We start from the raw sequence: 72,089 nt of genomic DNA, 5'->3' as shown, positions 1-72,089 counted from the left end.
CTCACTGAGCTGACAGTCATACTGCTTTGACCTCTCCTATTTTCTTCCCAGTTTCTGTCATCCAATACAGTCTAGAAAACACTTGAAGACGTAAAGAGAGTGAAAATGGGAGTTCTTATGCACTTAAGTATGGTATTCCCTCTGTTGTCGTTAAAAAAGGTTTACTCAAGGGTATTGATGAGAGTGATTCACACGGTGAAGTGTTTCCCTTTGTCTTTATGAAAAGGAGCTCTCCTAAACAGAATCGAGTTTGAAAATTTAGTACCAACATTCCCAGTGTCGATCTTTCTTTCTCTGTTATTTTTCAAAGCAGTCATTTTTGCCTGTAAATGATATGTGTATCCACGACACTGGGTATCACAGACAGGTACACGAAATAGTTAGGCAAGGTCCCTGTTGGAAATAAAACATGCTCAAGCCCTGATGAGCGGCCCTGCTGGTAGGCAAGCAGAAACATGACACAAACCTGCGCATTAATCTGCCCACAGACATCTTTCTCTCTTTCCAAAACAAAGCATGGCAATTACAGTACAACTAAGGTGTTACATCTGTGGGTGTGCTTGTGTATGTTTATGCTTTATTTTTATTTTACTTGTCATGTACTGTTACCAAAGTAAAAAAAGCACATCTTGTGTAACAGCAGGTGGAATTTCCTTTTTAGTAAATCTTTAGCTTAATAAAGATAGCTAAAAGCAGTCCAGCTTGAAGATACCCATCCAAAAGTTTTGCAGAACAATTCTAAATGAAAACAAAGGAGGGACTGATGTCTGCTCGTGTCCAAGCAGAAGAAAGCTGTGTTATGAGCAAGGTAAGGCATCAGAGCATGGGCATTGCTCCTCTAGGCCAATGCACTGTCTTTTGGAAATGGATAACATGAGTATTTCAGTGGATAAGAGCAAGGCAGGCGAGTAGCAATCCCACCCCAACCATGCCCTTCCAGCTCCAGTGACCTTGTGGCTTTATGATTTATGTAAATAACTTTGCACTTTACAGTCCTCAGTTATTTTCTCCATGATTTTATTAAACTGCTCTTTGAACCTGTCAGAAAGTTTAGTGCCCAAAACATCCAAACATCTGACAATGATCTCCATGGTTTTACAATGCACCATCTGAAGAGACACAACCTATTCTTGCCACATGATCTCTCATCTGATGTTTCGTATTTTAAAAGACAGGGAGATAAGACAAGTGGGCATCCACAGACGGTTAGGAAGGAGCTCTGAAAAGAGCAAAAGCAGAAGAGGAAAAGATGCATGCAGAGCTCTGGGAAAAAGCTGTCAAAGTTGCAATAAATTTCCAATATGGTTGTACTGCCAAATCAGTGGCAGTAGAGGCCCTACTTCTTTTCTGTATGCAATGCAAGACAAAAGTTACATGTTTGATTTCCCATAAGTATTGGTAACAGCATGAAAGACTTCAATGGCTAGCAAAAAACACAAACAGTGCTGGAGGCTAAGGGGATAAAGCATAAGGAGCTTTGTATAAGACTGATTTTAAAAAAAGGTAAAAAGCATCCCTCATGTGCAGTGATCACAGGAATCACTACGGTGCGGACATGCTCCACATGACCAAGTGTGGAGTCCTGTGCTGCAGCAGATGGAGGGACCTGTCCCATCCTTCCCTCACGGGCATCACAACCACAGCTCAGAGGCTTTGATGGGTGTTACTTGCACTAATGCCAGACACAGGGGCTTTGCTGCACAGCCAAACAGAGGTGGAAGAGCAGCTAATGCGGATTTTGTGAGCTCTTTGAGTCTTTTGCACTTTATGTGCTGCAAAACCTATGACATTGCTTCGTGGTAAAGCTATGTCACAGAGTCATAAACCATTTGAGTTGGAAGGGACCCTTAAAAGCCATCTAGTCCAAATCCCTTACAGTGAACAGGGACACTGACAGCTCCATCAGCTGCTCAGAGCCTCAACCAGCCTGACCTTGGGTGTCTCCAGGGATGGGGCATCCACCACCTCCCTGGGCAACCTGTGCTAGTGGCTCAACACTCTTATTGGAAAAAAGGCTTCCTTATACCCAAATCTCCCCTCTTTCAGTTTGAAAACATCTTCCTTGTCCTTTCATATCCCAAAACAATGATCATTAAATACTCACAGATATGTCATCCTAAGTATATTGTTTAGTTTAACTGACTAGTTTAAGGTGGTTTAAGATGAGGATTTCCACAGGTGCTTCCATGGATTGTTACTGCCTTGTTTGCATGCATCCTCCAATTATATCACAGTGACATACACTCTATTCTTGAATCTCATATTGAGGTACTGAAATGGATGTGCATTTTAAAAGGTTTTGAATTCTTATGGGAACAAGATAAACAAATACACTGATAGGTTACAGCAAATCCTATGTACCTACTGGGATGTTCATCTTGCACAAGGTAATGGAAAAATGACAAAGCAGGACAAAGATCTTTTGCAACTGTGTCTCTCCTGGGGAATTAAAAGAAAGGGAGACTTCAAACTTCTGGGGACAAATGTGTAGATTTTCAAACAATGACAAATGATCTATTTCTATCAGGGAAATAGCATCAAGCAAAAATAACGGGGGCCATGGCTTTGTCAGACTGTATCATATCACTAGTCCGTCAAGCTAGGGACTTTGCCTCCAGAGGTTATCAACACCTGATGTTGCAAAAGAAAAGAGAAGAAAATAAAACGCTTGGCACGCACCTGGCAGTGGTGAAATAATTGGTAGGAAAGACAAACACAGGTGTGCAGACTGTCACGATTGACAGCAATAGAGAGCAAATTCAGGAAAACAGTTTGGGTCCCATTTGCTGAGGTGGAAGGGGAGAGCAAGCGTCAAACATGGGGATCTGGTTTAGCAGAGTTTGTTTGAAAACCATAGGTCTTGGCTGGTTGCACCTCCTACTCTCCCTGCCCAAGTGAATAAAGCACCACTCTGAGCTGCAAAGCTGCGAAGGGCTTCTCCAGCTTTCCAGTGAAGCAGCTCTCTAAAGCAATACTGATTACTATTGTAGCACATGCAGTTGGAAAGAAAAAATCGCTGGGCTCCAACTTAAGCTGTTGCAGCTATGAACATCTGCTGTTCTTGGATTCCTAAAACCAGACCCAAATTTCCATGTTTCCTGTAGTCTCAGCTTCAGGATCTCTTAGATACAACTTCTCTGGCTCACAGCTCTAGGAAAGTGCATCCTCCTTTAAAACTCAACTCTGCTCTCAAAAAGCCAGCACAGGCCTGTACCTACAGAGCACATCTTTGAATGACTGCAAATATAGACAGCTCAAAAACAAGTCCAACATAATCCAACAGGACACAGTACTTGGCACAAAGAGTAAAAGACTGCTGTAATTTATGTAAATGGACTTGGAAAGATGTTGGTATTCCCTTATTACTCCCCCCAAAAACATTTCCTACACAGTCAGATGCAATCCTGATGCAGATATGCTTTATTGAAACACTGGAACAAGTTGGTCAGAGATGTGGTGGATGTCCCATCACTGGAGACATTCAAAGTCAGGCTGGTCAGAGCTCTGAGCACCTGGTGGAGCTGTAGATGTCCCTGTTCATTACAGGGGAGTTGGACCAGGTGACTTTTGAAGATCCCTTCCAATTCAAATGATTCTATGAAATGAGGGATAGAAGGCAGGAGAAAAGAAACAAACAAAAAAGCTTGTGGCCATGCAGTCCCTGACCCAGCACATAAACATGACGTCAGAGAGAAATAACAGGAGATACAATCATCTTATTTGTCTCTCTTCATCTCAGCCTCCTAGGTCTTCTACTTAATTCTTAATAGAATGAAAAGCACAGACTCACTGGATATGCAAAGTCAATCAGTGATTTTCTGCCATTTCCTCTTCAGCTCATATCTACACACAGGAAAGCTCAAGGAAAAGTAAAACGTGACAAATTCATTGAAGTGATTCCTGAAAGCCACTACTGCAGTTAACTTCTGTACACAGCAAAAAGCTTTCTCACTGAAAACATCACTAAATCATTTTGAATGGCAACCAAAATCATTAAAAAAAAAAGAAACAAGCAAGATCTGCTTATGAATAAATGCAGAAAACTTGAGATAAATTCCTACAAATAACATTTCAAGGTTGGTTGGAGTTGCTAATAGCTACATTTGTACAACCTTTTAAAACTTCACTAAAGCATCAATCATATTAGATGACCTCTTGCAGGGAGCATGCAGAAAGCCCTGTAATCCTTGTCAAATCACTTTCAGCCATCTCTGGTATTAACTATTTCAGGCACTTCCACTTCCCTGCTCAACTCCCTGCCCCCTTTGAGAAATCATTTTGATAATTCTTCCTTTGTTTCCTTGGAAATTATTTCACAGCAAATGAAATAAGACATGACAAGAAACCCTGTTACTCAGTATCCTTTAAAACATGCTCTTCCAACTGCAGTAACAGCCTTACCCTTGGGCATTTCCTGGGAAACTGATGGCCAACTGTCCTAATGCCCTGCAGCCTTGCTTCAAGCCATAAGCTCTCCCAGCTAAATATTAATCCCTGGAAAAAGCCCTGGGCCTTATCATTACCGCTTAAATATGAAAATTTATTAGCATAACACTTTATAGTGTCACTCAAAGGATAAAACTTAAGAGATCACTCTTCTGGTTTTCTCACAGTGTCACAGAAACGTTAGCTGGAAACAATCTCTGGAGCTCTCAAGTCCAATTTCATGCCCAAAACAAGACCACCAGCAGCACAGACCTGCACAGTCCTGACTTCATCTATCTGAGCCCTGAAATTTTCTCAGAGAGGGAGTGCTATCTGGTGGTGTTTACCAACCCTGGCAAGCCCACCTCCACTGCACAAGTGTTACAGCCCTGGCTGGATGGTGGCTGAATCCTCTCCAGCTGTGGGAACAAGTAATCCAGGTTCAGCCTCAGCAGCACCAGCTGTGGGGAATAACATCTCCCCTTGCTTGGTGGCCATGCAGGATGTGGCTGATCACTGTGAGAGGGCATTTCTGAATCATATTTTAGAATCATAGAATAACCCAAGGTGGAAGGGACTCATAAGGATCATCGAGTCCAACTCAGCATCTCTAGTTAACCCCAGGTCTTCTCCATTGGAGCTGGTTTGTTGCTCTCAGCTGGTTCCTCCACCTCAAGCACAAAGCTTCAGGCCTCCCCTCGCCAAACCTCATGGGATTTCTTCTTGCCCCATCTTCAAATTAATCCAGATACCCTGGGCAGCCACTCTATCATCTGTCACATCAGACTCTCCCCTTAGTTTAGTATCAGCCACAAATTGCTTTTTTTATGCTGTTGGTTTCGGTAACACAGCTAGAGCAAAGAGACCATTTAAATGTCACCCCTGGTGTGTTTGCTTGTGGTAGATATTTTGTGTAAATTAGAATCTTCTGCTCCCCTTGCTGTGCTGCCTGCTGACCCAGTCCCGCAGCTGAATTAGGCCTGCCTTAATAGATTTTCCCCCAGTATTTCAATGCTGTAATGAAAAGCCTAATTTCATAGTGCTTCCTGAAATGGAAGCATCTCATCACACAGCAGTCTGAATCATTTGTGCGACTGAGATATCCCTGCAAGTTCCTCTGCCATCAAGCAGATGCTGTACTGGCTGAAAGCAGCCATGGCTTTGTCCCATGGGTGATGGAGCTGCCTGTACAACCTCTTAATGCATGGGTTTACTGAAAAGAGTTTACCCTTACGTCTCCTTTGCTAGCCAACAAGTTTCCCTGCTTTCTTTCCTTCACTCGTTTCAGGATTAGCTTTGTTTTTCATAAAGAGATTGGAACAGTCTTCAGTCTTTTCTTTCCCATCTACCCTGTGTTTCTCTGTTGAAGAAATAGTCTCCCTCCCATGCACACTGGGATATTATAATACTGCTTTTTTGTCTCATGAAGTCAGGTGTAACTTCTTCCCCTCTTCCCATTCTGTTCCTTAAAATTCATCTCTAAGTAGTTTAAAGGAAGAGCTGTTCCTAATCCAGGTCCAGCAGGGAGTATGCTTTTTAAAAAAAATAATAATAAAAATCAGAAACAGGTTCAAAAAGCATCGCTGCTACGTTGGGAAAAGTGCCAAAATGATGTGAATGATGTATAAAAGATAAAATATCTAACAAAATCCTCCAGTGCTCCAGCAAACAGTTCAAAGAAAAGGCATCGGAGTCCAATTACCTGCCTGCAGGGTGTAGCAGCTGAATATTGCAAACCAGAGAGCAAAAAACATCAATTTTGGGGCCACACACAGCTCCACTCAGGTGCTAATTGCAAGGCGTTCACTGTGGTAAACAGTGTGTTTGCTTGCTTCATCCTGTCCCACGGTGACTATGGGACTAATATGGAACCTGTGAGACCAGGTATGATGGGAGCCACCCTCAAAGCAACACAATGGGCATTCAGAGCCCAGAGAAGCAGGTAAAAGCTGTTTGTGCCATCTTTACACCAGCACTGTTAAACAGTGTTGTTTATCTGGGATATCTCCCTTCTCATTGTCCTCTTTATACACCCCATTGCTCTAAGGACTTTGATGAAGGCTTTTATCTCAGTGATATCTCCCAGCTCTCTTTGCACTGCAACATGGAATCCAGACTAAGTAAAGATCTGGAGAAAAGCCTGCTGCTCGAGTCCAAAGCAAAATATCATTTGACCATTTAGCCCAAATTTCACATTTAGTTGAAGTTTTTCTGTTGCCTACTTGCATACTGAGGCAGATCACATCTCTTGTGAACTTCTAATGTTTTGCCCTGTCCTTCTCCTCAGAAATTTAGCAGGATTTCTATTCCAGAAGTTAATATACTATAGGTTTTCAAACAATACTTAAAATAATGCAGTCCCCTGCCTTCCTTCAGTCAATGTGAGCATCTTTTCCAGTCCTTAGGCTGAGTCAGAAGGGATGATGATCCACGCAGACACGAATTTTCTGCTGGCATTTCATGATAGCGCACAGTAGAATTGTAATCATAGAACTATAGAATGGCTTGAGTTGGAAGGTACCCTGAAGCCCACCCAGTCCCAACCCCTGCTGTGGGCTGCTTGCCCTCCACCAGCTCAGGCTGCCCAGGGCCCCATCCAGTCTAGCCTTGAGCACCTCCAGGATGGGGCACACACAGTTTCTGTGGGCTAATGATGTCAGTTCACATGACTCAATCAACATGCTTCAAGTCAGACATGTATACAGCTTGGTGAATTGGGGCCATTGACCTCAAAGTTCTTTCCCTGATTTTTCCTATTTTCCGTGCCACAGAATTGACACCTATGCAGTTCTTCATTTAATCTCTGATTAAAGATCTCTAAAGAAAAATTAGTGATGTTTTTCAGTTTTTCCTAACAATGACATCTCAGACCCCATCAAACTTGCAATAAAAACTCATTGAGCGACAAACAGGTTATCTGCCCCCCTCTCTCAGCTTCCGGAGTCAAACTATTTCTATTGACAGGTATAAAAATAAGCAGAGTCCAAAATCTCTCACATTTCTGCCTTTGTCCTTCCCTCAGAATTACTGATTGAATGTCACCTATTTTGAGCGAAAGCTGAAATATGGATTTTCTTTTCATCATCACCACTTGCACAGCTGCATCAGTCATTAAGCTGTCCTAAAGATCTGTTACCCAGGAACTAGATGCCAGGTATATACCGTGTCCTGAGGTGAGTTGTGGCAAGGCATAAATTGATCATGTGGTTCACACCTTTGAAACCCAAATGAAAGAACATCAATTGTCATCAACTTCAGGGATATAAGTAGAAAAGACTAAATCAATTCTAGTCTAGATGTGTCATGGAATGAAAAGTTAGAAAGGGAAAAAGAAGCCAAACAAACCATAGTTAGTTTCATCAGAGACAGAAAATTATGCTTTTGAATGTAGGACATAAAATTGAGAGAAATTTCTTCAGTCAGCCATTTCATTCCCTAAATATTTTTAGACAAATGCATGCTAAAATTACAACCCCAAACACATTAGGCTCCATGTTAAACTATATTTTCCACTCCTATTGTCTCTACAGAAAAGTCATTCCAGAACTACAAATACATGCAGCTTATCAGCTTCCTTCAAACATTCAGGTAAAATGCAGCCACCGTCCTTTTAAAGCTATTTCCACTTCTGCCAGGATAGCTGCTTATCTTAAACATCATCCTGTGTTAAAGATTACGATGTAGTTACAGGCCTTTCATATAACTATCTCTGTATAGCCTTATTCCTCTCCTAAAGTGCAGGTTTTTAGATTAGAAAAAGAAAAGTTATTGCCATTTATTTTTACTAAGGTACATTCTCCATCATTTCAAGTTTGGGTTCATCCTCCTTGAATGTGTGAGTAGAACTGTATGTTACTGTTCCAAATGAGATCTTACAGCACCATGTAATTCCCTTTGTAATGTAATGTCCCTTGTTTCCACCAGAAATACCTTATGAGATTCTCTTACATGCCATTTTCTTCTCTCTCTCACCTTGAAGGCCCATAGCCATCCTATGTTCAGTGAGTGCAAACAGGTCCTCTTTTTTCTCTATTATTTATGTGACAATTTCCAAGGCTACAGCAGAAATGCTTGCTATAAGTTCCCAAATAAATGATACTGCACTTTGTAGCACTGAATTTCATTCAATTGTTGTGCTTCAGTTCTATTATGTCTAAAAATCTGTCAAAGAAGTTATACATCAATAAATTATATGTAATAAATCTGTTCTCATTTTGTTCCCTTTATCTCCACTTTTTAATTATTTTATTCATGTGAATAAGTTGAACTCTTTTCATCACAACCATGCCAGAAAATCTGTACATTCTAAGCTTTTTTCCCTCCTTTTTACTGGATAAGGTTTGTCATTTGACAAGCATGTAGCATTACCTTTGCTAGGCTTGCACCTGACTCACAAGTTCTTGTGCCAGCTTTGTCTAAGTCCCAAGATGGAGACTAGTCAGTCTTTAATTCCTTTAATCCTCTAGATTTGTGCTTTTGCATCTGATTCATGTGCTATATAGACATACATAGAATCATTAAGGTTGGAAAAGACCTCTAAGATCATCTAGTTCAACTGTCATATCAAATACCACGTGCATTTAAGAACGGGAGAACTCTCACCATTTACATGTTACATCTATAGTATAGGTCTTACTGTATGAAATCCAGAGCAGGATTCAGTTGTCTTTATAATTGCCTCAAACATAAGCATCTGAGATACTCTAGGGTATTTTGTCAAGCACAGGGTTGGAAGATATGACACAGTGCCTACAGAGAACCTTGGCTCTACTGGAACAGTTGCTGTAGAGCATCAGGAGTACCCTGAAACATTTATAACTGGGATGGGGTACAACTGGAGCTCACCCTCAATCTATTGACTTTACCTGGGAGTCTTGGAGAGATTAAATGAAAACTGGAGCTGGCAACAAAGCTGCATTAGATTAGTTCAATTTAGAAATAGCACTGGTGTCTTCTAGCAATGAGCTAAACAGGCAAGGGCAACTTTGGAGAAGACAGTCCTCAAGCCTGCTTTGGGCAATCTGACTCCATGCTAGTTTTTTCCAAGCTTAACAACTGAGATGTCCCATGTTACACCGGAGCAAGAAAACGTTTATCTTGAGCACTCCAAGCAAAGGCAGATATAAAGACAGGTCTTCAGAGTTCCAGTTACTCCATCAGCCAGAAAGAAATACCCAGATGGCCAAACATACTCAGAATTTATTGCTTTCTGATTATGGCCAACAACCAGCAGACCACAGGGAGTAGAGCTCAAAGAAAAGCTTCAGCAGATTCACACCTAGGAGGAAAAAAAAAAACATCCTTGGTTGTATCATCCTGAGCTTTCAGAGCTGTTGGGATGTTTATTCACTTGGATTTTGGCTTTTGATGGAGCACTGAGGCATAGGGTCTCCTGTTCATGCGGTCATAACCAGCATTAAGTTAGTTCTTAGTCACTACAGAGGCCTTAAATATTTGTGGTATTTCCATTACTCCTGTTCCCTACTGCTATTTCCCAACAGTTTGTTTGCTTTCAGTTCATCTGTTCATCGTGGTGATGGATTGACAGCTGGACTAGATGATCTTAGCGGTCTTTTCCAACCTTAATGATTTTATGATTCAAAGTCACCGGGAAGATGATTTGAATATCTCACTTCAGTCCTCAAATTCCATGAAACCACATGAAAATGGCAGAAAAAGAACTTTCCTGTGTGACCAGGAACTAAAAGGAATACTTCTCATTCAATAATGGGTAATGATTTTGACACATCACATCATAACCAAACTGCCACCTAACATCAGACTTTGCATAACATTTGGAGAAAGGTCTCCATGTTTTCAAGTACTGTGCTGTTCAGCAAAACTAAAAATAGTGAAAGATAACTGTTTGGTTTAATGACAACTGTACTGCAAGAGGAGATTATTAATTGCAGCAGATAACACATTTGTAATATCTGAACAGTACTTGTAAAAATAAATGAAATTGTAACATAATTACTCTAACTTTTCCATTATTTCAATTAATTTTGCTTTCATGTTCAGTGATGCTATTGTCACGCTGCAGTATTGTGTTTTGAATAAATTCCTGCCCTGCTTCAGGAGGTCTGCTGGGGTAATGTCTCCAGCATAGAAGTTAAAACCCTCTAAATTAATCGTTCCTTTCATCCTTTAATTAGAACTATACTAATTTCCTTCTACATCATTACTGTATAAAAAGCCACACCTTCAGCTCCATATTTCAGCTCTTGTACATTGATGTAGGAGATTAAAATCATAAGAACACAAGTACAAGTGAGGAGGGATGCATCACAGCCAGCAATGAAACTCTTGTTAAACTGTGTCCTTGACAACAGAGAATTGTTCTCTAAGGCTTAACCAACACAATTTTCTGATTATGCACAAACTTGTAGAATTATCTGTCCAATAGATAATAAACATCAGTAGAGGAAAGCTTTTCTGTTGACCCTACATCACCACTGGATGCTATAGGAGATTTCAACCTAAAGGGAAAGGGGGGGGGGGGGGGGGAAATAAAAATCAGAACTGTGTGAAAGATAGGACACTAGGTCTTCTTTTAAGTAGTTAGTTTCTGATATACTGCATTGTAAAAGTCTTAATATTTTCAAAGCTCTGATTTGTTTCTGTCCAAAGATGCTGTTGTCAGAATGCCACATAGCTTATTTTGATACTTGGTTTAGTGGGATTTTTCTGTTTGTCCTGAAGTTGAAATGGATTCTTTAAAGTCAGGCCCACCTCTAATTTCATAACAGGGGGAGGCCAAAAGAGAAAGGTATTCAGTAAAACTGCCTATTTACAAATTAACAACCAAGCATACTTCATCCAACTAACTTCGATACAAAATAAAATTTAGTCTTCACTTATTTTCATATTTCTTTACAGTTGCCATGAGACTATTTTAATAACCTCTGTAGAGCTTAAAATGATGCAGGTAATTGCTTTAAGTAATTTTAGTGCTATTAAAGATAACAAACCTCTTGTGTAAAATACTCTAAGCAGTGATCAGCAGAAAAGGGGTAAAGATCTTTTTAGTGCAAATTTGAGATCTTTTTATAGTTGAGCTGAAGTGATAATATAATCACATTATCTATAACAAAAGATGTGCAGATATTCTAACTCCTACCACCTCGGTCTCATGTTGACTCATGCAGAAAACATCTGAATTTTAACTAGCTCCATTTCCACCGTCAAGCAGCCTGATGCGATCTCCAAACCCACCTTCAGATCACACTGATAATGTTCCAGTTGCAACGTTATTCATCACAGCACATTTATAACACTTGAAACTGAGTTCCTCCCAAATTACTTGGGAGAAACTCAGAGGAAGAAGTGAGTATAAATCTCGCGCACTTCACTTTCATTTCTTTTCCTGACCTACGTGATCATGGCTACAAAATCATTTCCTTCTTAGCTCTACTTCATGAAAAAAACATGTCAGAAAAGTTGGACTCTTAGAGAAGTTTGGGACATGGAAAACTAAGTCACACAAAAGCCTGAAGTTCCCAAGCGAGCTGCAGTATGAATTCCTTCTCTGAGACTCTATGTCCTGCTAATGAGTTATGAGAATCCATACTCCCTTGGTGTTCAGATGTTGAATAAACAAAAAAAGCTAGCATTTTTCTTCTTTTTCAGACTTTTTAGGGGATGCAAGTAGCTTAGACTCAGAATAATCCCACCTAACAAAAAGTTAGGCATGTTAACTAGGAATGTAATCTATTGAATAACTCACAGTATAATGAAATAGATGCAGTGAGTTATTCTACAGAGGTTCTGATCTCTCTCTGTTGAGAATTATGCAGCTTGCTATCAGGAATACATTTCCTTCCCAACATTAAAGGAAAAGTTAGAGGTTGCTATTGCAGACTAATGAACTAGACACCATCACTTCATCAGGGCTGTCCAAAACCTTCACTACTTTATGCCTTTGTGGCATCATAACTATCAGTGCCTGAGGCAGACTAATCCCAGTACCTGTCTCTGTTTTCTCATAAGCTCTCCCCTTCTTTGTTTTACTTATTTACATTCAAAATTTTCACCTCTGGCAGCTGTTGGCCCTCCATCTAGAAGGGACCTCCTAGTGCTGCCCAGCTCCAAGGAATAACTACTGAAACAAGTTGAGTAACAGCTGCCAAAGAAACTTGGCAAAAGGAAAAGAAGCTTCAGTGTAGCTAGAAAAATACATCACACTGCTATGGCTCTTACACCTCTGCGCCACCAACTGGGACATGCTTTTGGTGAGCAGTTCTGGCCCAAATAGTCTACAATATTTACCTCTTGCCAGACTAAAAGGTTAGAGATGCTTCTCCCACTTTTTTTTTTTTTCCACTGAGCCATGAAAATGCAGACCAAAACAGCTTTCAAATCCTGCAATTTCAAAGCTTACAATAGGAATTCATTTATTTACTTCCTCTTGCATTCCTTTATTTCTGTTCATTTTTTTTCACCCCTCTGGACAGTGTTTCAAGGTAGTAAAAGCTATCTTCCATACAAATTGAAGGATAAGTCCCTTTCCTCCCCATTTTCCTCAACAAGAAACATTGATTTTTCAGCCATTAGCTTCTGTGAGCTGAATGTTAATGAGCCTGCACAATATAAGTAATGATGATGGATACTTTCCAGGTGCACTTATAAACAGCCAAACATTATTTCCGTGGTCTGGCTGTAACAGCTCCTACCCATAGGGAGCCACAATTTGGATATATCCATCCATTACCACAATGCCTTTGCACTGAAGCTCAATGCATGGGATAACCTCAGTTCACCAAATTAATTTCTAAGCCCTGATTTGGGGGGATTAGCTTTCCTTTTGTTTATTTTTGACTTAGGAAGAACTTTTTCCCTCCTGGAGCAGAGGCAGGAAGTGACCACTGAGGAACAGCAGAGATAAAGGTGGTTGAGTCACTGTCTCTGGAAGTGTTCAAGAAGCATTTAGATGTTGTACTAAGGGACATGGTTTAGTGGGCAAATATTGGTGGTAGGTGGACGGTTGGACTGAATGATCTTGGAGGTCTTTTCCAATCTTGGTGTTTCTATGAGGTGTTATGGGCTCACAAGAGTCCCCATTCCTCTGTGCTATTTGGAGTGAGGAGGTAGAAGAGGGTGAATAAGGGGAGGAAGGTGTTTTTAGTTTGCTTTTAGTTCTCACTTCTCTGTTAGCAGTAGACAATGAATTATATCAGTTTCCGTTATGCTGACTCTGTTTTGCCCATGACAACTGATGAGTGATCTTCCTGTCCTTGTCTCAGCCCCTTGTCTTTTGGAGGAGGGGGAGAGGACAGTGTGGCCTTTGGTGTGAAACTACCACATTGCCCTGATCCCATTAAGATCTATAGCCAAAATACCTTAGGCGGGTTTTTGTGGCTGTTGATTATATCTACCTTTCTAGCTAAAAAGTTTCATCCTTGAATACGTTCTACATGGAAGAAATCCTGACTTATGTAAGCAGCCCTCTGGAAGGTCACTGAGCTATTCATGTTGAATAAGGGAGGAAACAAGATAATTGAAAAATGGTTTGCAAGATCATTCCTCTACTCCTTTCTCCAGCAAAATTCTCAGCCCTAAACAAGAGCCCTATAAGAAGTACAAGTAATGACCTAAATGTTCCTCGTTTTAAATATTTGTGCCCCTGCCAAAGTAAGCAGTTGGTGAGCTAGATGATCTTAGGTGTTCCTCCTCCTGTTTTTCAAATGTGAATCAGTAAATGTGTTGCTGCAGAACAAGACACTTGTAGATCAAGCTAAGCATCCTTCCTGAAGTACTGCTCAGTCGCATTTGAGAATTAATAAGAAAGTGCTGAATGCATCCAGTAACAATGCAAGAAACTGATAATGTTACAGATAGCACTGTGAGGCATAGCCAAGTTACACAAATAAAAGGACAGAAGCAACAGGGACAATGTGGGGAGCTGAGCTGAGTGAGGCCAGCAAGATCTGGAGGATGGCATTAGCAATACTGGGTAAAGCTGAGGTTACCTAGGTAACTATATCAGAAATAGTAGCTTTACATATATGGATGTAGAAAAATTGTGACTAATGAAAAAAAGATAATTAGCCATAGGTTGGTTACTTGGGAAGGAAGGGTCAAAAGGGAAAAATGCAATGAAAAGGAAATCACACAGACTTGTCTGGGAGCCCTGTGCATCTCACTGCAGCATGGGGCATGACAAAAACCTTGCTGCTTCCACTGCACCCACACCTTGATCCCACAGTCATGTGGATCTCAGGCATCTAACTCAGCTTTGGTACCACCTAACACCACCACTCCTTCCTTCCCCTTTCATGGGCAGAGAGCACAAATTTGTTTCCATAACTTCATCAAATGGTAGCCTAAAAAACTGAAATATTTTGACCACTTTTTTTCTCTCCCACCCTTGTCTCAGCTTGCTCAGACTCTCTACTCTCCTCATCTCGCATCTCAGCTCCACGCTCCAGATACACATTTCCACTCCTCACCAAAATAAGCTTCCCAATGAAGTAAGCCAGTTTAAGTAATACATAGATTCCATTCTCCTAATTCATTTTAGACTGAAACAGGGTCAGGGGAAATAAGGATTACTTTCTTAGCTAGCAAATCTGTGTCTAGAAACAGATGCATATCTGTGTTTCCATAGCAACTTTCAATAGCTGCTTTGTTGTCTCATGTCCACCAAGTTTGCACCCATGAGCTGCATCGCAATAACCTCCCCTGTCCCTCATCTGCCCCAGCAAAGAATTCAAACATTAAAACATGGTGAATCATGGATGAGCTATCCTAGGCTAAACTGCAAGAAGCTGCATTTTAGGCAAAATGTGCTTACTGGAAAGTTGGCGTCCCATAGACTCATGGGAGAATTGGTTCTGTTTCCATGACACTAAGTCATTTCCATTTCTTTACTCTGGACTTTCTGGAGCAGGTTCTCACACATTTGTATATAAAAATAGGCAAAAACACTGATCAGCTGGACAAAGCTAACGCTGATTGCACGAGGACCTGAATGCAAAGCTATTTCAAAAAGTCTTCGCACACACAATTGAGCTGTGCTCCAGCACATTGCTTTTTCTTCACTGCAGATACAATACTTCTACCCTCATCTCTTGGTCTTGATGCACTCCTTGCTTTCTATTAACAAGGATGGTCTCAAGCAAAGCAAAACCAGCAGCACTTCCAAATATATGCCAGCCAAAATTCACCTCACAAAGGAACCATTTTGGATTTCCTCCTGCCCCTATGATTTGACTTCAGTTTCGGAAAAAAAAAACATAGTAGGATAAAGAACTCAACTTACCCAAATGGCTCGTGTTCTCAAAGTTGCATTCTCTCCTTTTTTCTCATTTTCAATTGAAAGAGGATAACTAGAGTGGTACAGCATTATAAACAGTGGATAATAATTCTTAGTTTATAGTCACACGAAAGCACAGTAATTGCCTTCTGCTTGCTCTGGGTATAAGACATGGAAACAATAAGGTCTGGAGATAAGATTGTAAGTATCAACAATTTTTCTCTCTATCCACTGAGATTTTAGTTTGGACCTGACAGTCATCACTGACTTACATGCCACTTGAGCAAGCATTCTGGTGTCATTTTGCAGGGACATGTGGCGTGATGGGCCTTTTAAGAACAATTATACAATGGTGTAATTTACAGCATTAGCCTGGTATACTCAGCATGTCACAGGATACACACAGCAGTAAGGCACAGTGCAGAATGAAGGAAATCAAGAAATACAACACTGCCTGGGAAGATTCCCTATAAGCTAGCAGCTGAGAAGCTGAGCATGTAAACCACATGAGATCCACTCAGACAGCCAAGAAAGGCTATCCCTACCTCAGAAACTAGTTTTAATTCTAATAGCCAAATTAACACTGGGCACATTTCCTTTGAAAAGGAAAACTTCAGCTTTTATGAAACTGAATTAAGTTTATCGACACTTAAGTTCTTTAACTCTGTCCATTAAATCTTTTAAGCAAAAGCCATAATGATGATGGCTGTCATTATTTGTCATCACAGTAGCAGCATTTTGCAAGCACCCAGGAGCCCAGTCAATTGTACTGCAATGTTCAGCCCTAACCTATATCGATCCTACAGCTCCAAGTCTCAAATCAAAAGCAATTTCTGAGATTTTTAGTTTGTGTGACTCAAAGGTAGAAAAGAGCTGTGGGCTTTGTTAGAGTCACTCTTCTGCAGGGATGCATCACCTCAACAGCCATGAGAGGCACTTTTGAATTTACAGTTCAAGAGCTGACTTGAGACACCTTCCAGAGCTTACTCCACCAGTCAGGTCAGAGACTCCATTTCTCTTAACATACTCTATCTGAGAAGCATCTGAAACCAACAGAAGGTCTCACAGTAACTTCTATTGCACATAGAATTCCAGGCTTGAGAAGAACACAAAAAAGAGGGAAGACCTGGCCAGCGCAGGTGACCTCTTTCTGGTGCACCACAGCTCAAGTGACAGGGTTACATGCCACACTGAACTATGACCTTGGGCAGAGCAGCACAAATTCCCTCTGCTTAGCCTCTGGGTACACAGAGCATCCTAGCAGCCCAGGAAGCTAAGGAAAAGGATCCGGAAATGTTGGTCAATGCTTTGCTGAACATCAGCTAGCAGTATGCCCAGGTGACCAAGAAGGCCAACAGCATCCTGGCTTGTATCAGCAACAGTAGAGGCAGCAGGAGCAGGGAAGTGATTGTGCTCAGCACTGGTGAGGCTACATCTCATGTTCTGTGTTCAGTTTTGGATCCCTCATGATAGGACAGATATCAAGGCCCTGAAGCATGTCTAGAGAAAAACAATAAAACTGGTGAGGGGTCTGGACCACAAGTCTTATGGGGAGTGGGTGAGGGAACTGGGATGGTTCAGTCTGGAGAAGAGGCCCAGGAGAGACCTTATCACTCTCTACAACTCCCTGAAAGGAGGGCGTATTGAGATGCAGTTCAGCCTCTTCTCCCAAGTAACAGCTATAGGACAAGAGGGAATGGCCTCAAGATGCACCAGAAGAGGTTCAGATTGGATAATAGGAAGAATTTCTTCTCAGAAAGAGTGGTGAGGCATTGGAACAGGCTGCCCATGGAAGTGGTGGTGTCACCATCCCTGGAGTTACTTAAAGAAAATGTAGATTTAGCGCTTAGGAACATGGTTTAACGTGCAAAATTGTGGTAGGTGGATGGTTAGAATGGATGATCTTAGAGATCTTTTCCAACTTTAATGATTCTATGATCAGTAGGAGACTTCTACTAGATTAAAAAAACCAAACTCAATGTATGGAGCAGATACAGCAAGCCACAGTTGTCCCAGCATTCACTGAGTCTAAAATTCAGAAAGCCATTTGACTTTCCTTTCTCCTTGTGTTCCATGTGTGGGACTCTTTGCCACCTCGCCTGCAACAGTATGCAGTTCCAGAGAGCTTGGAAAGCAAAACAGTGCAATTTTAAATCTCTGAGGCTGCAGAGAAAGTCATCACATACTGATTTACTGCTTATAGACCAATGACTCTTATTAGACTTTTGTGTAGTAGGAAGACATTGTGGACACCTCTTGTCTTCTCAAAGAAAAATGGCCAGTTTTCTATGCAAAAAAAAGCCTAGATGGAAGCTACAATTTTATCCAGCAAATCTGCCTTCAAACAGACAGCTGACCAATACCCAAAGACATTAGAAAGTCAAGGAGGTACATGCAGGCTCTAACATTTCCTACTACCTATCAGCCTGCCGGGTGGCTATGAATATCATTTCCAAGTACATCATTTTTTAATTTACTGTACACAGAAATTAGGTGCCAAGTTTTGTTTCCTGAGCAACACTCTTCCTTCCGTCCCAAACTGCTTCTCAGCCTTGTCAAATTGTGAGGTATTAAATTGCAATTAATTCCTACTGTACATTTCTTCAAGTGAGAACTCTGTCTCAGAAGTGGCTGAAGTGTTGTCTAGATATTCCTCGGTTTTGTGCATAGTAAGATTGAGTTTCCTTGCTTCTAGTCCCACACTTCGACTAGTGTATCACAAACAACAGTTATTGAGGGTTAAGTTCTCTCCGCCAGCAGAAAGAAGTTGAAGCTGATAATTTGTTCTTACCATATGGTCCTTTTTGCTGCAAATGGGCCAAGTTAAGTGGAACAGCCTCTGGTTTAGTTAGTCGCAATTCCCAAAGTAAATACATGATCTCACACTCACAAAGAATAAAAGCTTGTGAAGAAAATATAATCCCTGTTCTTCTTGCAGTAGACTTGACAGGTCTGTAATAGGACATAATTCATTAGAGCAGTAGAACTCATTGTCAGCAAATGTTGTAAAGTAAAATAAATGGGAATTAAAATTAATTCTTCATTAAGATTTGATGAAGACATTGTCCTTGAGCTGTAAATTCAAGGCACCTCTTCTTTGGAGAGCCATCATAAGCCTGCAAGTCCTCCTGGTTGTCCGGGAGGCCTATATGATGTACTGCTGATGGAATATATGCTTATGCATTTCATTGTTACCATGCTCATCTCCATAGAACCACTTGTACCACAGACTGCTGGAGGGTCTCCTGGTCTCTCACACCAGTCTACTGAAATCACAAAGTCTTGTGGGTGTGAGACAGTTTAATTTTTTACCTCTTTGCAGACCACTTAAGTTCAAGGATGGCCTTGCATGTGCCCAGGACATGCAATGTAGGCATCTTTGGAAGATATCTTCTATTGTTTTGGGAAGGTACCTGTCTCCCATCCATCTTTACTGAATAGACAGAAACCTGAGATTTAAGGCATAGCTATTAAATATCTGAAGTTAGGTGAGATATATCCCACACCAAGATCTAGCTGTAGGCTCTTCAGTAAGAACGGGAGTCTTCTATCATATCTTCTGGTAGGCATCTATGCATTTCCAAGCAGAAGCAAAGATATAGTAAAGCCATTGTACAAATGAATGAAATTATATTCATTCATCTTCAAAAAGAACACCACCACAATGGGAGAAGCGGTAGAAAGCTATTCCAAGGGCAAGATAAGGAGGGATAATCTTCCTGAAAGCATGCTTGCCCACCCTGACAAAGAGGGTTCTGAGGGGATCTGATTCTTCTTGGTTCATACAAGGAGAGGGGAAATAAGTGCTCTGAAGTCGAAAGAAAACACTGACAAAGAAAAACTGGTGTAAAACTGGTCATTAATATATTTAATCTAGCAATTAGAAACAAGTTCCATTAAATCAACTCCCAGGCAGGACTGAAAGAAGAGAGAAAAACTGACTGTAAGACAGAGCTCCATACTGTGAAGAAGAGGATATGAGGTGCTGCTTCTGATTACAGGCAGCTCAACGTGCTGACCCACAGGACCCCTTTCAACTTCACATTACTGCGTTCTCCAATGCTGTCACTGCCTTCATCATTACAAGTGGAAATTGAGGGCACTCAGCACTGACCAGTCCTAGATCCCGGCACAAAGAACTCTCATGCTTAAATTTGCTTTTCTCGATTGCTGAAAGTATTGGCTCAACAGAAGCCGAAAAGAGGCAGCCAGGCACAGCATTCCCTGGTCCCCTTCATTTCTTCAGAAATTATTTCTCAGAAAACATGTTTCCATTTTACAAATTGACTCCCAGGAAAGCCCTGGATTAGGCATTTTGTTTTTTTCTTCACCTGCTAGTACAAACACGTTTTAGCTGATAATGACTCTGGCTGCAGCAGCTCCCTTTGGAAGGATTATGATGACAGCAAAAAGAGGCTGATGAAAACTGTGACAATCCCCTCTTTCCCCAACAGATTCAGAGCAGTGAATGCTAATGTTAAAACGTACAAATGGCTCCGCATGCAATTTTAATGATTATCATATGAGAAAAAGAAAAACCATCTGTGGAAGCTAGGAAATCTTAATGGGAGATTTAATTGACTTCATTTATCTAAGAGGATATGCATGTGTCTCAGGACCTCCAAATAGGGTGCTAGTATTAATGGTTTGCTCAATGGAGGGTGCACTATACCTGAGAGACTGTAGCTGTCATCTCTCACTCCAAACAGGAAAATCAAGGTTATAAATCACCTTTATCACCAAGACAATGATTAAGAACAAAATGTAAATGTTTAGCACAAGAAGTGAACGAATGACTGCTGCAGGACCCAAAGGCCTCAAACTATAAAACGAAGAACTGTGATTAAGCAGATCAAAAGTCTTAACTTACCTAGGGCCATAAGGATCAAATTAAGCCCTAAACCATTTAGGAAATGGCTTTCATAACATTTCTTGTTATGAGCACCTTGGCAAGTGTTCAGGAACTTCATTAGGAAACAGGAGCAACAAATCCACTTTACTGACTCAAGAAGAGCACGTTTCTTGGAATTGAATGCATGAGAAGAAAAGTTAGTAGCAGAGAGGGCCATGGTTTTAGCTAAGCATAATCCATTCAGGCACAGCCTGGTTGCCCAGAAGTGATTCCAGTCACTCCCTGTCCGATCTACACAGATACTTTAGTATTGTTTAATTTTTCTGGCTTCTCATTTAGCTTCATGTAAGAAGCAAGTCAAAACATGAAGGATTTTGTTGTGGGTTCCCTATCACTGAAGACACTCAAGGCCAGTTTGGGTGGCGCCCTGAGCACCTGATGGAGCTGTAGGTGTCCCTGTTCATTGCTGGGAGTTGGACCAGATGACATTTAAGTGTCCCTTCCAACTTCAACAATTCTATGATTTTCTATTTAAGGCTGCATAACATCAGTTCATCCAAATCAAGATACATCTGTTGAAGACAACATCCAGACTTTTCAATTTGAAATAGTATTTTCTTCAGAAATCTGTGTTTCTCTAAGTTACCAAAAATTAAGAAGATAACGACTTGATTGAAAATTAAGACATGCATACCAAAGTTGACCATAAGAAAACAATTCTGCTGAAACAAGCACCTTGGCCCCCTTCCCTCTAAGATGGACTTGTATATTCACGCCAACTCCCCATGTAGATACGTACAGAGGTGCTGCTGATGGCAGTGGTGTAAATCAAGGCCCTCAAACAACATCAAATGAATAGGTACAGAGCGCAGCCCCAGGTCCTCATCTGCTTCTCCCAGCCATTTAAAGACCTTTCTCTGCCTAGTGATTCAGCTCCACAGGAAATGCACCCACTTGCTATTTCCATCAATGGGTAGCTTTACAACAGGCACTCCTTTGGTCTGAGAGGTGTCCACACTCTCCTTCATACACCAGCAAAGTGCTGTAAAAGCCAATTGTGACATGAAAGCCACAGGCCTCTCCCCTAGTTGCTTGCAATCAAAATCACTACAGTCCAAACTGCACTCGACACAGAGAAGTGTGGCTGCTCCTCTGCCCACCTCTGCACTGCGTTTTAGGTACCAGCAGTCTGCTGGCTTTCTACAGGGTTTTATGGTTTGGATAAATGGAGATGCAATTAACTGCAGGCACCTTCATTAGTAGACACATTTGGTGAGCAGTCAGTCCAAAATGGTCTGTATAAGTTTAAAGCAAATGTAATCTGAAAGTTCCACAACCATCTGTGACTGTCACATCCCACTGGTATTTCTCATGCAAACTGCATGGATTGTCTTGGTGCCCAGCTCCATGCTTACCTGCCTATTTTTTAAACCAGGAGAGGACAAAGCTAGAGTGAAAGTTATGCTCATACCTTGTTTTTCCTGAGTAATCTAGGCCATGAAGAATGGTGCTGAGCTCTACGAAGACCCACCTGCAGGTTACATTTTGACAGAAAGGGACAACTAAGACAGTATCTCTGAAAGTTATTGCCTGAGGGAAGAGTTCATTGACCTCATTCATCTAAAAGCAGACAAGAAAGACCATGTTGTCTGAGGACATCTCCCAGGGCAAGATTTAGTGTGACAGCAATCAAGGGAAGAAAGTAGGTTGGTATTCCCCCAGCATCCTTAAGAAGTCCTGTGTGCTTCTGTATATATTATTGTAGGCCCTTTAGTGTCTGTTGACTTCCTCCAAAAAAAAAAAAGCAGAAGTAGGAATTCTCACATTTAAGATTATCATAAATATTAATGTGCACATACACATGTATTATCTCAAATAGCACAGCTGTTCAGAACCAGTTTTCATTCTCTCAAGTTATAAGAGGGAAACTTGGTAATCATGGATGAGCTGCTTTGAGCTCTTCTTCATGTAGCCATTGAAATGTTCTCTGCTGTGATTATTACTATTTTTTCTGAGCCAGGAAAGGTATATAGGTGACGTAACAGCACAGAGGAGATGCTACTATATACCTCTTTAAGTCTTCAACTAGTATCAGAAAAGAAAGAGCAGTTTGCGAACATGCAGATTCCCTCCATAGTGTCAAGGGAAGTCACCTTGGCAGATGGAGGAAGGGGAGAGGAAGGTGCATGGATAGCCCAGATGAGATCCAGCTTTCAGTGGTATCTGCCCTCCCACAACTGACCTGTTCAAGCCATTTATATCTCCTCAGAACAGGAGATACACAGACCTGTTGGAGCACATCCAGAGGAGGGCCACAAAAATGATCCAAAGGATGGAACACCTCCCTACAAGGACAGGCTGAGAGAGCTGGGGCTGTTCAGCCTGGAGAAGAAAAGTCTCCAGTGAGATCTGATAGCAGCCTTTCAATATCTGAAGGGGAGTTACAGGAAAGAAGGGCCAGACTCCTTAGCAGGGTCTGTGGTGATAGGACAAGGGGAAATAGTTTCAAACTGAAAGAGAGGAGACTTAAACTGAATTTAAGGAAAAAGTTGTTTTTCTATGATAATGGTAGTGAAGCACTAGAACAAGCTGCCCAAGAGAAGTAGGTGTCCCTGTTCATTGCAGGGGAGTTGGACTAGATGATCTTTAAAGGTCCCTTTTAACTCAAACAATTCTGTGATGCCGTGCTGAGCTTTGAACAGAAGCCACAATTTGGCATGAGCCCCACAGCCTGGGGCCTGGACCCTCAAGCAGACTGTGTCCTCTTCCAAGCAGACTGGTGCAGCAGTAGGGGAGAAGGGATGCTGGACATACTCAGCTCTCTTCCTGGTACAAAAGAGATGCAGCTGAGATGCACAAGAGGCAGGACCTGAAAATCCTTAGTCCGGTAGCATACACTTGTCCTGGGAACCTGGAAACAAAACTTGAGGCGCAACCTCTCACCTCAGTGCAGCAAAGTTTTGAGCATTTACTCTCAGAAACATTTTCCCATACCCAAACAAACACCGCTATTAAATCATCTCTAAGCAATGCGGCAGCTAACGCTTCCCGACAGCAGAGCTGAGTGCAGCAGGGAGGGGCTGCCCTGCCTCCATAGAAATGCTCGCTATCAATCTGTTTTTCCAAACACCACGAATAAAAATAGCCCGTGCAATCCTGATGGAAGCTTTTTCTGTGGGATACACTTCCCTCTGCTGCTCACATGTGCTAATTGCAATGCAGTGACAATACGTCTGTGCTTCTGAGCACCGAAGTGATATCTGGTTGATATTTAGAGTTGAACCTGGCACTAAATTTGTGGGGTGATATTTATTAATTCGTGCAATCTAAAGGAAGGCTTGTCGTCTTGTGTTAGCTAGATTTACTTAAAAGGCATACTCAGATCCTGTCTGAACTTGGAGATTTCTTTTTATATCTGCACTGAACCAGAATCTGTTCTGCGCAGAAATTAAGGCCAAATATTTCCTGCTGCAGAGCTTTACTGGAGTTGTACACACTGCTTGTGGCTAATGGAGCCACAAGCAGCAAGACTTGCAAAATGCATTCCCAAAGCGACTACTCAGTCACATCACTATTCTTGCTGCAGTACGAGAACTGAACCTCAGCACACCCACTGCAAAAAAGAGCAGCTTTATCCCAGCAGTTAGTGATGTTAAAGAGCACTGCCAATTCTGGATCACACCCTCACAGATTTACTTGATTTCATTTGTCCAAGAAGCAGCAGCAACTCATTCATCCCAGGTCCCCTCCTGGTGGAAGAAGCCACAGGCAGGGGTTAGGGCAAAGAAAAGAGGGGCTCAGTGCTCCTCCTTACAGATGAAGGACAGCTCTCTCCCAGGAATCAAGTCCCAGCAAAGTATCCCATTGGCTTCTCTTTCCTGGGAGCAGAAAAATGTCTGCCACTGACTGGAGAACCATGACAAGAGGTGAGAGCATGAAATGGCTTAGATTGGGAGGGATCTTAAAGATCACCAAGCTTCAACCCCCTCCTGTGGGCTGGCTGCCACCCACCAGATCAGGCTGCCCAGGGCCTCATCAGACCAATGCCTGGTGCACATCTCTGTTCCTCCAGCAGTCCTCATAGGCTCCCCCAGGAGCACAGAAGCTGTCCTAGAAGGAGTGGTGCTAAAAGGGAGGAGGGGTTCAGCTCAGCACATTCTGATATCACTTACCCAACCACAGTTCCTCCTGGCTATTGCAGCCACCCTTATTTAGACCTATTTTTGCAAAGCTTCAGTGACATGTAATTAACTTTGTGCTCTGGGCAAAGTCTCACAGAAGTAAATGTGCTTTAAGTGCACAGGCAGTGGAAATTTACTGTTTGTAAAGCAGAGTACATGCATAAGAATTGCTGATACAAGATAATGTTTTGTTGCTTTTATTCTTTGTTCTTTCTGCTCAGAGGAATTTGAGATACTTCCTTCTAAATTTTGTGAATTATCTGCAATCAGCTTTTATTCCATCCAACTGTTTTATTCTAATCTCTGCATAGCAGCCCAGCACCTTGTATATAACCTTCCCACTCCAAAAGCCTTCAAGGCCAGCCTGGATGGAGCTTTGAGCAACCTGGACTAGGGGGAGGCATCTCTGCCTATAGCATGGGCATTGGAACTAGATGATCTTGAAGATCCTTTCCAACCCAAACCATTCTATGATCCAATAACCTGAAGAGAAACAGAAAAGTCCTTGGTCTGCTCTGAACATTCATCATGTATCCTTGGAAAAAAAAATCAAATTCTTCTTGTTTGATGGTTTTCAAAGGTTGTTTTTTTTTTTTCTGTTGCAAGATATAAAGATTGCAAGTTAAAATCTAATTGAGTTATAGGGTCATTCTCGTACATCTTTATCTCTTCCTCATACAAGAAGATATTTCTTAATGCATGCAAAAAAGCAAGCAAAAGTATGTTTCATTCCCCATCAAACAGAAGTGACGTGCTACAGAAGCAGGATGAGAACAATTAGATCTTCACGTTCAGCCTTCACTGAGGGCACCCAACCTCCTCTGAGGAACAGCACCATGGAGAGGAAATGGCAACTCAAGAATCTTCCAGAAAAGCACTGGGAAGAACTTCTCTGGGTCATTTTGCTCAGAGAGCTGTGGGTGCCCCATCCCTGGAAGTGCTCAAGGCCAGGTTGGATGGGCCCTGGGCAGCCTGAGCTGGTGGGGAGCAATCAGCCCATGGTAGGGTTTGCAGCCGGGTGGACTCTAAGGTCCCTTCCAACCCAAACCAGTCTGTAATCTTTTGATCTAGTCCATCCTCCAGGGAGAACCCAGACTGGTTCAGATCTTCTTTACCTGCTCCCAAATACTGATGTCTCTAGACATGGTGGAGACTGTGGCTTGGGTGATGTCAAAATGAACTGAAGGAAGAAGATCCATGCCCAGCCCTTACAGGGGAGGCCCAAGATGTTCATCATACCAAAGATCAGCAGTATTCAGCCTACAGCTAAATCTGTTTGGAAAAAAGCTTCATATCCACCAGCTGCTCCAGCAGCAGTGGGACGTGGAGCAGGATCAGGATGGAGGCTCCCTGGTGAGTTGGAGCACGTGGGCATTATGTCAGTTCTCCTAGAAACATTCAACAGTGTCCCCACATTTCAGGATTTATTCCTTTTGGGAGGGATTATAAATCAGTTCTGATCTCTAATTGGACACTTCTACCCCTGGTTATCATTTCTAGTCAATTTTTGATTTAAAATTTAACAACAAGGCGCATGCACAGAACTTGGTAGCTAGCAAAATTTGTTTCCTTAGGAAATCAAGCTAAAAATTCAATTAGCAAACCCAACAGCGGCAAACTACCTTGAAACTTCAGTTACTTATTAGCTTTGCCTTTGCAGGTGTTGAAGACAATAAAATTCCCAGCATTGAAGCCCTAGTCAGACATTGAAAAGCAGCCAAGCTCCTAAGGCTGGGGTGCTGGAAATAATCTGTTTCCCTGCCAAAGCCAAAAGAAAGTTAACAAGCAATTTAAGTTTCAAGGCAAGCCGTTTTCATGTGTGTTGTTCATTTATTTGTCTTTGCTAGAGAGGTGTTTTTTCTTTCCTTCAGTCCTTAACTTTTAAATGTGCAAGGCTGCCAGGGAGGAGAATGATGTGCTGCAGGGAGGATTTGGAAGGAGGTTCAGGCAACATAAAAGCACTTGTTTTAAAGGCAGAGACAGGGGGTGGATCAGGTCAGCTCTGCCAGATCACAGCAACCTGATACGTGCAGAGAACTGAGATGCTACCATAAAGAAACCCATCAGCCCACCTAACCTGAGGACAACCACAACATAAATCAGGCAGAGCAGATTCATAGGTGCTGTTGTATTGATCACGTCTCGTAGCTGCTCTGCCTCAGAAGAAATTCAGATTTGCTGCACCAGCTCTGCCAAACACAGCCAAAGCCACAGGCTCCTACACTAAAATAAAAATATATATATACCCATCTGCAAAGGGAAAAACAAGGTGCAAGCTCTCAGCAGACCGCTCTGCAAAGGGCCAATGAATAATCCAACTATCGCCATGATTGTTTCACTAATGATCTCCTGTTCAAGGGAAAACTCACACTGTTGAAGCCATTCTCCCCAGTGAGTGCCCTGGGAAGGCAGCAGCCCTTCCCATCCTTCACACTCTCCTCAAAGCCTCAGACTGATTGCTCAAACCTCTCTTTAGCTTCCTGTAATTCAGGTGCCACTGTTTTTCTATATGGGCAGGCTGCAAGTCACTGCAGATTCTGTGATTGAGCCATCAGAACAGATTTGAGAGGAGGGGCTGTGGATGCCTTTTTGGTGCTAAATCCACCTCCAACAAAGCTCTCTGGAGCAAAGTACACCTTAGAGTGACTGAAAGGCAAATCAGTCATTTGCACATGAGCTCCCAGGATTCATTGTTTCTTCCAGCTGCCGATATAAATTCAGTTGGAGGGATTAATTCCAGAGACATGTCGAATTACTCCCCCTGCTTCCTCCCACCATTGTTTTTGAACTCTCCTGGATATCAGAATTTAGGAGATTATTTCCTTCCCACGACAGAACAGGGCTGTGGGCTGGAAACAACGAGGGGAGACCCTGGCATCAAAAAGCCACCAAGTAAACTGGGCACGGACTTCAACAATCTTCTTATAGACTCTCTGAAGGAAGGTGGGCAGTAATCTGGAGAATGGACAAAAAGAAAAACCAGCTCAGTTCTGCAGCAGGGTATGGCCACAGAAGCACTGTATTTGGCATGCGGTTTGTTCAATGCTGCTTCATCAAAGCATTGTGGTTTCCTACACAGTCCCCTTCCTAGTCAAGCTCGCATCCTGGCCTCATCATTAGCTGCTTTCTCTTCTTTCTTCCTTTGGTTCCTACACACGTCCCTTTAAACAGCACATGGCCAGACTACTGCTTGGCCAGGCAGGGAGAGAAGTGCTGATTGTGGAGTCAGGGCAGCTGTCAGAACATCCCAGGAGCAAAAACCACTTCATCCTTTGGAAGGTAAACAAGTGGGAAAGGAGCATCAAAGAGACCAGCACTGCCAAGGTCACACAGAGTCAGAGGGAGGGGACCTCCTGCATCCCAGCTGTCTGATGGCCTGGAGGAACAAGCTGTTGCTGAGCCTTTTTGCCTGGCAAGGGGTGACTGTGCATGAGAGGCATCAACTCAGATGCTCCAGGTAACTACCTGAAGTGGTTTCAGGTGGTCTCTCGCCACAGCTCTTTGTTCCTTTGCCAAAGGGATGAGGTGGGCAGAAAAAGAAGCAGTAACATTTTGGATCATCTGCTTGAAAATGCACAGCTCACTTAGTGGAGCCTCACAATCATGTTTTGCATCTAAGCCACCCACTCTGTCATCATGCCAAGAAACAACTGGAAATTGTTTTCCCAGCTGTCTTTTTGCAGATCAGTCATCATCCTCAGCAATGTGTCATATTGGGTTTGTTCGCCAGAGAATTCTAACTGCAATAGGTATTCTGAAGAACATACAATCCTTGCTAGGCATGCAATCCATGAACGTGTCACTGTGCTTCGCTATTACCATGTAATATTATCATATTTGACATTCCTAAAAAATATTAAGGAATTTTTTATAGCATTCAAGATCACAATGACAGACCACCAGTCAGCAGGTGTATTTTCCATAATTAAAAGCATTTTCCCAACTCAAACATCTACTTATAGTCTTTTAGTTGGTACCTACACAGAGTCATAGAATCATTAAGGTTGAAAAAGACCACTAAGATCATCTAGTCCAACCACCATTCCATCCCCACTAATCAAGTCCCTCAGTGCCACATCTGCGTGGTTCCTTAACATCTCCAGGGACAGTGACCCCAACACCTCCCTGGGCAGCCTGTTCCAATGCATCACCACTCTTTCTGAGAGGAAATTTTTCCTAATATCCAACCTGAACCTCCACAGTGCAATGTGAGGCCATTACTTCTTGTCCTAAACATCAAATACCAGCATACTGCAAACCAGCAGTACAGCACTAGAGAACCACATCCTCATTGGTCCTTTGTAAGTGCAGTTCTCTTTCTCTAAGACTGCTTTGGAGAAATAAGCCCTGACATGTCTTCTGTGACATAGCACACAGCAGCTGCTCCAGGAAAGGCCACCACAGTGAGTTTCAGCAGCTCCTTGGAGGGGTTCTTCAGTTTTGGATGAGAACCCTTTTGAGCATGAAGCCTGGTGCACACCGCCAACCAGCAGCAAATGCCAAAGGTTTCAGGAACAACCAGCAGGTCTCAGACCTTGGATCAGGTCTGCTGCACTGTGCATTCACATGGCTGTGTACATCTACAGCCAAATTGCGGGAACAAAAAATAGCTTTGTCGTGCTGAGGGCCTAACTTAACACCAACCACCTTACCCACACCAATTAACTTCTGTTTGTTCTTTCCTCCTTCACTGCACTGCTCCAGTAACTTCAGAAGACAACTTAAATTTCAAGGGACTGCCATAATCTTGCCCACAGGGAACAGAGTTGATGATAGCTCAGATTGTTTGCTCTGGTGGCAGCTACGAAGTCGCCACAGATACAATGCACTCTGTAGATATAAGGTTTTAAGCATTGACTTTGTAGACTCATTAGCTACAGATTTTTTTTTGTGCATTAGAGAGACTGAGAAATACCTAAGCATTGATAAGGGGCAGTGAATTTGCATATCCTCTTGTAGCCAAAGTCCTGGGAAAGCCTAAAGAAGCCATGTGGTGGCTGGTGTCATGCACGTGTAAGAACCACAGACTTGAAGCTTTACACTTGCATCCAACAGCTTTTGTGGTCTCTCTTCATAGTGGTGATAACACAGATTATGCTGCCCGAGTTCACACTAATAAAAGTGTTAGACATGATGATATCACATGTTTCCATCATGCCTAAGGACCCCACATTAGTGGATAACACTCATACATATTACATGGAAAATGTCCATCCCTCAAATAATTGCTTGCTGTGTGACAGACATTGCGAAATGTCTACCTGAATCCCCCCAAACTTTCTGGTCACTAGAGATAATTCCTAAAGCCTTTTCAGCCAACAGCAAGTCAGGCATCTCCAGCAAGTGCTTTGGCTCACCTGAGGGACATGAGCAAACATCCTCACTGCAGACATTGCATTCCTGTGAGATGAAGCCCATCCTCCCTATCCCAGAACTAAACACATCCAAATTCCCAAGAATAACAGCTCTGCAAAGGCTGAGGTTCTGTTAACCCAACTTTGATACACTGAAGATGAATATGACTCCCTCAAGCATTTTTCCAGCTTTTCTTTATATAAGCGCATGCTTAAGTTGTCCAGTATTATTAACCTGCTTAAAGGATACCTGCTCTGCATTACAGGCATACTGAGTTTTGTCAAAATCAGCAGGATAATATATACTCACTGGGATTCCTCAAGGTGCAAAAAAGCCCTATTTACAAGGCAACAGAAGGCAAGACTCAAATGAGAAGAGATATTTAAGCCAAAGGTGCAAACATCAAGACATACACATTGCTTCCAGTACAGGTTTATACTGGAAATGAGGTGTAGCCAGATAACAGAGCCCCTGTTTGGTAGAGGCATAAAAATGAACTTGAAAGAAAAAATAGAGCCCTCTTCTAACCATATATGTCTGTTCCCCTCGTCTGGAGAGTGCAGTTAGCAATAGAAAATCACTCAGCTTAGAAATGCTAGACCCTGTAGGTAGCTTTTGTGGCTTAACGCAAGGGATATGTAATGTTAAGCAGTTGCTCTGCCTCAAGAGATAGTTTTCAGTAACACTTAGTGGGTCAGAAATCATGACTGTGATCAAATTTAGCCTTTACTTTGTGGTCTAATGCAAACATATCAGGTGAAATTTAGAGAAAGAACAAGGAACTTGCGTAGACAAAACAGGAACATTTCTATCACATTTCCCTGGCATCTCTTTTAGTTTTGCTCTACGTTAGTGAAACAGGAGTCCAAAGCCCTCCTGCTTTCTCAGCACATTGAACTTGCTGCAAGGTAAACTTTCTTCCCAGCTCAACCAGCTGGTGAGCTCCACAGGCAGAGGCGCTCCCCCACTGAAAGAGTTGGAGGAAAGCCTCAAGGCTGGCACTGCAGCTGAACCTGATCTACTCATTACACTGATTATGCCCTGTAGAAGAACTGCAAGCCAGGGAAGCCAGAGAGCTGGTTCCTCTTTATAGTCTACAAACTGTGACCAACAGCAACTCTTCTGTTTCCTGTCCCAGTGCTCTGTGCATTTGCATCACAGGTCTTAATAGGGCCAACACTAGATGTCTGAGCCTTGGGCACCACAAGGCAATCTTGCCATCAGTTTATATCTTTAAGCACTGCTACAACGCAGTGCTCCCAGTGGCTCTCTAACACTGATTTTGACTAACACACTCAGTGACAGGACAGCAAGGTGCCAGGTTACAAATCCCAAAAGCCCAAGTGATTTACCAGGTGATGCAACCATCTCAAACCAACCATTAGCAGTACTGCTGCTTCTGAAAATCAGCATACTGACTGCATCAGGAAATAAGAGGAAAAGAACCTGCTCCCCTGAAGCCACAAAAAAAATCCCCCCTCAATTTCCCAGCAGAACCTCCAGAGAACTTCAAGTGAAAGAGCTCAGGCTCACAAAGCAATTACAGTTGGGTAAAGCCTGGGAACACCAGGGACAATTCTCAGGGTGATCCCACCTTGGTTTTGGACAACTAGTTTGCTTTGCCCAAGTTAAACCCCACTGAATCAGCATACTGGCATCACATCACCAATAGCTTTATAACATGAGCAGCATTTCAAAACCCGCAACCATTATGTATAACCCAGCTGGTTGGTGTGGTACCTGGAACACCCCAGCCAGATTTCGGGGAGGCACTACACATATTTCTCCTGCTCTGTGCCTTCCACCTTCTTCCAAAAGCCAAGACAGATGGATTAACTTCATCTCCAATTTATTTCAAATTAGTGTATTGCCTGCTTGGATGGGCTACCCTTTGAGGGGCTTTATTAGAAGTTATGTGAGAAGCAGACTGGGGAGATAATGTATGAATCACTTACCTTTCATAGATGCTATTTGGGTTTTATTAATTAGGCAACAGGGGGGGGGGGGAAAGCCTTGAAATGTATTTATTGGTTAATTCTGGAATAGGGTTTTTATCCAGGAAATTATTTGACATTTACAGCTTAGTTGGTTCACAAGACGACTTGTTTTGATTTCATATTGTTAGAAATCAATGCACAAGGTTAAGCTTGACATTATAACCCAAGGTTTTGTGTCATAAACAGGAATGTAGTTATGCTAAATCAGAGGTAGACTAAATTTACTGCAGAGTTGTGGACAGCATAAATAGTTAATTCATGGATATTGCATTACCTGGTTTAGAGGTAAAAGGGTTGTTAAGAACAGCTCTGGAGCCGTTCCCCAAGGCTGTATTACAACTGCTGTCATTCATCTTCCATCCACCCTGCCAAGCTTCTGAGTATTTTGAAAGAGGCACTTTGATTTTAGCAATAAAAATAAGTAGCTTGAATGTCGCTTGGTTTGTTGCTGCGCAAGCATAACCCCCCAGTAGCTCCATGAGTTTCAGTTTAAAGGGATGAACTTCTCAAGATCAGCCTAGAAAAAGTGTTTGTAATTTCATGGAAGAAACAGAAGCCTTCTCAGAAAGAAAAAATAATTTGTAAAAAACATTAATAAAAGTTAAAAAAGAAAAATCTTCATATTAAAATAATTAGCATATGTGTGCAACTATGTTTGCAGGCTGTACTCCTACACCTATAGCTGCCTTCTCAGGAAATAGAACTCCCATAGGTATCTATATCTTTGGACACCATCTTCTGTGCATGTTGCTGCCTTAAGAAAACAGAAGGGAGGAGGTCAGATACCACATTACCTCTCTAATGTCACATGCTTTGAAACCTATTTAAAACATGATGTAATAAAAATTGTAAAGGGAGATGGTTGTGAGTTGTTGCTTCTCCCTTCCACAACAGATGTAGAAGAGAAAACTAATTCAAAACAGATTACTCAAGTGACAGAAAAACTCACCTTCTCATTGCTATGACTATGTGCATTTTGGAAGGAAGATTTTCCAGCCCCCTTCCAGCTTACATGTAGCAGTGAGATTGCTATGCACCTTAACAAAGAAGTGGTTTTGTGCTTGCCTGAGAATTTCTGTGAAGATCCCAAAACCTTTTTGTTTTTATGAAGGTCTTATGTTACTTTTCCTAAAGTGGCTGGGAAAACATCTCTGAAATCAACTTGATATCAAACACCATGCATGTTCATTGTGATGCTTGGAGGGAGTCACTAGAGCTTATGCTCTAGTTTGTTTCTGGAAAGCAGGTTCTTGACAGAAGTAATTTATATTCTATGAAGAATTTTTTTTGTATGTGGTAACCTTTAAAATCTTTTCTTTTTCCCCCAAATAAATCAAATATTTGAACCTCCTTAGGCTTTCAAAGAATTGATTGCAAAGTAAAAGCAGAAATGGAATGAAAACACAACTTTTTTCTTTAAATTAGAATTGCAAGCGTATGTTGCTTTACTTCAATATTTTCCTTTGAGGGGCAGAAAATAAATAGCTACATAATGAGATGAATTAAAATAACATCAGCAGGACTCCTGACATCTTTCTTAACAAGAAAAATGAAATAGAGTTGCGTGTGTGAAGCTGCATTCATAGGTTTTTGTTAGTCGTTTATTTTGTATGGTTATGGCTTCTTACCAGCATTATGGCTTCTCATAAGATGGCATTGCTCCATCTTATGATGCTCTGGATTACTTCAATAGGTTTCGATGCAGCTTTGAATTTCACAGGAGGGCAGGGGAAACCTAGACAACTTCAACTGACTTTTTCCCCTTCAGTCTTCAGTTGTTCCTTTTCACATTTATTTACAGCCACTCCCAAGGATGATAACTTCTTTGAAAGGGTTGCAATTTGAGCATTTTATACACCCCAGGTGCATTGCACCTATATAACTCTTATTACCATATAACTCTTTCTAACTGTAAAACTCCTTTAGGGAACATAATCTTGTTTGCATCAACTCAGGAACTAGGAACCAGCCACCAGGATGTCAGGCCCCTCATACAGGGCATCACGCATGTCCATATCCTTTATTCCTCAATGAAACAGGCCCAAGAGCCCTCTTATTCCTCTTAATGGCCAAATAGATTATAAAAACATTTCTTCACATGAGCAGCTCTGGAGATAAGAAGAGTTTATCAGGATTCAGCAGGAGTGAATTTAATTTCAGCAAGTTTAACCTCTAACTTTCTTATTGTGCACCCAATGCCTTCGCCCACTCAGCTTTGCAAGAAATAATGTAATGCCATTACAGGCAATGGGAAACCAACAGCAGGAGATGAGACTGAAAGCTTGTTGCACAGTTGAATATTTATAGCTGTATCGTGAGCATCTATTTTCATGGATTACACTAGAAGATATGATAACACCACTAAAGGAAATTACTTTAAGAATTTAATATCCATGTAATTTTTGTACTGGTTTCATTCATCTCGATTTGGTGGTATTTTATGTGAATGGTAAGCTCTGTTCATTATTCTTATTACAGCTAATAATAAACATTTTTACCACAACTAATTACCAGTTTTCCCTTTCAAATCTGTGAAGAACAACCAGGAGAAAGATGCAATAAAAATAGATATATGGGGCATTTAGAAATAGGTTAAACAATTACACTGCTTAAGATCTTGTGCTAAGGACTGCCACAGCTAAAACACATCTCTGACATACCAGTGGTATTCTAGTATGCATTGAAGTGATGAGATTGCAGCCAAATTAGGAACTCGGGTCTTTTTTTCCCTCTTTAAGCCTCTTAAAACTACAACAGAAGAGAAAATTTGGTTGCAACAGAACCAAAAGTCTCCTGTGGGTTTATCCAGCTCCCCAACTGTTCAATGGGAAGTAGAGATAGATCCCCCACCAGAAGACAGGAAGATGTACAGGTGTAATTCAGTGCTCTAAATTGGTACCTTGGTGCATTTGGAATGCATGTACCATGTGTGGTTTATCAGACAGCCACCTGGAGTAGGCACAAACCACAAAGAACCTACAGGAGCCCCCCCATCCTTCAGTGTTATGCCATGTAAATGCTAAATCTGTTAACTAATTACATGATTTTTACATATTTCACCCTCACTGGATGGGTAGTTACAGCATCTTTAATCCCCATGCTCAGCACAAGTAAATAACATAGCACAGAGCATTAACACTATCAAGCCCATCCCGTATTTGTCACTGATGCTTTTATCACTGCACAAACACATGAAGTGTTATCAGATGGAAATAATCACCTTTAGAACACAATGCTGGGAAGTATTTGGGAGCACATCTGAAGTCCACAGTCAATCCCAAAGTTTAGTAAAAGCAAGGGTTTCTCCCCAGATCTTCTCTCAACAAAAGGGGCAATTTTATCTCTTGTTGCCCTGAAGACACCATGGAAACTGGGTCATCACTAAGCTGACCCAACACCCCGCTGGAACAGGGAACTGTAGCAATACAAACACCTGGAGAAGGTGGTCTTAAACCTCTGATCTTAATCTCTTCCAGCCTCATCCATGACCTTCCTCAGATGACTTTTCTCACACCTCAGTCGGCGTGTGCCCTGAGACATAACTGTATTTTAGATCCGTTTGTGTGAAGACAGAGCTATTATTACTTTTACAACAGGAGGAGACGCATTGCAGTATTTACAGCCCCATTTCACAAGGCACCATACAGATGGGTCTGAAGAGACAGTCCCTTCCCTGAGCACAGTATAGATGAGGCAAAGAAAGACTCAAAATTTATTATGGTTACTCAGCAGCAAAGCAAAGGAAAAAGTGCCACTTCTGAGCTTGGTGTTCTGCCCAGACAATTTTACCATTCCTGCCTTTTAATACTTTTAACTTTCCCTATAGCTGGCATTTTGTTGAAACAAACTTTATGGTCCGTAGCATCAGTGGTACCAAAATATGGCAATTAATCACAGCCAGCTGCCAAGTTTCTACTGAGTTCAAGCATTTAAGTCACAATTAGCAGACACAATATTTCAGGATATCAATTTAGACAAAACATTGAAACGCTGAACTGAGTTTGATCTATGACATTGGCAGAGTTGCAATGAGTCCATTATCATACAGCTGCATTCATCATAATTTATCTAGTGGCTGTTGAGCACTGCTGCGTTCACCAGGCCATGAAGGAAAGGCCTATAAGCAATCCTTGAATCTGTAGCCGTGATAGTTCAAAGCAGCAAATTTCACTGTCCTGTTTCACACATGCACACATCCAATAAGACTCCAGGAATATACACTTCACAGCCAAAAAGACTTAGCTTTGCAGTAACACACGCCAGACCAGCTGTACAGACATTCAGCTCCCAAAAACACAGCATAAGCAAGAACAACCAACTCCAGGGAGAGCAAGGTTCCTAACAGAACCTGCTCTCACATCACCGCTCACTGCTGGAACAAACAGCTTCTAAACCCAAAAACATAAAGGGAAAATGCTTACCTTTGGCTGTCAAAGAACAATTCTTCCTTTCCCCTCTCTCTCTACAAAGCCAACATAGTAATACAGGAGGACATACTGGAGACCAAAGAGGATGAATAGTTGATGTAACCAGTTTATGGAGAGGGAATTCAGACTCTTAAATCAGCTCACCAGCAAATCAGATCTCCTCCAGGATCAGCATTAGGTGCAGCTGGAAGGCTGACACAGGTGAAGCACATAGGGCTAAAATTGCCCACTGAGACTCATGTCCTGTTTAGGCTGCAGGTGTGCCCATCCGCACTAACACGGTGTAAGGGAACCATGAAACACTCCTTCCCATCCACCTCTCTGAGCTCTCTTCACCATTGCATTTGACTTCATTTGCATTTCAGATCAAGTAGAATAAAAGGTGTCTGGCGTGTCTTTCCATCTGTAGTACGGGATATTATCATAAAGGAGCATTTCTTGAAAAGAATGTCCTCCCTCCATCCTTGATGTTAGTATTGAATTCTCCCCAATAGTGTATTATTTCTTTACTTACACGTAAAAATTATTGAGTCATTACTGGGTTTGGCATTCATCACAAAGTGATTTAATTCTTTGTAAACACATCCAGATGAGAAGTGGATTAAATCAGGAGCTGCTCAGAAACTACAAAACTCCCCAGAGTAATAGAATGTTTGAAAGAAAAGAGAGAGAAACAGAAAGGGAAATCAAAGGGGAAAACAAAAACAGAGGGAAAAAAAAAGAAAAAACGCTGGTTAGTTGTCTGGAAATCATTAATGAATAATAAGATAGAAGAAGGGCAAAAACTAACTCCTTGAAAAATCCCCTCCCTGTCCCACTGCCACCCCTCTGTTGATGCAGCCCATGATATTGTTGGTCTCCTGGGCTGCAAGAACACACACCAGCTTTTCATCCATCAGGACCCCAAAATCCTTCTCTGTAGGGCTGTTCTCAATGAGTTCTCCCAGTCTGTACACATATCTGGGAGTGCCTCTACCCAAGTGCAACACCTTGTACTTGGCTTAGTTAAACCTCATTAGATTCTCATGTGCCCACTTTCTGAATGTGTCTATGTCCCTCTCGATGGTGTCACTCCCTTCTATTGTGTCAGCTGCACCACTGAGATTGGTCTAATCAGCAAACTTGCCAAGGGTACACTCAGTCCCACTGTCTATGTCGTTGATAAAGATGTTGAAGAGCACCGGTCCTGAGATGGACCCCCTGGGGAAGACTATTTGTGCCAGGCCTCCACCTGGACATAGAGCTGTTGACAACAATCCTCTGGCTATGACCATTCAACCAATTTTTGATCGATATGATCCACTGACAGATTTAGCCAAGGTCTTTTACTCAGTTTGACCAGGACACCTTTATTAGGAAGGAGACACCAGTGTTGTCAATCCTACACCTGTGTCCATGTCTGGATTCCCAAAGCATTCTTTAGGATGTGTCTAGAGAGATTAAAATTTTGCTTAGAAATAAGCTGCATGTAAAGGCACAGAGCATATCCCATGAATCAAATTTATTCCCTTCATCTTCCCATACTCATGGAGGTAACCCCACAAGCCAAACCCTGCTGGTCAACTGCTGCCATCATCCTCCAACCAGCTGTGCTCCCCAACAAAGCGAACTGGAAGAGATTAGCAAGGTACTCTAGGCATTTGCCTCACATGTCGGACCACAGTGACCCTTTTCCACACTAGGACAGAAGACATTTGAGGCCTGAAGCCAGGACTGCCAGGTATCCATTAGCACCCTCTGCCTCTGAGCTGTGCCATTCCCTGCTGGGCAAAAGCCATCTGGACCACAGCATCTTCTCAGCCTTCATATGAGTGTCTCCAAGGTCTCAAAGCAATGGATGCCCCATGCAAGACTACGTGTAACTAAAATGACCTGACTTCTCCATTTGTCTGGATTTAGATGTCTTATAAACAAGTTGCACAGAGCCTATTTCTGCCTTGGCAAATGTATGCTCTTACACTCAGTGGACCTTTTTTTAACTGATGATGCTCAAGATGATATATGGGTTTCCAAGAGCTAAAGTGAAATCACATCACTAGGTTATTTTTTTGTTATTATTCATGAAGCCCATTTCAAAGCTCAATTCAAAGGGCATCTGTAAGCAGCCGGTGAAGAGCTGGAAAGCTTATTGCAATAAGTGAGTCATTTCTCAGTAGAAAATGAAAATCTTACCATGTCAGCAAGATGAATGCACATGGTAGAGCATTGAGAGAAAGACAAAATGGGATTAAGGGACTGGAAATGCAAAGAAATCTTAAGAGAGAGCAAAACATATGAGTGGAAAGAACCTCAAATGGAGTTACACAGGGAATTGTTCTTACAAAGCTCCTCAGGAGCTCCAGAGCTTCAGAATGGGAGAATCGTTTTGCACCTCCTTGCCCACTGAGCTAGTTTCAGAGCTGGAATGCTCAGGTGTGGAAGAGGTGGTCCAGGGATTTCAAAGGGAATCAGGCCTTGTAGACATATTAATCTATGTGTGGAATAAACTTGCCAAGTCATGACTTTATTTTCTAGAAACTACTTGGCTTGTAGCAATCTGTATGGCAGATGGGGTAGGTTTCCACCTGAGGTTCAATCCACGAGCCCACTACCAGCCTTCTCCATGGGGTAGAGGAAGGATCCAGGTGGGACATTCAAAGTTCATATGCTAAGGAAAGCAGCCAGAAATATTTTTAACTTCTTTTACCATGGGATTTTTTATCCTTAACAACAAAAATTACTCTTATACTGGGCAGTGTCAGCCCTTCCTAAGCCACCTCCTGCTTCTGATATTTGAGTAGAAAAGTGCAAAGTGGCTTTCTGTGAGCTGAGCTCTGATCCAGGTATTATCCACGGACACTTTTCATTTCTTTTAATAGAGGCTTTTTTTACAGTGTTGATTATTTTCCTTCCCCTTTTCTGAGCTCTTCTTGTTGCTGAGAGGCAACTCTTTGGTTCTACAAAGTGATTGAGGCTGATGCGTTGCCCAGCAAGGTGATCGGACTTAACCCAACTTCATGGCATGGGTGTCAAATTGACAAAAAAGCTTATTGAGATATTTTCAAATCTGTCCTTAATACAATCTACAATCTTGTTTGCCTCAAATCTCTTTGGTGCACACTAAGCAGAGGTTTTTCAAAGAAGTGAGGACAGAGGCTTTTCCCCTGTGTGGTTGCTGCTGCCGTGAAGCCCACGGCTCGCTGTGGCAGCTGGAATGGCTCTTTGCAGAGTGGGAGTCCAGCCAACATGAACCTGGCTCTGCAAACGCAACATTTTAAATTTAACTCCTCAGCTCTTTTGCAGTGATCATGAATGTAATCTTTCACCATTACCTGAAAGTGGTACTTCTATTCTAATTATTAATTTTGCACTGGGACAGCTAGGAACACGCCAAAAGAGGGAGAAAAAAGAGCAGGGATGAAAGAAGAAAGAAGTAGCTAGAAGGAAAGAGAATAAAAATTAATTTCTTCACTATCTCCTTGGTCTTCCTGCCCTCCTCCTTTTTTTCCACTGAGAATTGTAAATATTCCCTAAAATGTATTGGTTGTTCATAGAAAATACCGAAATATTTTGAAAGAGCAAAGATGATAGATGGGTCCCAAAAAGGCAGGGGCCCACATCGTACACATCGTACATATCATGCTGTTTCATTTTCTTGTCCCTCCTTTCTCATTTCCTCTTTTTTCTAGTTTCACTAAACTCATGTCCAGTCACTACCCACCTGTGCTTGCATTACTATTGTCATTTCAGAAGCTCTTTTCCTTCCTTTTCCATCCCTGTCAGTGATCTCCAAACAACTTAAACCAACATCCCATAGTGAAGGTCACCATTTTTCTCACAAACAACTGCTAATCTCCATCCTTACACCTGGAGTGGAAAACGCCACAGATGTTGCTACATCAATGATTCTGCATATTGTGTGCTACTAGCAGGTCGTAGTCTTGTGGACCAGCATTTTGACAGCTTTTTCCTAGGTGACAGCACTTCAACATCTTATCCTCATACAAACAATTGCCATTCCAAAGAAAATTATTTTGGCCACTTGGCAGACAATATATTCTCCATGCCTGCGGCCATCCCAGCTGACGTTCTCTACAGGGCTTCCAGTTTAATGTTATCTTCTGAGCATGAGCTTTATACCTGAGTCATAATACAAACTCACGTAACATTTAAAGGAAATTTATGTTCCTCTCCTGGAAATACAGCTTGCCAACACTAGTGTCTTCTTTATGGCTCCTTAAACTGACGGCTTGGCCAGATACTGCCATCAGCCCAGGCCTCTTCCTCCTCCCATGCCTCATTTTATACTAAAACACTTGGGTTTTGAGAAGGTTGGTCCTTGTTCATGGAGATAACTGCTGAATAAATCTTTACCCTACTTTTGCTTTTCAATCCCCTTATCTAATACCAGAGGAGGCAGCGGTGTCTCTCTAATACACAATTTACTTTTGAGTAAATCAGCAAATGGTGCTGATTTTAGGAGATGCAAAGGATGTCTCTAGCAGAAGAACATCTATTTTCACTCAGTGAAGATTTGTCTTCACAGTGTAGCTGTGATTTAAACAGTAGGTATCAGAATCCACTTGCTGTACAAATATCTTGTATATTGGCACATGGAAAACTTTCCATGTTTCCTACTGAGATGTACAGGCAAATGTTTTGAGAATGGGAGATGTAGCACCAAATAAACCAGGTGCAGAAGTACCAGGGTGAAGGGAGAAGGTGAAAAGCTTTGTGACTCCTTGTTAGCATGACCTGTTATGATACATGTACTTCATGTCCCATGACATGGGACATGTCCCAAGGACATGGTTTAAGGGGCATGGTGGTGATGAGTTGACAATTGGACTAGATCATCTTAGAGATCTTTTCCAACCTTAATGATTCTATGATTCTATGACTCTATTCTAACTCTATTCTATGACGTGACCATACACCTGAACAGTCACTGAAAGCTGACAGTACAGACAGATTCCGACCTGCCCAAATCTTCTCAATTTCTTCCCCGTTCTTCTGTGCCGCTCTCTTTGCATGAATGATTACCTGCTTAAAAGGTGAGAGAGATGGCAGTGACTGATGAAACAAGCTGGTTCAAAGCTGCCATGAATTGGAGAGGAAGAAAAGGGGGACATCACTGATCATCATGTCTGTTTCTATCTCCTGCTTGCTTCTTCTTGTGTAAGTCTTGTAGGTGTGCAGATAGTTGTGTCCTCACTAACTTGGTGTTTGGAAGATAACAAGGGCCCCTGCATTGTTTCAAGGTGCTTCAGAAGACAGAGAATTTTGTAAGGTGCCACCAGTCTCTTGCACTCAGGAAATGAGTCAAAAATAGAGGAATTCCTGAACTCATCTTTTCTGGGGATCTTAGCACAAAAAACTTTCCAGTATTCATAGAATTGTAGAGTCACAGAATGGCTTAGGTTGGAAGGGATCTTAAAGTCCATTCAATCCAAACTCCCTGCCATGGGCTGGTTGTCCCCCCACCAGATCAAGCTGCCCAGGGTCCCATCCAACCCAGCCTTGAGCACCTCACAGCTTCTCTGGGCAACTTGTGCCAGTGCCTCACTGCCCTCTGAGCCAGTGAACTCTGAAAGGGTGGATCACTTTGGGTAAATAAACATGCAAAGAAATGATCTCAATCCTTACTGGCTAACAAGGAGAAATAGCTTTTCTGGTCACTGATGCAATTTCACTGTGAGTCCAGATCATGTGCAGAGCTCATCAGGAATGAGCAGAATGTGAAGTTCTAACATTAGCTGGGCCTCAACAAAGTGGGATTGGCAGATGGATTTGCTGAGTTGGCTGCACTCATTGAAGAGGCAAACAGGAATACTGCTGTCTAGCTCTGATCCAGTCTAGCCTTGGACATCATCTCCAAGACCACTCAAGTCAACAGGAACATTTCCTGTAATATCAGTTCTTTGTTCCCCTTTGGTACCTGTATGGACAGCTTTGTTCCATGAAATGTTGCAGTGTGTAAAACATACAGGGAAAGAAACAAACTGTTTAGTATCTTATTTACACATTCTTGAGTTATGGAGTCCAAGTGAAAGAAAACCCAAAAAATTCACTGGACAGATTTTTGCAAGTGCCGTCTTCAGAGAGAACTGTTCCAGGCAATACAGTTCTGAAGCAGAAGCACAACTTTGATATTAACTGTGATGGGCAAAAGCTGTAAGTTTTTTTCTCTTCTTTTGACAGTCTGAAGATGAGTTGCTCCACTTCTGGACCAGGCGATGTGTGCTGAGGAGCAAAAAGAGAAAATTCGGGTGTTCATATAGGCAATGAGCTTACATTAACTAAATCTACTGGAGGTGCTGCAGAATCAATCTGCAAGAAGAAAGCTGAAGTGCAGGACCATACTGGGCATATAGAGCAGAGAACTGCAGCTATACTTTCATGTACAGCTTTCTGAAACAAAAGCTGCTACTAACCTGGGTTTACTGCAGTGACCCTAAAGCTGACCTTGGGCCTCCTGAGGTCTCTTCCCAACCCATGTTATCTTATGATCCTCTGTCATCTCGGCCCCTCACCTCCTGCCAGCTGAGTTGTGCACTTAGCATGAGTAGCATAGCAGACTTTGATTCAAGCTCTCCGAGAACAGTTATCCACATTACAAATCCAGAGCACTATTAAGCATGGTTTGCAGGCTCAGAAAAAGAAATAAAAAGCACATCAGGAGTGAACACTGAGCTGATGTGCTGAATTCTGCAGAACAGAAGTGATTTAATAGGTGTGTGGGTGTTGGATGTCAGAAAGACCCATCATCAAGTCTGACTCCTGAATACATGGGCTGAAGTGTTTTAGTTTAGCCAGTGATCTGCAGCAAGCACTTCTCTGCAAAGATTATTTTGCTCATAAATGCGGTAGCATGAGAGGCATCTTTAGAAGCTGAGATACCTTGAGGGCTGAAATCCTCATGAGGATGTCAGCACAGGAAAGAGGCACAGAAATCCTTTTGCAGACCTGGTGCTGCTCACTTAACCATTAAAGGAAAAAAGAAAGCCTCAACTGAGATTTAAGATCTCAGAGAAAAGCATTTTCTCCCCCAGATGCCCCTGCTCTCTCCACTGGACTCACAACCCGTGGTTAGGTCTGGGTTCACATCAAACTCAAAAGGGCTGTAGGACTGTCCCAGGCTCAGATAACTTCTTTAATATTTGGGGAATGAAAAGTGACAAAACTCACCCTTCCCTGTGTCAAAATTCACACATGCACCTTTTATTTTTAATCCAATAATGTTAAAAATGCTACTCAGCTCTGGAGTTCCCTACATTTGGCATCCAGATAGAGGTTTGAGCAAGCTGACCAGGCTGACATATCATCAATGGAGACCTAGCAGTCAGTTTAGCAACCCAGCTTATGCCAATTTGGATGTCCCAAAATGCCCCTTGGCCACCCTTTGCTCTCCAGCAGCCCATAGGTCTTCCATAGATGCTGGTTCAGATCTCGGTCTGCTTCATTGTTATTTTGCATGAAAGGGCTTCACCTGGCCATAAGGCAAAGAGCAGGAATGGCTTAATGCTCAGCTGCAAGCAGGAGGCAAACTAGAGGTCGTTCCTGGCTCAAATGAGCCATCAGACTTCGTGGCCTCGTGGCCTCCTGCCCTCGAGGGGCCCTCTGCTGCTTGGGATAATTGGCATTTACGAGCTGTTCTTTAGAGCCACATGTGGAGAAGATCGTTTTCAAATCCCAAGGCTGGAATTCACTTCTGTAATGAGATGAAAAGACGCATAAAACAAATAAGGATAAAAATGGTCACAAATCAAACACCAGCTGGCTGCTAATCGCACCTTCTCTTTGCTCACCTGGTGCCTTTAGCGAAGTCAAACAATGTTCTCATTGATGGGAGCCCCAGCTGCATTCTCTTTGCAAAATTTCCCCAAAGCTGAGCTGACAGGGTACACAGTGCTCCTCGTTCCTGCCTCACGGGAACATGGTGTTTCATAGGGCTGAACGGAGCCAGAAGTTTGGCTGTGCTTTTCTCTTGTGCTCACTGCCAAGAGCAGCCTCTACCCTAACTCCCAATTTCTCACCCTCCAACTCTTTGACCCTATAAGAAGGGTTTCCTTGCTTGCACCAGGGGAAGTTCGGGTTGGATGTTAGGAAAATTTTTTTCTCTGAAAGAGTGGTAACGCATTGGAGCAGACTGCCCAAGGGAGGTGGTGGAGTCACTGTCCCTGGAGGTGTTCAAGATAAAGATGTGGCTCTGAGGGACATGGTTAGTGGGCATGGTAGGGATGGACTAGATGATCTTTGAGGTATTTTCCAACTTTAATGATTCTATGATTCCGATGCCTTTGCCAAATACAAAAGGATTTTATGACTACACCCATCTCCCGAACACACAGCATAATTCCCTTTGAATGTCTGAGCTCTCAGGTTGCAGGCAAGGCAGATTTTCAAGGATTTCTCCGCAGCCCTGGGGCAAGAAATAGCAAACTGTAACTCCTGGTACAGATGCAGTCACTGAGAGATGTCAGTGCTGCCTTTGGCCTGAAGTGTGGGCTGAATGCCTCTAATCCCAACCAACTTCAAGTTCCTGCATGGCTGACATTCAGGCGATCTTCACGTTCAAAAGGGAAATGAAACAAAACTCAGTTCGTTACAACAATCCACCAAAAAAAAAAAGTTTCATGCTGTAAATCTCGGCATGCAGACTCTACCAACATAAAAACAATCTATCCCGGAGAAGGCGTTCTCCCCACCCCGCTAGCATTATTCGCACATTAAATCAGAACTGACAAAGCAGACTTTTCAGCTGAGCTCCTTCTCGTTCTTCTTTTTTTTATCACGATGAAATAATTCCCCTTTTTAACCACTTCCAAATGCTCGCACTGATGCATTATGGAAGTGGCGGCGCAGATATCCAAGAGGATGACATGTCTGACTTTTTTCAAAGCAGCAAACAGACAGGATGTTAATGAGTCGGAGAAGTATTAAAAAAATGCTTTTGCAAAAGGAAATGTTTTTAACTGTATAAACCATCGCAGCAACTATTGATTGCATTTCCTCCACAACCAGGCAGGCGAAGGCTGATTTATGACAGCAACCCACCCTAACTATCTAACCAGATTTAATATAGTTGCCACTCCGTGACACAATGATGTATACCTTTGTGGCAATCTAGAAAATAATTTGCGAGGAATAACAGTTTGTTCTTCAGCAATCAGCCATAAAGCTGTCAGGGGAGGGTCTCCAGGCTGGTGATAGGACAGTGATGGAGCGAGGAGGGACTGAGGGGAGAGGGGAGGATCTCAAATTTATGGATATGAGGATTTTCATGAGGCTGTGTTGTTACTGGTTTTATTTTAACCATAAACCAAAGGTAACACAGTCTCCATACACGGTGTTTACCCACCTTCACTTTTCATTGTCTGACAAAAATTCAAATGGGCCTCGCTGTGTAAGTTGACAATGCAGTCATCAGTTGTCTGGAGTCAGTATTTTCTGACAGCTCTGGAAGCAGCTTTCCCATTGGGAGCCCGGAGGCCAAGGTTACGGAGGGAAGAGGAAGGCAGAATCTCAGTTCATCTACACTTTTTTTGCTTCTTCACTTGAAACGTTCAGGTTTTAGCGAAAGCTGAGCAAAATACCAAATACTGAAGGAGAAAAAAATTCTCTTCCATCCTGAAATGCCTTACAAGCCTGGGTGAAATTTCTTTCAGCATTTTTGCTTGGAGCAAAGCCTTGAATGAAACACAGCGTTTCATGAGGTTGGATCTAATGGGAAAGGCTGCTCAAAATGTCTCCTGGGAGCTTCTGCTGAAGAAGTCCTTGGTACGGGACCAGGGCAGGAAGGACTGGGGTAAGCCAATGGCAAAATTTAACTGCCTCACTAGGAAGAATGTCGATTGCCAAGGACTGCTGAGACACAACAGTTTGACACAATGAGACATTCACGTGGCTTTGCCACCACCACTGCTGTCAGGTTAACGTGTTCATAAGGAAATTCCCACTGGATGAGAAGCCTGTTTTGCATCAAGTCTTCATTAATGCAACAGAGTTTCTACCCATTTACAAAGAATACAGTCTTGTAGGGTAATGAATACCTTTACAAGCACTATGTTCTGTGCTTCAACCAAGACTGTGTTATTGCTGGGCACTAAATACAGCAGCACCCATCCCTTCCACCTTTCCCATGCTTCTCTCTTGCATCACCGAGGCTCTCTGGCATCCCAGTTACATGCGAGTTGGTTATTTTGTGCTTTGTTTCCTTCCTTCTTTGCACACTGCTGTATCATTCACCCTTAGGGTACATTGCCTTCTCAAACAAATCTCAAAGCAAATCTGGTCCACGGGAGCACCAATACATCCTAAGATGCTGTAAGTGAACCTCAGGGTGCAAAGCGAAGAGGACGTGACCACAGTGCCTGCCTCAGGTGGAGTGCTGGCACCTATTTCCCTAAGGAAAAATCCTTTTAGCAGCCCAGAAGCATCTACGGATGTCTTGTTTAGCAGAATAACAAAAACGACAACAGAAACTTAAGTTAACCACTGAACAGAGCCCTGGCTGGAAACAAGCCAAGCATATTTTCTTTAGTTGACTAATTCTTGTTTATTTTTTGAAAGCTGCTGCTATAAAATGCACAATCCAATTACAATTTCCAGGCTGAAAGAATGGCTGCTAATTATATTGTTTCCCATCATTGCTACAATCATTGCAAGAAAGAATGGATTAATGCTGTATGATTTTGTTCCCTGTACAAGAATCAGATAGAGGCATTCTCAAATGATTTACAAAAGACACATTAAATAAACAAACAGTGTTTTTGCAACAGAAATAGACTGTACCATAAACAGGACAAATTGAAAAATACAGATTTGCTGCTACGTTCCAATGCATCAGAAATGAGGCTAACACACTAACCGCGCATACTGAGTATAAACTGTATGACATGGAAATCAGGAGGGAAGCTCAAGTGACATTTGAAATGTGAGCCTGGGCTGTGGGAGAGCTGCCTTGGGGTCTGGCCTGGCAGAAACTTGAAGCATGACTTCGAGTAAACCCTGGTGATGGGGAGGTGGAGTGCAGCTCCAGAGCCAACCTAGTTGTCTCCAGGTAGGTGCGATCATGCATGCTTTGGGTGTCTAAGTTTCTCTTATGAGAGTTTGGCCAGAGATCTAGTCAATGAAGATCAACGATCAAATGTGTCTACTTGACTACACCAGCGGTTTTGCTGCCCTTGCTTCATTTCTTACATGCTTAACTCCAAACACCCAATTCTGCCATGTCTGAAGACCCTGGGAGATGGATATGGATCTTGACCCAAAATCCTTCAGTGTTTTAGAACAGGGCTGGAACCAGAGTCTAGACTGGCATGTATGAAGCTCCAGTTGGCTGGAGCTACTCACCTGGAGTACTGCATCCAGGTGCGGAGTCCTCAGTACAGGAGAGACATGGACCTGTTAGAGTGTGTCCAGAGGAGGACCACAAAATGATCCAAGGGATGGAACACCTCTCCTACAAGGACAGGCTGAGAGAGCTGGGGCTGTTCAGACTGGAGAAGAGAAGGCTGCAAGGTGACCTGAGAGCGGCCTGTCAGTATCTAATTAGGGGCTACAGGAAAGGAGGGGACAGACTCTTTAGCAGGGTCTGTGGTGATAGGACAAGGAGAAATGGTTTCAAGCTTAAAGAGGGGAGATTTAGGTTGGATGTAACTAAAAAGTCTTTTACAGTGAGGGTAGTGAGGCACTGGAGCAGGTTGCCCAGAGATGTGGTTGATGCCCCATCCCTGGAGACTTTCAAGGTGAGGCTGGACCAGGATCTGGGCAACCTGATCCAGCTGTGCACATCCCTGTTCACTGCAGGAGAGTTGGACTAGATGGCCTTTAAAGGTCCCTTCCAACTCTAAAGAATCTATGATTCTATGATTTATTCCCAAATCATCCATGCTGTGGGAGGCAAAGGTCAGTGTCTGACTCGAGCTCACCTAACAGTTTCTTACTGAAAGATAAACAAGGTCTATCCAGTCAAACGATTGCTAAGAAGCTTCCCTCACCCACTGATTCTTCTCCTGGAAGCTATTGCTAGTTAGCAGCAAGACTTGCAGCCTGAAGGCAGAGCAAGAAAGGAGAGGATGACCTTGGGCAAGACACAGCCCTTCAGGCTGCGAATCCCTCAGGGACATTTCTACACGCAGAGGCATGCATACATCTGTCACTACATACACAGTAACTATTTCCACAGCTCCAAGGCTACAAGAACCCTTCCTGCCTTTCTGCACAGTCAACCTTCTCCACACAATGGTTGAGGCTAAAGACCCTAAGCCAAACCAATCTCATCCCACATATCACAGAAAAGCAGGACTACTCCAGTTCCCAATGGCACTGCTCATTGCTGGCTCCCTTCAGCGTGCACAGCCTGCTGTATGTGGCTCCATGGAAGATGCTTTTCTTCCAAGGAGTGCCATCTCCTTCTGCTGTCCTCTAGAGAGTCAGCAGAGGGTGACTATTTCATAGCTTAGTTTATTATGCTCTGGTTGGGTTTCTTCTTCTGCTTTTGTTGTTGTGAATGAAAAACAATACACATATAAAATCTCTCATTCGTGGCAATTCATTTCTCTCCTCCCTAACAGTCCTACCTAAGCTCCCCCTCGTCAGCCCTCCAGCCTTGGGGAACAGAATAAAAGCAACAACAACAACAAATAGAACAGGTAAGCTCTTGAAGAAAACAGCCTGAGACATTTCTTGTCCACATCAGAATGAAGATCAGTATTTCTCTAAGGCAGGTCCCATCTGACTGCCAAAGCCGCACAGTTCAGACAGCATTTCTCATACCAGACTGAAAAACAACAAGAAATGGCAGCGTTGCTGGCATGCTGAGAGCACAGGGAGAAAAACCAGCTGGGCTCTCTACCACCTCTTCCCAACTCGGGTAAAGGGATATGATCACAAATCAATGTAACATCCAGAAAGAATAAAGTAGTGTTGTTCTTGCTTTCATCTTCTATTTCTCCGGCACAGTTTCAGTCCCTGAGTTAAGAGAGGGAACTCAGAACTGTTTCAGTGTCAGAACCTGCCACCTAGAGAGCAAAACGGATGGGAACAGGTTTGTGGGTTGTTGTGGGTCTTTGGTGTTTTTTTTTAAAGCAGCTATCTCATAGCGTTACAGATGCGCTAGACACCATAAATTCGCTGTGCTGTCTTTTACGGCAACAAAACAGATTTTAAGAGACCCTTCATTATGTATCTGCACAGCACAGACATCATTATAGGCTACTGCAGCTACTCCCAGCACAAACACTGCCGCCTGCGGTTTAGCGACGATGGGCCGGGAAAGCATTTTTTTCCTTCCAGTTCTGAATGCGTAGTTTGGGTAAACAGGCTGATTTATTTCTTCCTTTTTGAGATCACATCGCTCCTGCAGAAAGCGGGCGGTTTTTAATCATCATTTTGGGATGCTACGAGTGGCAGCGGGCTGGCCGGGCCTGAGTTCAGTGGTGAGCTCTGTGCTCAGCATCCTGGGTCAGAAAGCACACGACACCAGGGCCACAAGAAGATGAACAAGCAGAAACATCACAGCGCACTTCTGAGGAAGTATCCTGAGGCTTTTTTCACTGCAGCAAACTTTCAAATGCCCACTTACAGGGAAATATTCTGTTTCCATGTCAGATTCAAATGGAAGAAGTTGCCAATTCCCTTCCGAAAAAGGGAAGTGTTTTGGTATTTCTGAGCCAGACAACATTTCAAGCATTTTACACTTTGTGTCACTTCAATGCTAAACCACGCTCTCGCAGAGAGGAGGAAGGGGGATAGATAGGAATAATCTCCCTCTAAAACTGGTACCTATCAGATGCGCTGATCATCACTCCCTACAGCTCCCTGAAGAGACATGGAGGTCTTCCTCTTCTCACAGATGGTGGGATGGGAGGTATCGGCTTTAAGTTGTGCCGGGGTGGGGGGTCAGATTGGATATGAGGAATAATTTCTCCCCTGAAAAAGCAGTAATGCATTGGCACAGGCTGCCCAGAGGGGTGGAGGAGTCCCCATCTCTGGAGGTGCCCAAGAACAGGGGAGATGTGGCACTGAGGGACACGGTCGGTGGCATGGTGGGGACAGCCTGGAGTTGGACTTGGAGATCTTGGAGGCTTTTTCCGACCTTAATGATTCTGTGATTCCACGGTTCTAAAAACCTCCCCATCACCATACAGCCGTGGTGCTCAGCACCTGCAGCCCTCAGCCCTGCCCCAAGAGGCACAGCCTGCAGCCAGGTGGCCGCAGCAGCACAGGGCTCCCCATCACTGCCTCAAGAAAACACCAGCAGGTTCCTGCCCGCATGATCTGACTCGCACAGAGTCCCTCTTCAGAAAAGCCTTAATCTAACCTTGACGAGTGAGAGGTGGCAGGTAATGCTTCATTCCACAGTTTCAGTACAGCTAAGAGCTTATTAGTTGGGAATCAGAAGCCAGCCCCTGTGGTCATTCTCAAAACCACAGCGATGTGCCTTAGTGCTCAGATCCCAAGGTTTCCCAGCCTATTTTGATATGCCCATCAGGGCACCCAGCCACCAGCCCTGCGGGGACCAGAGTCAGGGTCAGTCACTGCCCCGGGCTGAAGGACATTTTTTAGCCACTTTCAGACCACCTAATTAGTGGCCTTCTGCCACAGTGCAACCTCTAACCCACTCATCACTGCTGAGGCCCATTAGTGAGCGCTCCCTCCTCACCTTAAGGCTTTAAATCTGCTATTCGATCCACAAAGAATTAAGTTGCATCTCCGATTCAACGAGAATCGCCTACACCATCTCAACACAGCACCCATCCGATTTTAACTAGCACTGTGCCAGAGCAAGCAGGAATCTGAGAGGGTAAAACATAAACCCAAAGGAAGGGGTAAAGAACAGGGGCAAACCTCAGAAACTACCACGACAGCTGCTGAGAAAATCACCACTGTTCTCTCAATAATCCCATACGGTGTGAAGTACATCTTGACTCCTCAGTCTCCATCTTCCAGGAGCCTCTCCCTCCCTTCTGCGGCTCCCAAGCACAAAGACCTTATTTAACCAAAGGAACTGGCATTAATGTTTCCTTTTATTAGTGAGTTTCAATAAATTGAGTAATAAATAACCATTTGCTAGAATCGAGCAAGCATCTTTTTAAGTATAAAGGATACAGAGTAACACTGTCTTCTTCAAAAATATTACATGAAATATTGAAAGATCAGTCACTGACACGTCCTAAAAACACAAGAGGCATAGGATTTATTAGGCGTGGCAAAACTCTTAATTAATCTCAAAAAAAATAGTATATATATAGTTATGGACAGTCTAGATGAAGGAGGACAAGGGGTGGGGAAGGGAGGATTATTTCTTAAAACCTAATGAGAATTTGAACAGCAACATCAGACATACTTCTCTTGCACACAAACCCATTTATTGAGCTGTAAAGTAGCAAGAGGTTAAGGCTCAACACTTCCTTAACTTTTTCCTTTAAAAAAAAAAAAAGAAACCAAAACAATTTTCCAGTTCAGATGACTTGAAATATTTATTCGCAAGCACGTATGGTATTAAAGGGAAGTGAATCTGTTTTTCAAAGAGACATTGTCATCATCAATGACAAATATCAACAGCCTTTTACAAGTGCGCATTTTTAGGCAGCAAGAGAAAATGGAAAAGATTAAGCCTTTCTAGAACAGTCAGCTTTCTTCTCCATCTTCAGATGATCCTCTGCTCCAGGCTGGCTTCCCCAGGCTTGCACAGAACCAGGCAGCTGCTAAGGTGCAGCCCTGAATGTCTGCTGTGAGCATCAGAATCAGGGTCACACTTCTAAATCCTTCCTCAAATACCAACATACGAGGAACACCTCCTCAGGGTAAAATAGTCACTGGAGTTTATGGCTAACTTATAAAATTGCTGGTGCCTCTAAAATGGCTTCCACTGAGCAATCCCTAGCAGGAAACTTACTACACTTCAGTCATCCTGGAAGGTCATTCACTGTAACACTGGTGGCAGTGATGAAGTTCAGGTGGTTCATCCAAAGTGTTCCCCATCCCAAAAGCTGTTGTGGAGAAGCCCACCATTACAGTGAGTTAACTTGGATGCAGGATCACAGGAAGACAGGCTGCAATATCCTGACATTCCCTGGTGAAGAACTGCACTCTTATACGGATTGAGACATTTTGGCATTGATATTTCTTGAGCTAAAGGGCACTGATTTGTCTTTTTTTGCTACAGACCAAATCAGGCGCTACTTGAAAACAAGAGCAGATCTAGTATTCAATTCCTACCTGTTTTCATGGGTTTTATCAAATGATTTACTGCTCAGTGTCGCTCCCAGCTGTCTAGTGAACGCGATGTCAGGTCCATTTTAGCAAATCATGCCAATGCTTTACAGCATCTAACTTCTGCATCCTATGGACTCCATCATCTGACCGTATGTGAAGCGTACTAAATACACATCCGAAACAGCAGGTACATCATCTGTCCTTTTACACGTCTTCAGGGCTTAGCTCTCAGACCTGTAAATGTCAGCTTTGAGATATATGGTCACTGTTTGCATTAGGAAGCAAAATTGCACAGGCGCTTGAGGAGGAAAGCTCACAGTTTTAAACAAAGGACAACACAAGCTTTTGTAACAGCACCTTTATGGAACACAAGGTTAGCTTTAAACAAGTGCCAGGTTACAGAGATTTTCAGTCCTATATATAAAGAAAGCAATCTTGGGTTTAGCCCATCCTGATAAAACGTATAACACTAAGTTATAGGCACTGTGTTTGGGCTATTTCCAAAGTAAAAAAAAAAGGGCTTTCCATTACAGTGCTTGGAGTGGTTAACAAGCAAGATAATTTACTACATTCTTTTCCAGAGATTACTCAATCTTGTCCATTACATCCCAGTGTCACTGGGATTTCAGAACACACAAACAATGCAATCCTAGCTCAGGTTAAAGAGGAAGGTAAGGTAATGTCAGCCATAGAACAAATCATTTTCACAGTTACAATTTTGAATATATATTTGCATGGGAAATTGGACTCATTTTTCTGAATAACAATTCCACCTCTCCACACAACAGAGTTATTTGTCAGTACAGGACTACACTGTGCATGGCTCAGCCTGGAAAAGGAAGTCTGGACTTGAGTCCTAGCCAGCTACGTGGATCAACAAGCAACCCCTTCAGATCCAGCAGCTTTGCTTTAGTGGACGGAAACTTTGGCCTATTGTTCAAACATACTTGTCAGCAACAAACAAGTACAATTTTTGAAAATAAAGCAAACTTATGTGCATAAAAAGTCAGTGCCTTGACCTTTAAAAGCATCTCTATAAGCGACTTTACCTTAAAATGGGCAGTGCTTAAGTTATAAAAGATTCAAGGCTGATTAGTTTCTTTATGATGGCTGAAGAAACGGTTCTGCTTCAGGAATTCAAAACGATGAATCAGGTTTAGTAGTAGATTTATTAATTTGCTGTGATTTACAGTGCAGTGATCACGTCTGAAACGAGGAGACATCAAAACAGGTTTAGCCAAAAGGTTTATGGCTTCCAAGTCAAATTCCATGACCAGCGTCAGTCATTTGGGCAACTGAAGATTAGCAAACAGAAGATAAGCAGAGGCCAGGTGCTGCACTGATGTTTTGGAGACAGTATTCCAAAGTATCTTCTCTTACAGCAATTTCCTTTTCTCAAACTCCTGCAGATAGCAAACAGACATTACAGATGGAAGAAAACAAAAAGGCTTTTATTAGGATTGTATTTTAAATGACTTTGTATTTATCTCAACAAATCTAATTTTAGGAATTAAAAACAAAATTAAAAAATACTAGATACGTGCAAATATTCTCTCACCTCACATTAACTCACTGGCTATGAAAAGCAACAGCGCTAGATTGCAGTGATACCAAGGAACCACTTGCTCCCAGGCATAGCATAAATTGGCTTGAAAAACACTAATTCTCCATAAGAGCTCCAGTAGCATCCTTGCAGTAAAGGATTCAAGCCAGGGATGCAATGAAGTAAAAATTTTCATTTTAGAACAGAAAAAAAGAGAACTGAAGAAGGGAAGACTCCCACAGCAGCCTGTGAAGGTGCTATTATACAGTCATCACAGGAAAAAAAACAAACACTCAGGCAGGTGAACTATGCATCTCCTCTAGCAATGAAACAATGCCTCGCTTTGAAGATGAATTAAGAAAAATGCAAGTAACTCCATCTCACACAGAAGCTTTTCTGCTGTATGCATTCAGCTATAATTCTGAATTAGTACTTAAGAGACATTTCCATACGCCATATCGACTGCACTTTCAAAGAGCATTTTATTATTTTAAATTCATTTGGGTTCTTTGCTTCCTCGGATAGAACCCAGAAAATGCAATTCAACAAGCTGTTGCACTCAACAGCTAAATGTAATCATTTCTGTATTTTGCTGTTCACTTTCCTATAAAGGCAATGTTACGTATAACTACTTCTGCATATCATTTAAGTAATAGCTATAGCTTGTTCATTCAATAGACTTGCTATGCTTAACCAAGCTTAGAGCAACAGAGTACCTGGGTAAGATATGCACTGCCAACTCCTATTCCCTCAAAAGCAGACTCCTGCTCTGTATGAGTGTGTATGTCTACCAGCTTCCAAATCACAAACCTTGTAGATGGTGCTACCCAGCTGAGCAGGGGACATGCTGACGACAACACCAGCGCTCTGAAGAGCAGCAATCTTCTCTTTAGCCCCACCCTTTCCACCAGCAATGATTGCTCCAGCATGACCCATCCGTCTGCCCGGAGGAGCAGTCAGACCAGCAATGAATGACACGACTGGCTTGGCATTTGAACCCTGTCAATAAAGAAAAGACACTGAGTTATGTGGTGGAGGGCGAATGAAAAGCAATTCTAGCTAGCAGATTTAAAATAACACATCTTTGCCTGGCTAGTTGATCTATCAAAGAGCTAGAAACCTCAGACAACACGGAACCATTAGTCTGAGGAGTGTGGAGTACTTTACCTTCTGATAGGCAGCATAACCCAGAAGCAGCACTTTACAAAATACCTCACAAAAAAAGTAATATGTTCCCTACAAATATCATTACAGAATTAAAACATTTAAAGCTGACGCTGCTCTGCAGTTAAACTGAAATTGGGAGCTTCAATCATGTTAAATTTGTCTTATATCAAAGTATGATAGCTTGTATCTTCTGTTCTTTTGTCAGTAGAGGTGAGAAATCTAACTAAGCTTTCTTGATGCAGCAGAAAATGGCTAGCCAGCAACACATTTAGAAGCAAGCTCTTCAAAACTTACGGAATTATTTTCCTTCAAGAAAGCTGCTGCATCTTCTTCAGCATTTCCTCCAATTTCCCCAATCAATATGATCCCCTCAGTATGAGGATCCTTCAGGAAGACATCAAGACAGTCAATAAAATTAGTTCCATTGAAGGGATCGCCTCCAATCCCTGGAAAAAAATGTAAAACTGCATTAAAAAATAACTCAGGATAACGACATTGCATTTACATTAACAGTTTCAAAGTAAATTTCAACATGAAGGTTGAAACTTTGGGAATAACCCAAAGGCTCAAAAGGCAGACAGCTCTTGGAGTGCCAAAGAATCTGCTCTAAATTTCTCCTCCACTACTTCACAAATAGCATGATATCTCATAGAATCATAGAATTAGCAAGGTTGGAAAAGACCCACAAGATCATCCAGCCCAACCATCCACCTACCACCAATAACCCCACTAAACCATGTCTCTCAACACAACATCTAAACGTTTCTTGAACACAAAATCTAGAAGTTAAACATCTGTGAATAATCACCTTCCAAACCAGAAGCCAAGCAACACGTCTTACACAGAGAATCCATACAAGATACAGCAGAGTTAAGACTCCAGCAACAGAATTTTACTGTAAAAAAGTGTGAATGAGCCAACTTGCTCAGAATACCCAATTAAATGCCTAGGAATGCTCTATCCCTTCACATTAATACTAAACTTCCCAGAACAATTTGTTTCAAAACTGATGCCATGTTTGTTGGCAGCTCTCTGCTCAAAGATGTTTTCTAGGCTTTTACTAATTTGACATGGAAATGGTAACAGGAAAGGGTTATATTCTTCACAACAGATAGGGATCTTGTTTCTCAGCATAATGATAAGGCACTTGGCCATTTCTAGGCTTGCAGAAAGAAATTACTTCGGATGTGTTCCTGTGAAGAAAAAGCAAATGAGTCTAACAGGCTGCAACAGGCTGCTTCTGAGGAAACCTACCAACACAGAAAGACTGCCCCAATCCAACCTGCGTTGTCTGATGAACAGCTTCATAGGTCAGGGTTCCAGATCTTGACACAATACCTTTGGGAACAAAGGGAGAAAAACATGACACTAAGTGCGTGACTACAGGTAGCTGTTCTTATATTCGTCAGCATCATCTTAATGAACTGAACATAAGATGTCAGGTTTTCCAGTTATCATTGCCAAAACATGAAAGCTACATAAGATTACATTTGTGCTACGTCTTGGTTGGCATTTTTCACACTTAATTGTAAAGAGATTAAAGCTGCCCAGCAAAGCAGTTATATTGGCTGAGATTGCATTCTTCACACTACCACTTTATCAGGAGAGAATGTTGGAAACAAAATAGACTAATTACCTTGTCCTGTATAAAAGTAGCTTACGCCTTGAACTCAAAACAGGATTGCAACTCAATTAGGTTCCTCCAGAACCCAAAGACACCACATAAAAGAGTTAACATTACTAAGACACTCATTGCTGCAACGTAGTTGCTCTACAATACATATTTAACACTTATATTACTGTATTACAAGAGAACAGAACCCCAGCCAGACCTAACTACATTTTCTACAGCCAAAGTTATGCACTGAGTCGTAGGCTGGGGACAAAATACCTGCATGGTTTCTGTTAATTTTTTAAAGTCAAGATTTTTGTTAACACTATAAGAAGGAAGTTTTTCAGGAAAAACAGACATTTTCTTCCATCTACTTCAACCCATTTAACAAGCAATGTAATTAGTGCATTCCATAAACAGAGGGAAAAACGCACCATTAGACTAACCTTCAGTTTTATCTAGTTTATAGCACAGAAGAGTGCAGATGTCTATCAGCAAAGACTGTGACTATTTTTATAGCTCACATCCCAAGATTATCAAACGATTCTTGGATGCCTCACAGCAAGAGAAAGCTGGGGAGCATTCCACCAGAGGTCAGTGTTAGAAGTTGGGAGGATGGCAAAGTTCACATCTTCATTCCCTGGCTCTTGGATCACTATCGAAAATGTTTCTAGCAGTAGCAGGACATCAGGATTTCAAACATCCTTTTGCATTTGATGTGCAAAAGATTCATTCATTCAAATTAAATGGTCCTGTGACTCTAAGACAGTTCCAGCAGATGCTCAAGATCTTAACAGAACTTGGATTCAGAAGAAAGCTCGAGTGACAATGTAAACTGTAACAGTTACAGTCATAGAGCAAAGGCTTGATGTTATCCAGAATGGGAATAACTGCAGTGCTCTGATTTTTCAATTTCAGGTTTGACATACGTGCTAATGCTTCCTCCATTCCAGTATTCACTAGATACAGCTTATTCCAAAGTCAGAATTGGTCAAACAGAAGAGAGAGTTCTTCATGTTAGAACAACTACCCTGAGTATACTTAGTTCAAGTACACTGACCAGCTTTCCCCACAACAAACACATTAAGGGTGCTGTGTTCAAGTGAAATGAGCTATCCCACTGGCAGATAATGGCAGTGTATGCTGCTTACAATGTTTCTGAAGATCTATTTATTAAAGTAGCAATGTATGGTTTGGAGGACTTTTAAAATAATGCAATGCAGGAGTTACAATCTATTCTCACTTCCACAGTTTAGGACAAGGAACCAATAGAAATCAAGACACAACACTTGCATGCTACAGGGTTTGCAACTAACATGTGATTATGAACAATTCACTGCCTCTCTGATCTCAGCTCCCCTGTCTGAGAAGCGTGTGTGCTTGTCAATTCCACTCACCCTGCTAAAACTGCCTGAATTCTCACGTTAGAAAGTTCTTTGTAATCTCTTCTTTTTGGAAGTACGCTCAAATTATGGTGTTAAGGAAACCGAGTCCATCACATTACCTAAGGAATCTTTCCCAATTGTTTTGCCTCTGTCAGCACTTCGTGACGAACAGAGTATGCTGAAAGACTTTGGCCTTCAGGATTCCTAATGGGGAAGCTCACTTACAAACTAAAGGACAGACAAAGTGTTATACAGCGTGTTAAGTGCCTTCTGGGCAGGATGAGATTAGCCTTGTGGATGAGAATACTAGAGTCCCAAACTTTACTTTTAGACGACGCACAAATATTCAAAAACTCACCAATTCTTCCCTTCTTGTGAATGTGACCGGGCATGATACCAATTTTACACTCTCCAGGCTAAAGAAAGAATGGGAGAAGACAGATCAACCATTCATACCATCACTAAGAATGGTTCAGCCTCGGAGCAAATGCAGAAGTTACTTACATTGATGACACCAGGGCAGTTCGGGCCCACGAGTCGAGTCTTATTCTGCCGAATCAGTCTGTGTTTAACCCGAACCATGTCCTGCTGGGGAATCCCTTCAGTAATGCAAACAACTAAGGGCATTTCCGCATCGATTGCTTCATTGATCGCAGCAGCAGCAAATGGAGGAGGTACATATATCACCGTGGCAGAAGCACCAGTCTGTTCTTTGGCCTACAAGGACAATAATTAAAAAGGTGTCAAGCATTTAATGGGCCCAAAGAGAGCATCTGATTACTAGTCACTTAAAGTATGTCCACTGCAAGCACAAATGAAGTAAATAGATATACACCAGTTTACCATAATCATGCAAGTGTTAAATTCACTGAAGATGGATGTACACGGTGCAAGTGAAACCTAAGCACTATCTGAAAAGGGGCTCCCCTAAAAACGCCCTTAGATAACACTTTGCCACAATTTCATCATACAAAGCAGAATCAATGAGAAACTAGCTACAGGCATAAAATATAAGCCTACTGTGAAGAGAAGTCATTTGCATTGCTGAGTGTGAAGATCACAGCGGAAGGCAAACCTCACGCTTGACCACACTGAAAGCCTCTCTTACAAGGCTTCTATTTCATTGCTTGCATTGTGACATCCAAGGTTCAAATTTGTCTCTTCACTATGAGGGATGGAAGCATTCAGCAACATCAGTTCTTGGACTGAACTGTCCGCTCCTTCAGTCACTGCTACAAATTACCTCCTTCACAGAATTGAACACAGGCAGACCCAGATGTGTTTTTCCACCTTTCCCTGGAGAAACTCCTCCAACTAGATTGGTGCCATAGTCCAACGCCTGTTGACTGTGAAAGGTGCCCTAAGAAAGAAGAAGAAGAAAGTTAAAACGCATACAATAACAAATAAAATGTGAAAAAAGCTGACAACTACAATTCTGAAGACAATTTATTACGCTTAAATTTACAATGAGAAGAGGTGATTTCACTCCAAATAAACAATCAGCTATTTCGAAGAGCGCATCAACTTGTTTTAAATCAATTCAGAATACGTTCAGCTTTTTGGTTTTAAATTGAAGCACAGTGGCTGCACACTAAAGAACAGTTTGTTCTGCACTGCCAATACACCTGTAGACATAGCAGCCACATTTTGTTTTCCACACCAGTTATGGCAGATGACAAATACAATAACGAAACAGAAGAAATTACCATTCTCATCCATGACTAGATGACAGATTTAGTAAAAGTAGTCTTCTCCCCTTGCAAACGTGTAGAAGAGTGGATGTGAGAAAATTATTAAACATCCTGAAATTAAAACAATTTTTTTCCACAGGCATCAATGTTCACAGGCATTTGTGAAAGATGCACTTTAAGAACTGAAAGGTTTTAGTAGCTTTTAAAGCTTGTGAAGGAAGCAAGTCTCCCTTTACAAAGAAGCCCTTTCAGCTGTACAGAGCTTAAGGCTTAAGAGCAAAGCCAACTACGAAAATAAAAATAAAATCAAGAATCAGAACACAGTTGGCTCGAAAACAAGTTTTAAGTTTGCACACTGAAAAAATAAATCTATAGTTTATTGACATTAAGAAAAAAAGCTATTTGGATAGGGGAGTGGGAAACTACACAGCCAAAGGGATGTCCTCGACCACAAAGGCCTGCTTCCAATCAGCAAAGAAAAAACTATCATCTCTTTTATGCATTACTACATTTTATGGCCAAATAACTTTCTGCACCAGATGGGTGAGAGAAGAAATAGTTCACATACGTACCTGCTTGCCTGTAAAACCCTGACAGATAACCTTTGTGGTTTTGTTAATATACAGATTTTTCCTTGATGCTGAGTAGGAGCAGTGTCGTACTCCATTCTGGTGCACTAGAGAAAGGCAGAAAAGAGAAAGCAAACCATTAATCCACTGCCCTGTTATGCTCCACGTTAAAAAACGTCCTATCAAATAAGTACATATATATACTTATGTTTTCATGTGTAGATGAATGGATCCAATTGGTCACGTTTTTAAAAGCAACTCTGAAAGTTCTTCAGTGTTCGTGAGTTGTTTTTCTAAGATGTTTAATATCTGTCATTTATTCTGCCACTGTGATTACTCAGTTTGCTGAGGGTCAGACCATGCATTTCACATAGCCCCACTTCACACCAGAACCCCAGTCAGGACAAACAACAGATGCAAACATGACCTACTGCTTTCATTTGCAAACGAACACGTCTCTGTCCCCTATGAATTTCTGCAAAGTGAGAAAGGAGAACTAAAACCCCAAGTTTCTAGAAAGGAAGCAAAAGCTACTACACAGAACAAGTATCCTTCAGTATCCACTGTTGACTCAAGAATGGGATGACTGTTAGCAGGACCCAACTTTTGGAGGAGAAAAAAAAAAAGCAACCAGACTGACACACGGCTCCTTCTTCCTCCATACCATAAAAGCATTTCTACAGCCCCAGTTCAGCTGTCCATCCCATATCTATTTTCAGATATTTATAACCTTTCAGAAAAATGTTTTCAAAAGCTTCAGCTGACTGATTCTCAGCTTTCAGACACATACATGGATATATTTTTCAAGGAGAAGAAGCTTTCAGGTCTTTTCTTTTTTGTACTTTGATAGCCTGGAAAAGATTTATTCTTCTGCACCGATAACTGAAAAACAGCTTAAATTCCCAAACTTTTTATGGATTTGCCCTTGAAAGTACCTCATACATGACTGAATAACTTTGGTTTAGAGAAAATACAGCTGGCTTAGAAAAGCCTGGCTATAGGTGTGAGCAGTTTGCTGACTTCTGATAGAGGAAGCTTGGCATGGGCATGTCTCCATGGTGCAATACATTTTGAAAGAAATGAAGAAAAAAACCAATCACTTTGTGCTTTCTGGTCTGGATTAGGATGAGAGATTTTTATTATTCTTTATACGTGGCACAATACAGCTCTCTGTTTCCCTCTGTGGCCTTGTCTGAAGTCGAGAAGTTTCTCCCTGGCCTCCAGCACAGCGGGAACAGCACAGGTATGGCTTGAGATGAAGCTCTGCTGTACGTGGCACAGGCTGCAAGTCCTGGGTGCAAACAGCTGGCGATTCAGGCAGCTAAGACAGACACGAGATGAGAAGGAAACAGGTGGAGATGGAAACGGCGAGCCCAAGTTCACAGCAGGTAAGAGTCAGAAATAGAACCCAAGTCTCGATTTCCAGCTAGGACTTTCATTCACCAGCTCGTCCTGTTTCACAGCTTCCAACTGCTCTTCAAGCAATTGCTTCTGATAGAATAAATGAGGGTTCCTCAGTGTAAGCCATGTGCCCTCAGGAAGGAAGGACAAGAAATCATTTACTCTTCTGCTTGCAAAGCTTCAGCAACAAGCCAGTAAAAGCCAGCCACACTGCTGACACTACGTTAACGCACAGCCCTAACTTACAGGCCAAGCTGCAACAGTGCAGGCTTTGTGTAAAGCCACAGAGCACAAGGACAAGTCTTAGCAAACCCAGATCCAGTCAAAAGCACAGTGGAAATGCTGTATGTTGTCAAATCAGAGGTCTAACACTAATATCACTGTGTTCAACGAAGGCCTGTAATGCACGTCCAGAAAAGCAGAATATGGTGCTAGGTAATCTTCCTCAGGTAAGCCCTTTTGCTTCTGCCACATCGTTTTATGATTTGGATAGTTTGCATTTGTAGATAAGGGAAAAAAATCTGATTTAAAGCAATATAGCCTGAGTTACCTTTGCACAGTTTATCCCAGCAGCACAGATAGCAGGGCTCAATCTCTTCCTAACTCAAACTTTGCAGAGTTGGAAACTTGTTACTTTCAGTGCTTCTCACACGATTCCCTAAAGCTATAGACAGGAATCCAAATCAGAGTGCTTCCCTCTTGCCCACATTCATCCTGGACCAAAAAAAGTTTGGAAGTTGAGGAAGCATCTGAAGGTGCTCACAGAATAGCACAACAGGAAAGCAAGGGAAAGCAGCAGAGACTGCTTTCCAGAAGGAACTGAGCAGGCAGCTCCATTACCAGGAGAATGACAAGTAGTAAATGACATTCTCCCACTGTCGCTTCTTGAAATGGCCTGGGAGCTTGGAGATGAAGGATGATGCCCCTCTGCCTTTCTATTTCCTACGTAAGGAAAGAAGAAAGCCTTAGAAAATAGATGGGCTCCAGTACAAATGGGAAAAATGGACTTCAGGGAAAAGTCAGAGAAAGGAATCAAGTACAAAGAGCACCAGTGGAAACACTGGAAGTTTTTTCCCCATCTCCTTCCTCTGCCTACAAACGTTGGCTGGAAGAGGACAGAACAGCAGCAGCTCTGGATAGCTTCTGACAACACAGAATATACACAGGGGAAAAAAAAAAAAAAAAAAAAAAAACAAGCCGAGCGAAGACCAAAGTGCTGCAGCGAAATTTCCAAGCTAGGAGTTTGAGATTTGACACAATTTCTCATCCCAGTCCTTCCTGAGGTTTAGGTCATCATTATTAGGCCATATTCACACACGCGTACTTTGAACAATCATCCACCTTCTCCCAAACCTGCCAGCAGAGTTCAGCCTTCAAGATATCGACTGCACTAGCACAAGATGATCCTTATTGACCGAGGAGGTTTCGTGCTACTGAGGGATTGCTCAGAATACCTTACTCCTTGTCTGAAAGAGGATTATATGGTCAGGGCAGGATTTCTAGCTACTGCTCCCCAGCTGCTTTTCCCTCACTCTTCCCTTACCAAACTCCTGTTAATTATGGAAAACCTCATCTATGAACACAGCGTAGGAGCTTAGGAAATAATTAAACCAGATCATAAAAGGACAGATGTGATGACTACATTACACACACCGCATTACACAGAAAAGTAAGACTAATGGGCAAGCAACGTTTAGAACACTTTCACTTCCTTCAACACGCCTCTGTTCCCTAATCAAAAACCCCCAGTCGTTGCAATGGACATTACTGACTGGGCCATGGAGTCACAACAGCATTTGAAAGAGAAGTTTCCTCCCAAATTTAAGAAGTTGAAACAGCAAGAGGAAAACAGGCACCGTTCTTCCAGCACAACAAACTTATTCCTCCATATCCTTCACTGCAGATGCATGCAGCTGAAGGGCTGGGAGCTCTCCTCCCCCCAGCCCTGCTCACACTAAAACACCAAATTCTTCAGTCTGCATCATTATTTCCACGGCAATTCTTTGCCAGAGCTATGCCCATAATTTACTTTCATTATTTGATCTAAGAGCTTCCCAAAGCCTTCGATCCCACCCAGAACGTAACATCCCAAATTGAAGGTTTCAGCAGACTTTTAACATTTTACTAAGAGGAGTGAACCAGAAAAACGCCTCAAATGAAGGAATATTTCATCTTTCAGGAGCTTCTTTAAAAGAGCCTATAAACTGTCATGAACAGAACGCCTCTTGAATCACTCAGTCTACCCCTCCCCTTATACCCAAAAAGCACCTTAAGCACTCTTCCCTCAATCTGTTTTACTGCTGTTTGTAAAGGGAATGAAGTGGGGTTTTAAACATGTGAAAATCTGTAAAAAATTAGCTTTGCTGGAGTATAAATTAACCGACAGCCGAGATGCTACACGCCCACCCTCCATCTGAACCAATGCTCACTGGACTCACAGGAGTGAGTTCAAAGAGCTCAGCTGACAGACAGTGACCCTGTACTGAGGCAGCACAGCTTTCCACTGTTGCTTATGGGGGGGGACACGAGGCAGGAAGGGATACTTGGGGCACACTAGGTGTGCCACAGCACCAAAGCCTAAAGCACTGCAGAATCACATTACAAGTCCCTGACCTACGAGTTAACATTTGAAGCATAAAGCTTTGCTTATGTGGAGTTCCAGCGAAATCAGTTCAGCTTAATTTTGCCCATTTGTTGCTGGCTGCAAGATGCAAAGTTAACACACCAATTCCTCAGTGTAAGACTCCGAGAAACACCTCTTGTGCTTCGACATACCCATACTGATTTCAGTAGAGGATGCAGCATTAACTGCGTAAAAAAAGCACAAAGAAAGAAAAATAAAGTTGTTGGTTTTCTTTTTCTAATATATTTATTATGAACTTCAAAGCCATGCATACAAAGGCTTTCCAGCTGAAGACTTAGCCTCAGGTTGCTTGTGGTTTCCCCAGTTAATGCATAAGGTTCTTACTCTTGACAACAGGAACCAACTGCATGCAGTTATATCGTAATCACATAACTTAGGGGCTTAAAGAGGACTCCAACCCAAAGCACTGCTCAAAGCGAGCAGCTCCAACTCATAGAACACCATATGGTTTGGGTTGGAAGGGACCTTAAAGTTCATCCAGCCCATTGCCATGGGCAGAGTTGCCCCTCACCAGCTCAGCCTGCCCCGGGCCCCATCCAGCCCAGACTTGAGCACCTCCAGGGATGGGGCACCCACAGCTTCTCGGGGCAGCAGTGCCAGGGCCTCACTGCCCTCTGTGTAAAAAATTTATCCCTAAAATCTCACCTCTTACTGTTTAAAGCCATTCCCCCTTGTCCTTTGTGAAAAGTCAGTCCTCCTCCTGTTTATCTGCTCCCTTCAAGCACCAGAAGGCCGCAATAAGGTCTCCCCAGAGCCTTCTCTTCTCCAAGCTACATAAGCCCAGCTCCCTCAGCTTGTCCTCACAGGAGATGTGCCCCAGCCCCCTGACCACCCTTGTGCCCTCCTTGGGACCCACTCCAACAGCTCCACATCCCTCTTGTGCTGGGGGCCCCAGGCCTGGACACAGTACTCCAGATAGGGACTCAAAAGGGCAGAACAGAGGGGGACAATCCCCTCCCTCACCTGCTGCTACCTTTTGTTTTGATGCAGCCCAAAGTAGTTACTCCACCAGCTTCCTTAGGCCTCCAGAAGTTCTGATTATTTCTGGGGATGTCACGGAGAGAACAACCTTCCCAGCTCCCCATACAGCATCTCTCACAGTGAAAACTTTCCCTCCCTTTTAAAACTACTCTGGTGGAACTCAAGGAGCGCTTGGACACTCCAATTAGACACAGGGTTTGAGCTTTGGGTGGCCTTGTCCGGAACCAGGAGTTGGGCTCCATGATCCGTGTCGGTCCCTTCCGAAAGGGAAACTGTATCACTCCGACTCCAGCTCTCCATGCTGCCCGAAAGAGCGCGACTTCGGCTCCTCCGCACCACCGCCACACCACAGATGAAGCTGCCCCAGAGCCCAGCGCCGGGCTCCCCCTCCTCCATCCCGAGGAACTCCAGCTCCCCGGGGCGCGGCTTCTCCTCACCGCCTCTCAGAGCGATGCCCGCCGCCCAGTCCCTCTCTCCCCTCCCCGGGTGACCTTGCCCCGCCGCAGGCCCGGCCCCGGCGGCGGGAGGAGGAGGAGGAGGAGGAGAAGGAGGCGGCCGGGTTCCCCCTTAGCGCAGGCCCCGCGGCCTACTCCGGAGCGGCGGCCGCGGGGGGAGCCGGTTGCCAAGCAGCGGGGAAGGCCCCGGAGCGCCGTCGAGGGGCGTGGGCCGGTACTCACGGCGGAGGAAGCGGCCCAGGAGGCGAGCGGCCGCGGCGCTGCAGTGAGACATCGTCCCCTCCAATGACACCGGCCCGGCGGCCCTGCACGGCGCCTGAGTACTGCCCACCCCGGCGCGGCGCCGGGCAGCCCCGCGCGGCGATTGGCTCAAGGGGAAGGCCCTCCGCGCGGGATCAGCCAATCAGAGGGGAGCTGAGGGGCGGGAGTGATCGCGGGGGATTGTGGGGGCTGTAGTCCGCGGCGCCTCGCTTAGCTGGGGGCTGCGCTGTGGCTGCCCGCCCGCCGCCGGGCCCGCGAAGGCAGCCCTGAGAGCTCCTCTAAGATCATTAAGTCCAACCCCAGCCCGTCCCCAGCATGCCCACTAACTCACGTCCCACATCTTCAGAGTTCCCAAATCACCTCCAGGGACCGTGACCCCACCACCTCCCTGGGCAGCCTGTTCCAATGCCCTACCACACTTTCTGATAAATTTTTCATAATATCCAACCTCAACCTCCTCCAACACAACTTAAGGCCATTACTGTAGCCCTATCACTGTTACTTGGGATCCCCAGCTCACTACAATCTCCTTCCAGGCAGCTGTAGAGAGCCATAGGGTCTCCCATGAGCCCCCATTTCTCCAAACAGAACAATCACAGTTCCCTCATGTTGACGCAAGTCATTATCCCCCTAAAAGTTTCAGGGTACAGAAACCAGCTCTGCTCACTTGGACATAAGAAGAAATAAGCCCGGTTTTGATTGGTTTAAGGCAGCGGCTTTGTTCCTAGCAGAGAACACTCTGTTCCACCAACATTAATTTAGATGATTTAATCAACTACTTCGAAAGAAACCATTCAACCCAGGGAGAAACAATAGAGCAATGAGCAGCACTCAGGTGGCACTGACAGGGGCTCCCCTGCACCGCTCAGGACAGACTGAGCTCTGGCTCAGTGTGGGGCAGCCAAAGGGTTGAAAAAAAAAAGCTGTGGGATTTAATCTCTGAACAATGCTTTTCAGCCATTGCAAAAAGGGGTGGGTCTTTCCCTAATACATTTTTAAGCGCACAACCTCGTTTTAAGAGCAACACAGATCTTAGAGCTGAACCTTAGGGAAATCGCACACGCAGCAACAAGCTGAATCCCAGTGAAAACATCTTTTTGCTCTCTCACTTAGAGTTGAGCTTTGATCTTGTTTGAAAGCAGATCTTCATGATGTTAAACACAGGACTTTCTGCCTCGTATCTGTCTGAGGAGGGCTCGACCTTCAGATAGAAAAAAAAAACAACCCAAAGGAGTAGAGTATCGCGTTAATGTTTACCTATCTAGGAACTCCAGCAGTAGCATAAGATAAAACCACACTGCCTGCTCACATTTTCCCTTTCCTAGATCTTTAGATGAAAAAGATTCGCTGCAAGCACAAAATGTGACTTCTTTTGATACTCCCTTAAAACTACTGGTAAAATGTTTTTCTTTCCTTTGCTTACATCTTGGTTGGACAGTTGTGGGACTTTGGTGCTTGGGCTCTGCACACTTCCCTGGGGCCATCACAGAAATTAGTCAATACCTCCCAGCCTTGGCTTCTTCTGTATAAGAAAAGGCAATGCTAATGCTTTGCTTCCATCATCTGCCAAAATGTGAAGTGCAAATAAATCACCCTTAAACATCTGGATTTACTAGCACCAAGAACAGGCTTTTCTCACTCTGCTGGAAAACCCTGCATTTTCCAGGGTGTCCTGTTCGCGCTCCAGAGCCTATGTCTGGTATCTCAAACTGGAAGAGGGTAGATTTAGACTAGATATCAGGAAGAAATTCTTTACTGTGAGGGTGGTGAGACATTGGAACAGGTTGCCCAGTGAGGCTATGAATGTCCGTCTCCTCCCTGGAAGCATTCAAGGCCAGGCTGGATGGGACTTTGAGCAACCTGGTCTAGAGGGAGGTGCCCCTGCCTATAGCAAGGGGGTTGGCACTACATGATCATAAAGGTCCCTTCCAGCCCAAACCATTCTATGATTCTATGAGTACTTCCACAGCATATACACAGACTGTGCTCCAAGTACTAGCACACAGAAACATCAGGATAGAATTGTCACCTGCATCAAACGCCCATGTCTCTCTTTCCCATGAACCTGAGATGGGTACAGAAAGTGCCTGCCAGGCTCACCTTCTCCATTCCCACAGGTAACTCTCTGCTAGCACACACAGCATTCCATTTCCCATACACACATTTCCATGCATGAATCCACATATCTCTTCTTCTGGATTTCCTGCAGACCTGTTGTATGGGATTGTTGCTTGTGGACTGGCATCTAGTGCAGCTTGAGACACCCCACAGCAGCCCATCCAGCTCCTCCCTGCCCCTCCAGGAAGGCCTGGTTTTCCCTTAAGTCCCAATCAGCCAGGCTTCTGCAGGTGCCTCAGGTACCATAGGGCATCCCAGGCAGCACTCAGCACCTATATTTAGGCACTGGACAAGAGCCTTTGCTGTCCAAATGGCGTGCAGCTTGGGAGGAAATTCAGGTCCTATAGGCCAGGTGAGTACATACGTGCTGTCCCAGCTCTTGTGCCCTTAGAGACCTTGTTGGTGCCATCAGCGGCAACAGAACAGCAGTTCCTGCAATGTCTGCAGGTACTGCTATAGCAACTGTCTATAGGCCCAAAAAGGTTGTGGGTGCCCCATCCCTGGAGGTGCTCAAGGCCAGGTTGGATGGGGTCCCGGGCAGAGTGATCTAATGGGGGGCAACCAACCCATGGAAAGGAGTTGGAAGTGGATGGGCTTTAAGGTCCGTTCCAACCCAAGCCATTCTGTGATTCTATGATTTATCCAGTGGGAGAATTAGCCTTTCGCCCAAAGGAAAAATATTTTGTGCAAATGGAAGGGGGTTTTGTGCTTCCAACAAATAGCTGACAACATAAATAGAAAGTGTCCTGCCTCCTTTAAAGTGAAGATTTTTCTTTGTGGTTTTTTCTTCTCTGTGTTTTTTCTTCTTCCTGGCTCAGCAGCACGCAGAGAGAGCTCCATGGGACCAAGTTAATGTTCCTCTGAAAGTCTTTGCTTCAGAATCAGTTCTTGAAAGCAAGCATCTACAAAATGTGTCTGAACTAAATGCAGAGAGTCTGAGCCTCATTTTGCACACTTAGGGTTAAATGTGGAGCACCAGCACTGAAATGTCTCCTGCTGCAGCACTTCAGACCTTGTGGCCTCTCTGAGATTTCTGTTTTGTTCCTGTTTTATATCACAGCTTTCACTGAATGTTCCTATTCTTACATACCTGATGTTGTTTAATAAACTTCATAGAATCATAGAATCATTAAGGTTGGAAAAGGCCACTAAGATCATCTAGTCCAACCATCAGCCCATCCCCATTGTTTTTTTCCTATTCATCCCTACAGTAGTTTTGGCACTGGTGAAAACCCACAGAATGGCATTCAAATCTCTCCTTTAAAGCATTTTCTTCTACTTTCGTCTTCTGGGAAACCTTTCTGAATTAGTTGTGCCGGAAAAGCAATGGATGGCTGAACAACCCTACACCTCCACTGACTAAAATGATGATTTTTACTTTTCCCGTAGCTCCATCGTAGAGGAAAATTGCAGGCTGGGCATGAAGGCTTCACCGTCAAATATCCATATCGTCATATTTAGAGTGGGTATTTTTGTCTGAGTTGAAATAGCCACAAGTGCCACTAGATGTCACAGCTGCTTCATTGTTTTAACTCTTCTCCCAGGGCTCATACAGGTTTGGCTGAAGAGCAAAAGCAAGGACTGTGCAGCAAAGCAGAACCAGGCTCCTGTCCTTAGGCTGCCGCTGGACAGTGCTTGAGGACTGGCTTTTCTTGAGTAATGATTTCATGCCCTGCTGAAATCTTCAACCTGCTCGGGCTGAAGGGAACCTGCAGGAAGCAGAAAATCGGGGAGGGGAAGGGGACATTGGAAGGGAGCGAAAGGCTTTGCTGAAGGCAGGAAATCAAAGTCACTGCAAGGATATGGCCTTCCTCTCTATGCTGATAATTTCACTGTTGGAAAAAAAGTCACTTCTCTACACTTTTTCTGGGATTAACTAATGGTATTTACCTTGGTGCTGTTGATGCTTGCCAGTTGGAGCTCATGAAGACCTGCTTCCCCCTGCTGAGATAGTTAAGTTGTAAGTTAATAGTTAAGAAATAGTTAAGAAATAACAAAAACATCAAGCAAACATAATTAGGCCAAACTCAGGACATTTTCTCTCAAAGGGAGCTAATTTTAGTACCAAACTGCTGCAGAGATTGGCTGCATCCCTGCCCTATTCATGGCAGAAAGGCAAATCACTGCAGCACGAAGGAGCCAAGTGAAAGGCAGGGGAAGAATATTCTTCCTCGCTTCTCAGAGCAGTCTGATGTCTGTCTCCTCTCACGTCACCTGTAGGAACCTGTTCACTCTCCAGATTTAGTTCTGAGGTTCCACAGGAGGATACATCTTTTCTGGAGGTTGGTTCAAACTAATTATCTCCCGCAAACCTCCAGAGAATTTTTCTCCTCCTGAAGACACCGCAGTTAGAGCACCAGCCTGTGCCATCACTCTGCACGTGAAAGTCATAACAAAGCTGGAGAGAATTAATTCCTTTATTCACTCTGTTGTGACCAATAATTGCGCCTGTGGATTCTGTTTTCACTCCACTGACAACACTTATGTTACAAACAAAAGCAAAACCGAATTCCTGTGAAATTGCTATTAAAGCATTCCCTTAAGGGAAAAGCAAAAATAAAAACAAGGAAAAAAAAAAAAGAATGGAAAAAGAAGACTAAAGTGACTGGGAGAACAAACTGCACCCACATTATAAAGTGCAGGGGACATTTCCTGCAAATGTTCTCCCTGTGCTGAATTTGCACAATGTACTTCTCATGAGAAATTGTTAAGAGAAGTCAGGTGTAGTTCAGGAAATAGCTAAAGTCAATTTCCAAAATGACTCTGTTTAGCTGGCTTCTGTGGCTGTATGTCATCATTCTAACCTTGCCCCAAACACCTTGGCTGCAAATCTCCTGTTCTGCAGGAGGCTGCTACCAGGCTGTTGGAGGACCCATCACCCATGGAAACCTCACCTGGCATCTCTACAAACAGCATCCCTATCTCCTGGAAAAAAGCAGCATCTGGCAGGACATGGTTTGCTACAAAAGCAGCCTCTAAATTTTAGCTTTGATACAAAAGTCACCACTCTTCTATCCCTGGAGACACTCAAGGTCATGCTGGATGGGGTTCTGTGCACTGATGGAGCTGTAGCTGTCCCTGTTCATTGCAGGGGGGCTTGCAAGGGGGTTGCAATCTCCCAATCCCAAGTATGGAGGAGGGCCACATTGTTCATCATACATTCCCAGTTGCACATACCCAGATGACAAAATATGATTTGGGTTGAATATGCTCTTGCAGCAGGAGGAAATTTGTACCTTCTGCAGTGATTCTTCCAATGTTGCTCATCATTTTCTACCATAGGACCGTCCACTGTGCCCATGCATGCCATGTGGCAGATTGGAACAGATGGCAGTGCCCCAAATTGCTCTTTTATATATACATGTATAAATATATATATATATTATAGTTCCTGCTTGGTTAGACTGGAGTAACTAGGTTGATGTCATGGTCTTTTGGATATGGCTTTTAATGATAAATACCCAAGATGAGGGAAAAAATTAGATGTCCATTAAACTAAGATTTAAAATAGCTAATTAAAGTAACAGCTGATGCATAGCTAAACAATAGTTAAACTAAATAGCTGGTG

General features: G+C 42.9%; 1 protein-coding gene across 1 annotated transcript; it reads right to left on the bottom strand.

Annotated features, from left to right (window-relative positions):
* Positions 51,929-66,521, bottom strand: SUCLG1 (succinate-CoA ligase alpha subunit). Its single transcript, XM_021394135.1, has 9 exons — positions 66,365-66,521; positions 60,665-60,768; positions 59,645-59,761; positions 58,906-59,118; positions 58,760-58,817; positions 56,659-56,742; positions 55,699-55,850; positions 55,048-55,236; positions 51,929-54,097 (listed from the first exon to the last, which is right to left on the bottom strand). The coding sequence occupies exons 1-9, from the start codon at positions 66,414-66,416 to the stop codon at positions 54,071-54,073; spliced, it is 996 nt and encodes a 331-aa protein (XP_021249810.1). The 5' UTR covers positions 66,417-66,521; the 3' UTR covers positions 51,929-54,070.

This window comes from Numida meleagris, chromosome 4 (assembly GCF_002078875.1).
Source record: "Numida meleagris isolate 19003 breed g44 Domestic line chromosome 4, NumMel1.0, whole genome shotgun sequence".
NCBI lineage: Eukaryota > Metazoa > Chordata > Aves > Galliformes > Numididae > Numida > Numida meleagris.
The sequence above is the reverse complement of the archived record's forward strand: the minus strand, read 5'-3'. Positions and strand labels throughout refer to the sequence as shown.

Bases quoted from the DNA above. Each gene is read 5' to 3' on its own strand.
- SUCLG1 (XM_021394135.1), bottom strand. From the start codon at position 66,416: ATGTCTCACTGCAGCGCCGCGGCCGCTCGCCTCCTGGGCCGCTTCCTC. The intron at 59,762-60,664 runs GTACGTATGTGA...CTTCTTTCTTAG, and splicing joins AGGGTTTTACAGGCAAGCAG to GGCACCTTTCACAGTCAACA. The intron at 55,237-55,698 runs GTAAGTTTTGAA...CTTTATTGACAG, and splicing joins TCTTGAAGGAAAATAATTCC to GGTTCAAATGCCAAGCCAGT.